Consider the following 69,505-nt stretch of genomic DNA (forward strand, 5'->3'; position numbering starts at 1 on the left):
ATATTAAAAAATAATATTTTATTTAATTTTTAACTTTTATTTTACTTCATTTCATCACAATTCATTATCTAAATCAATCAAGTGCATGATCCTGTCAAAGTATGTACGTTGGCCGATGAATTTGTTTTTCCTCTGAAGAGTTTTGAGTCTTCAAAGCTACAAATAGAGCTCGATGTACACATGCATGCATGCATGCATGGGACCCGCTTCTTTGATGGAAGTATCATGGATGAAATATGATTTATACACAATATTTTTTATAATACTTTACATAATTATATTTTCAATAAAAAATATTTTTATAAAATATATTATAAAAATATTATTATTTTATAATATTATTATATAATATAGTGTGTATATCATTAATCTTGATATATTGGTGATTGAGAAGTAGTTTTCTCATTTATATTACGTTTGGATGTTGAAATGAGTTGAGTTGAGTTAAGATAATAAAATATTATTAGAATATTATTTATTATTATTATTATTATTTTAAGATTTAAAAAAGTTAAATTATTTATTATATTTTGTATTAAAATTTGAAAAAATTGTAATGATGAATTGAGATGAGTTGAGAGGAGTTTTAATTCCAAACGTACAGTGTTGACACTAGAGATGCCAGCATGCATGCATGCAGTACTTCCTTGACTAGCTCTGTCATTTTTTCATCTAAATGCAGTGCAACGGCCACCCAGGCGAGAACATCATGACGAGTTCAACGTGTCATAATCATGGCCCACTGTTGCTTATGGCCCACCTGGTTCAGAAAGTGGTTAAACTCCATGAGTCTCTTCTTCATTTTTAGTTCTTCCTGATCTTCAATTTGACATGCAGATCACGTACGTACCACACAGAACAAACCTAAATTATATATATATGCATTACATGAATTTTTGCAACATATGTTTTCTGTTAATAACTTTTTATTTGTAGGTCGGTAGTGTAATTAATGATAGTGTTCTATATTATTAATATGACATGATTTGATTTGTAAAAAAATTAAAAATTTCCACATCAATGGTGATCAAGAAAGTGTGTTCTTTTTACACCGACTTTCAAATAGAATGATTGAAATAAATTACCAATTGATTATGAGGGAAGTTGTAAAATTGGAGATCATCCAAATTGTGGTGGTCCACCAAAAGCGATCGTGCATGGTCGCCTATACTATATAGAGTTACCACATTTTGGCCAGATAAACTGAGTTTTGCAGTTTGCATTCATTGTACGTGTTCCATCTTAATGACCTCGTTGTCATGTTTACCTTGAAAGTTATCGCTTATTGCATTTGAGTTATGGCTTGAATCCGTTGAAAACATTATTTCAGAAACTTGGCTTAGCTGTGGCTCAATCATAGCTTGAGTGAACTTTGGCTCGACATTTTGTTCGATAGTCTGCTCGATCGAGTGAATTCTAGACAGATTGTTCGTTCAACATCCACTCGAGTGAACTCCAGATAAATTGTTCGCTCGACAGTCAGCTCAAACGAATACTAAACATATTGTTCTCTCTACACACCGTTTCAACGAATGTTTGTAATTAAGATTTTCCACACTTTATAATATAAATACATGTTTTTTTTCATTGTATTGTGACTTTGAGCAACCAAAATACAGAGAGAGAAAGAGATATCATTTTGTGAGATTCCTAAGAGTTCATTAGGTATATTGAGGCTTTGGGATTGAAGACTTTATAATTGATCTCTTGTACTCCATCTTTGTTAATAATAAATTTATTCAGACCGACTCTGCCAATGGATGTAAGCTCACATTGAGTCAAACCACTTAAATCTTGATATTGTGTGTGTGATTGTTGTTATTTCTTTTATTTTGCTTATGCTATTTCACTTTAATTTAGCTGCTGTTAATCCCAACAGTCCACCCATTAGTACTGCATGGACACTACAAAAACTAAGCAATTGTGGCAGGCAGGCAGGCATGCATGCATGCACACTCAGCACCAAGGATGCATTAATTGTTTTCTAAGACCAATCTTCTTATAGCAATAGATCTTCAAAGTTAATAAAAAGTTCAATCAATTTGAGCAAAAAGAAAAGATCTTCCTAACACTGGACAAGTAAAAGAAACAAGCAGGACCAAACACTGACACGGAATGTGAGATAGGAGCAAGCACATTTAGTGGTCTGAGAACCACAAATCTGAAACAGCTGTCCCCTTTTCTCTCCTTTTATTTTTCCCTACCATTAAATATCAAGCCCTTTTTGCTGCAGAATAAGTCAGCATTCTCCAATCAGGTTCTGGATATCCCACTAGAATAATAATGCGAAGTGTAGTGTAGTGTTTGTGGGCTGTATATATATCATGACAGCATACATACATACACACACACATATATATATATATATATATATATATATATATCATGTATGTATGTATGCATGCGTGTGTGGAAAATGAATGAATAGACATCAAGGGGGTCCTCCTCGCTTGCAGTCTATCCACTCAATGAATCTGATTATGTAAAAATGCCAAACATATTTTGACAAGCATAAAAGCTATACAGTAAGGACACTGATGGACTCCTTGTGTCCCTTTGACAATATCTATTATCTATCCTTTCATGAACTGTAGGCTGAATGATATCTGCGACGACGACGACGACGACGACGACGACGACGACGACGACGACGACGACGACGACGACGACGACGACGAATGAGTTTAAAGAAAAATGTGAACGACTCTTATCAGATCGTACGGATCTCCAAGTCTTTATTCAAAGGTTACGCTATTATGCCCGATGCATATGATCGAAAAATATGGTTGTTAGTGCATTCAAAGAGGCAAATACACTTAGTTCAAAAAAAAAAAAAAAAGAGGCAAACACACTATTGATCACGTGCATCAGGCATATTAGCATTTTCTTTATTCAAATTTATGGTCAATCAATAGAAAAGTGATAGCCATATTATTATAAAGTACTAGCCTACTAGGACATGTAATATTTTTAAAGAAGTACACAAATTAAAATAACTCTACATATATATAATTTTTTATTTATTTTTCTTTCGTTTAAAATATTTAAGTTTAGAAAAGAAATTAAAAAAGATATTAAATCTGTAGTGGCACGTTCTTCCTAGACCAAAAAAAAAAAACTTAGTGGAAAACTCAAACTGCATTTTTCTACGCAACAACAGATCGTACAGTAATATATATATATATATATATATATATTATTTGTGTAGAGAGTCTAAAGTCGAGGCTCTAGAGTCTCAAACCTAGATTAAGATTAAAGTGTGGATGATTTTGTTATTGGCCGAGTAGGTACGCACTTATTAGAGTCCTGCCAACGCAATTAAGTAGTCATTAGGCACATGAAAATCTTCGCCAGTAGTAGCTCAAATTGGTGTTAAAATACATTATCTAACAACCTTTTTCTTTGTTTATTCATATGACCAATCAATTATTCATGTTGACGAACTGAATGCTTTATGCATGCAGGTAGTGAAAAATACAGTTAAAAAATAAGCGTTGGTTCCAACAAAAGATACTTGTTCAATAATCTTCTTTCTTTCTTTTTTTGAAGTTTTTTGGGTTTATGCTAATTAATGTACCAAGTTGACAAAAACAATTGTCGACTTAACATTCAACGGAAGCCACCCGAATTGAAAATAACATTGGCACGACTACATGAAAAGGAGGACCAGGGAAAACGATCGAAATCAACAATCTACCACTAATTTTCTCGATTAAACTGAATTATTCAAAGATGAAAACAAAAAGATGAGGAATTTAGTGGCAATTTTGCTCATTATTCAACCTTACTCTCAATCAACTTGCCTGGATTGCTTTGAAAATCTCTCATCTCATTATTACAATTTTCTTAAATTTCCACACAAAATAAAATAAACAATTCAATCTTTTCAAATCTCAAAATAAAAATAATATTAAAAAATATATTCTAATAATATTTTATTCAATTTTTTAATTTTAATTTCAATTCATCGCATCTCATCTCTAAAAATAAACGAGGCTAGATCTTTCTGTGATCTTTCTCTCTCCCCCTAGACCAAGTCTCTTTGGCTTTGTTAATACAGAAGTGGTCTACAGCAAAGAGTTAGCCCAATTTGAATTGAGAGATGAGATGAATTAAAATAATTTATGAATAGTAATGATATTTGTAAGTTAAAATTTATGAATAATAATAAGATCATCTCTTAATTCAAACCGGCTATTAATAGATAATCTTTGTGCACTCAAAAGGGGCTTCATCGTTAAGAAAAGATAAAGCCCATTCAAAGATTGACCCGAAAATACAGCAGTCCACAAACGCTAACGAAATCCCATGCGGCTCAGTCGAAATGTAAAACATCTCCTGGTTTTTCTGCACAGACTGGGACAGCTTATTCAGCCTAGAACTCAAAACATGTTGAGCAATGAGGGAGAACTTTCATACTCACTGCAGTATCACAAATGAAGTCTGTAATAGTCTCAATTCCCAAGTTAATACAGGTCGCATATAATTTACAAAGTAAAGGAAAAGATTAAGCACTTGATGCAACCACTGAGCGGAGCAGCTCAAACTTCATGGCAGTCGGAGGAGCTTGTTCACAGCTGTGTCTAAAGCATCTACGTTTCTCCTCAGGAATTTTCTTCGCGAGAATTAATTAAGGCCGTATCAATAAGAGAATTAATTGGTTATTTATATAGCAGGGGAAAAGGGTCCTAAATGTGGTTAATTCATAACATTTGGTGTTTAACTAAAGGGGCTGCAACCACCATTTGATTCCTCTACTTTTCGAAGAAGGTAAAAATGAGGTGCGTTGTTGGGTCCTTCAATAAGCAACTTCAAAGAGAATATGATAGATGCATGAGCTATGTATGCAACACATATATAAACTAAGGTAACAAATGGAAAGGATACAGCTGTATAGCTAGACTGTCCATGCCCTTCATCTCCTCATTTAATCTGTGAAAATATCCACATAAGGTTAGAAAGGGAAATACATTAGCCACAAAAAGATTATACAAAAGTAAACCACAAACTAATGTGACTTGATGTAATACATCAGATTGTAAAGTTACTTTTATTGTGAAGTAAATCTAACAGATTCCATGAACTCACATCAGTTTGTGGATTTACTTTTTATATAATCTCTTTGTGTCTGTAGCAATTCTCGGTTGGAAATCCCATCTTTATACGCTTGTTGCAACATTAACCAAGACATTTTTTTTAGTAGTTTTAGACTTTTAGTTCCATTCCTAACTTTCTTGTGTCATTGCAACATGAGTGATGTTAGCTACAAGTCTTAGGTGAGCAAGCCTCACGCAAGCCTTTTGTAAAAAAATAGACCCCACCAGAAAAAAGTGACTTTTTTTTTGCATTTTGTCATGGTAGGATTCACATTTTACAAAGGGCCTTCGTGACAGTATACTTGAGACTTATAAAAATCATTACTCTTGTAACATTAACCAATACACCATTTTATCACAAGAAGAAATAACTCAAGAGACACTTTCACATCAGATTCAAGGATGGGCATGCATGATTTTCTTCACACGTAAAAATGGGCACAAACCTCAAGAGAGAACCTAATTTCATATGCAGTGACCCTTGTCAAATGGTTTTATTTAAGCTGTAATATTTTTTAAATCAAAGTATGGAGAAGGTGGCATTTAAAAAAAATACCTGAGACATGAATTTATGTACCGATTCCCCTTTGTTGCTGCATCAAGAACTGCATAGCAGAAGGCGTTGTTGAGTGTATATGTTTCCTTTATTTGTTTCATATTTACCCATCAAAAAGAAAAAAAGAACTGCATAGCAAAAGAATAGAAAGATCCAGCATTCGAACAAAGTAGTCACCACAACCGGCAATTATGATTTTTAACATCCCAACATTGATAATTACAGTCTTAGGCTCTCTAGCTAACCTAGATAGCAGCATTATATAAAATATCTATACGTTACATAATCTTTTACCAGATTCTTGAAGGCAGCCCGCAGCATCAGTGAAGCAATGCATGTGATTGACCGAACTACCAGTAACCTACAATATTCGCATTGTTCCATCAGATAAATTGTTCTCTGAAATACGACAATTTTGAACAGCCAATAAGCATGAACTAAGAAAGATTGGAAATAAATTAGGCTCTATTTGGTTGGTGAGAAACCTCAATTAAAGAAAGATGCCTTCATATATGAAATATTTTCTCAAATTTTCGTCAGCGGCAGTGGTGAGTCGGCACTACCATTGGTCAAGTTTTTGTCAGATAGGAGGAGCTCTCTAGCATTACTCTTATTCTTTCGTTTTCCTTGATTTTATCGGAAGCAAAATAGAAATTGTGATAAGAGGACTTTTAAACGAAAGCTAATCTAGAATTTAGTAGCCAAAACACTGAAACAGAAAATATAAATTTCCCATATTTTCTAGCCAGCCAAACAGAAAATAAAAGACAAAAAACATAAATAATAAAATCAATCAATCAAAATAAAACAGCCAAGTTTTACCTCGGAGATGGCTAAACGAAGTGAAGAGAAGAGAGAAGTAAAGCTCTCGGCGATGGCCACAGAGTCTCTCTCCACGACCTCGAGGGCTCTGAGGATATCGGTCTGACCAAGAGCGGTATTTGATTCCTCGGAAGGTTCGGGCGGGGTTTGAGGACGCGTGGAGGGAGGATCGATTGTCGGTTCCGAGATTAGGATTTCTGGATTGGCCTCGTAACCCTCTCCCTGAGCTTCTCGCTCTTCATTTTCTTCCATTTCCGGCGGTTATGATCGGGTGCGCGACTTCGCTGCAACTGGTTCAAGAACCAGAAGATCTCGCCTCTCTCTTTCTCTCTCTCTCTCTCTTTGGGCTTTGAGAAAGAATTCGACCCACTTCCATTTTGGGCCTAAGTCAATCACATTCTGGGCTAATGTTTTATTTTTATTTTTTTTACAACGGTAACGAATTCCCTAAAAAGTGAAGTATTTACACACGTGTAAACAAAAAATGGGGCTGCTAGAGCTGCCGAGCGCGAGCAATTTCATAAGAGTAATGTTATCATCAATCACTATTTATTCTCACACCTTAATATTTATTCTCACCCTTCATACTTATAATTTTTTTTTTCATAAGATGTGAAATAGTAAATAGTAACTTATAAAAAGAATTTTCATTCCAAAATGAATTCCACCGACTGTAGATTTTTTTTTTCTTTTTTTTTTTTTAGTATTTTTAATGTATCATGCTATGAAGAGGACCAGCTTCGATAAGGACATGCATGTTAGAAGCAACATGCATGCCACGCCTGCACATTTACAAGGAACATGGTCTCTGGCATTGTTGAACGGCTGAGGAAGTGTAATTTATGCCCACTATCAATATGCCGCTACGCAAAGCCTGGAGAAATTTGATTGATATTTTTGGGTAAACATACTCATTTCTACTTCTAATTTGAATGAATGTCCTACTTGCATGCAGCTTCAACATTCATAATCGAAATATCTCTATTTTAGCAGATTTATTGGCGGAATAATGCATGTGAGGAACCTTCCAAAATTGGGAATATCAATATATGTTGAAAATGCATTTATTTGATAGTTGCATATAAAAAGCAAACCTATAATCTCTAGGTTTTGCCTTGCTCTTAGTCATCTGGAACATAATTAAGTAACAAATATCTGAACAATGAACATACGATCGTTTCTTTCTAAAAGAATACAAGTGGCCTAGAACGGCAGTACTATAACGTGATAAATGTTTCAAATGAGTACAATGGCAGCAAGCCGATTGCCACATATCAGACCTTACATCCACCAATTGACAAGAACAGGAGTTGAAGGCTCTATTCCGCATTACCTTGTAATTCTATAAGCCTACAAAAAAACAGACACCGTTGCTTGAGTTTCCCAGCAGAAATAAAACGAGGACAAATTAATTGATGACAATGAAATGTAATAAACCAAAATATTTTGTGATTTAAAGCCAAATGTTATGAGAAAATGATAATCACAATCAAAATAAAAACAGCAAATAAAATTTTAAAAAATTTTAGTTAAATGAGCATATACCTTAACCCTTTTCAATAGATCCTTGGCATGATTGTCTTTCTTAAAGTGTTCTCTTACGGGCTGCAAATGGACAGAACAAAGCAGTTAGAGACAGCTGACATAACAAAGATGATGAGTTATGACTCTCCGGAGCATACTTTACATAAGCAACCAGCTGCATCAGTTCCTCATCCCCTCAACAAAACTGAGGCAAGTCAACTAATGGATGTACAGTTTTTTTTTTTTTTTTAATGACTGGGAACCACCCCACGGCAGAGCCCTTAAGACTGACCCATGGAACCTAAACCACCAGGGAGACCAGCACAACAATCCACCGCCATGGCCTCCCACTTAAATCGCAGTTTGATGCCAGAGTAATCGAACCTGTGACATGGGGCACATGCACACAAGTTCGCCCTAACCATTTGGGCTACACATGGGTGGGTGACTCTTCACTTCTTTAAATACATAGAAGGTACTCAATGAACAGAGCTCATCCAATCAAAGGTTCCCCGCAAATTAAGCATAATACAAGATAGTAATGGCTTGCAGGAGTCCGATAATATTTATCTCACATCAGTCAAACAGTTGCATTAATTAGCTAACCTAAAGAGCATTAAGAAAATATAAATGAGAACATACCTCAAGTATCTTATTCAATGCCTTTGACAGAGCCGGTTTAAGGTCACCTGGGTGTAACTCTCCACTTTCATAGTCAGCAATCAATTCCTCAAAGTTTTTGTAGGTCCTGGATAAGAACAAGGCAGCGTAAGAGAACAATTGGAATCAATGTTTCAGATAGAAATTGGCTTGGCAAAACAGCTCAGGACAACTGCACTCTTTTAAGGAACAAGCATTTTTGTGGGAGTTAATTTTGGTTCAAATGCACGGTCCTAGCCTTAATTAAATGAAATAAATACTGCCATCCTGAAACCATAAAACTTACTTACAACCACCATCATCTGCATTGCGCTGTACAACAAACTCCTTAAACCAAGGTAAAACCAGATACTTAACATACTCCAAGCAAGGATTGCCTCCCACAATCTTTGGAGGACAGTAAGCTTTCTTTATCTTCAAATTCACTTCAGCCTACGACAGTCATGAAATTAAGTTTCAGGTTAAAACCTACTTTCATATCTCAAAATGTGCATGTTCTACATGCAACCAATCGAGGCAATGCAACCCTTCCCCAAACTAAATGACAATTTAATACCCCCTTTGCCAGCACCCTACCTCATCATCTTCCATATAAATGGAGGATGATGGATCACTTTTTGACATCTTGTCCTGCCCTTGCTGTAAACCAGGTAACATGTCTGTAAATCACCATTAAGCAAAAGTAATAAACACCTCACAAGGATTCACGTAGAACATTATAGGATACAAAAACATAGAAATCATCAGTATAGGGATTAGAAGGATACGGTGTGACAAAATAATAGGCTTGTTCTTCCTCTTGATGTCATCACAATACTCTCTTGCAAGTACGTTCACTTTCCGCTGATCCATTCCCAGTTGGCAAATGTCGGCCTATTTTGGGGAAAAAGCACTTTATATAGTTAACAATAATGCGTTTTAACAGAGATACAGCAATTGCTTCCTCCATAGTCCATAAACATATTTGATATTAGTGAAAATAAAGTTAAATTGGTAGCCAGAACAGCACTTTCATCCTTATCCTCATCATTTTCACTGCATAACCATTGGCATCAACAAACTTATAAATATATCTCAGCATGCTAGAAGTGAATCTGCTGGATATTGCCTCCACTTAGCAGCAACAAACATTTGCAAAATCTCATGCAATTTTCAAGCAAACAACGAAGTGCAAGACACAGTCTCCACACGCACTGACCAGGGCAACAAAAGGGAATATTTTAATACTAAAGGAAAAAGGCAAGCACCTTCAAGAAAAATATATCAGCACACTGCATGCATGGGTAGAGAATTTGGGCTGCAGTCAACTCATCTTGCTCACTTCGACCCATAATTTGACTGCACCTGTAATGACAAACAGCAAACTATAAGTAAAAAAGGACCATATAACCAGCTTATTGAAAAATTCATACAATTATTTACCTGATTATCCTCGGGAGCTTATTCCTTCGAGCTATATCCATAACAAGAGGCCAGTACTCATGTGCCCTTGAATTAATTTCCTTTGATGACCACAAAAATTCAACTTTTCCTCCTTCCAAATCCATTCCAACAGCTTTCCAAATCTCAATCAAGTAGAGCCCAACAGTCTCGATTTTCTTCAAATCACCCCCCATCTTATTGTTTAGCTGGGCAAACCAATCTGCAATCCATATTTTCACTCTGCACCCTGCAGATGTCAGCTTGTTCACGTTTATAGCCTTCATAACTCCCTGTGGACCAAGTTAGCAAATATACCCATTTTCAGATCTCAGAGCATAAGTCATAGAGAAACCAAAACCTGCCCCCCACACACGAGATTCCAACAGCTCTTTCCAAAACAGGGAAATTCAATATTTACGAATAGTCAAACAATAATTTCAGAATTACGTAAAAAGGAATAAAAATAAATCGGGTTTGTGTACAAGAGACGCCCTGTCCCGTCTAGGTTTCGTTCTTTTAATGAAAGAGTCAAAAAAATTCAAAGCTATGGCTATGCCCTGCCCTTCATGCTCTTTCAATGGTATAATCTTTCTGCGAGAACAATATACATCCAACAGTACACAATTCATGCTTCTTCATACGTAATTAGGTATACCACAAACTTTAGTAGAAATGCATCTACTTACGAAAAAAACGACAAATTGATTAGAAGTCTTCGAAAGGATAGTATGATAATTCGAAAGATTTTTACATACGATAAGCAGTACTACCTGAGCGATGTGCATTCGGCCGGAGGGCTCGAACCCGTCGTAACAGATCGGTTCGGGCTTCTTATCCAGTAGATTTCGCAGCTCATCTTCGAGAATACACTCCTCTCCAACACTCCTCACGATCTGGTACTTCTCCTCCAAACTCATCCTACATCAGATCCATTATAAAAAAAATGAAAAATGAAAGAAATAAGACAAAACTAGATGCTCTTGCGTATCTGTACAAATAGAGAATCTCAATTAAGCAAATATGAGTGAATTTCGCGGAGAGATTAGTACTCGTTGGTTGGGTTCAAGGAGCTCGAGGATGGCACCTCGGCTTGGAAGTCAGAAATCGTGATGGATTGAATGGCGGCCTCCGGTGGGGTCTGATTTTGATCTGGTGCTTCGGTCGCCATTGGAGCTGCACAAGCAAGCGAGGCTTCGGGGGGGTGGTTTTGGCCCTTTGGGACCCTGTTGTCAGATTTTAGGGTTTTCGTTTCTTTTCGGCGTGTATAGGGGATGCGTAAAAGGCGCGCCGAGTGTCACGTGAGCCCTAGTCGCCGCGTGGTTTGAAGATTAACGTTGTGTACAATGTTGCTAGTCAAGATCCGATGAAAATTGTTGGTCCAAAACTTTCAGTGCGCTCCAAGCTACCTCGTATACTTGAGCAGCACTTTGAACAGTTTGTCATTACCTAATCTATGTTAAACGGTAGATGCTTAAAATTATTTTAAATGATAATTCTTTTAAGTGTTACGGATAATTCTTTTAAGTGTACAAATCAGGAGCTCGTTTGGATTTAATAAGAAATTCATCTCATCTCATTATTATAATTTTTTTAAGTTTCCACACAAAATATAATAAACAATTCAATTTTTTCAAATCTCAATATAATAATAATATTAAAAAATAATATTATAACAATATTTTATTTAAATTAAAAGATTTAGGACCTTTAAAGTATTTTTTAGGTTTAGAGATTGTCAAATCTTCTAAAATAATTCATCTTTGTCAAATAAAATATTATTTAGAAATTATAGAAGATTGTGGCTTAAGTAGTTGCAAACTAGCAACTTATCCAATGGAGCATAATCTGATTCTGAGTGTAGGCAGTGCTGATGAGTCGGCAGATCCCTCCCAATACAAAAGATTAATTAGTAGATTGATATACTTAACCATTACAAGGTCATATATTGCTTTTTCTATTTAAAAATTGAGTCAATTTATGCACAAGTCAGGACAGCCACACATGGCAGTAGTTCACAGAGTGGTTCAGTATATCAAAACCACAATTGGCTTAGGCTTGTATTTCTCCTCTTCCTCAACTAATTTTCAGCTAAAGATTTTATACAAATTCTGATTGGGTAGCATGCCCTAATACCAAACAATCTATCATTGGGTATATTGTCTTCTTGAGTGACAATCTAGTTAGCTGGAAATCGAAAAAACAACATATCATCTCTAGATCTTATGCTGAGTTAGAATATAGAACAATGACAGCAGTTGTTTGTGAGTTAACTTGGTTGAAAATTTTGTTACCAGACTTTGGTATTGTTCATTATCAAGTTGTTCTAATATACTGTGATAATCAAACTACAATCCACATTTCCTCAAATCCAGTATATCATGAGAGAACAATACATATTGAATTAGATTGTCACATTGCGAAGAAGAAGTTTCAACCTAGAGATATTAAACTGTATTATGTGAAGTCCAGCCACCAGATAACAAATGTCCTTACCAAGTCACTTGGGTTACATCAGTTCAATCATCTTACTGGCAAGATGGCACTAGTAACCATATATAGTCCATCTTGAGAGGAGTATTACTCAGAATATATAGACTTTCTGTCTTTATTTTATTTCCCACGTGTACACATAGAAAGTTAGTTACCTTTCTATTTAAGTATTAGTCAATATAGTTGCTTATTAGAGTTACTTTCAGCTTTGTATATAAAGTAGTTCCGTCACTTTCTGTAATTACACAATTAAGTAATACAAGTGAATTACTTTTCTTTAATTAGAATAGTTTAAAAAAAAATTTATAAGTTGACGTAATTTAACATAATACGTTAGATTATAAAATTATTTTTATTTTAAAATAGATATAATATATTATATAAAATCAATTTATTTTTTATGAAATTTGTACCACTTTTTAAAAATATTAAGATGAAGATGCAAACTGAGACAATAGAAACAACATTATACAGTTACCCATTTTGACTATAGTCTCGGTTTGCATGTCAACGGATTGTCACACACGACAGAGATGACGGCATTGCTTGTTCCATTAACTCGGGAGAATCAAGCAGAAACAACGTTAATCATTGTTCGAGAATCTACTCAACACTGGCTTAAAAAAAAAAAAAAAAAAACCAAAGATACCGTCTATCACCGGTTAGATTCTATTTTATCCATTCATGCATAATTGCAATTTGCATTGCATGGTGCAGCATTCTTCCCCCATGCATGCTTGATCGTTTGGTTTATTTTGTACCAGTTATGTTGTTTTCTCACGTTAATTAATATAAAAAATTTGATATTTTAATTTTAAAAATCAAATGCCGATATTTAGAATTTATAAAAAAATTGAAAATTAAATATTTTATAAATTAATTTTTATAATATTATTTAAATATGAAATATGTGTTATTCACGCGCTTTGTAAGTAGAAATACCTTTTAGATTGTTATAGTTGTAATAAATAATGTATTTATACCAAATTATAAATAAAAATAATGTTAGAATCTATAACTCAAAACATATTTTTTTTTATATAATTCGGTTGCATTCAATACTCACATCAACTCATATCATCTCATTATTATATTTTTTTTAAATTTTAATACAAAATATAATAAACAATTTAACTTTTTCAAATTTCAAAATAATTTTATCAAATTTGTACACAAAATATAATAAATAATTTAACTTATATTATACTATTCACAAACTATTTCAACTTATCTATGAATCCAAATCACTACTAAATCTTAAATTTATTTAATTTTTCCAGAAAACAATGACTTAAAACTTATCAATTCTAAAAATAATTTATCGACCAAAACAGAAAAGTGGTAAGGCGGGAAGGGAACTCCAAAATTATTTGGGGGGAAACGCAATTAAACTAAAATCGCAGCCCCTCATTATTTTTTAAAAAAGATTCAGGATAAAACGAAAAATAGAAAAAGGACCTCTCCCTCTCTCTCACACAGACTGTCATCGCTCCGGTCTCTGAAATCTCGGGCGGCCTGAATTTCTCCCCCAACGAACAGAATTACGCTTTCAGTTCTCCACCGGATCGGCCCCGAACGCCCGCGCCCTTTCGCTGTTGTATGTATTGTACACTGGTACGTTTCCAATCTCAGAGCCAGTCCATTGGCCTGTTTTCCGAAGATCTCTACCCCATATCGGCATCCTACATGAATCCTCAGGTTCGTTTTCTTAGCCACATTCTCTCCATGAGCCTCCATTCCTGAAAAAAGTTGGGTTTCGTTCAGATCTGATCTGGAAGGAAAGACAATGCAACAGAAAGAAAGCGCTTCCTTTGTTTTTCTTTTATTCTGTATTAAATTATGCTCATCGAAGTAGCTTTACTTCGCGCATTTATTTATTTATTCTGTTTGTTTTGTTTAGCATACGCATGAGAAATTTAACTCAACTAAGCAAAAGAATTGTAGGATTAAAAGTGGATGGAGCTTTTTATGGTCGAAAGTGTTGAAGAAGAAAAGAATTTTGGTTCCCCATGAGCTCCAGCTCCTTTCCTTTTTTCTTTTTGTGTTGATAATTGTAATAAGATAAAATTTATAGGATAAAAATCACCCATTTAATTTAGTATCACAGTACTGTTAGAATCAAACTGCTACTGTCTATAGTATGAAACTTGGTTGTGAAGTTTTTACATCAGCTGAGGTGAAATACTCGCTATGAAGGCTCGGAAAACTAATTGCTTGTTTGGGAAGATTTTCCTTTTTTCTCTTTTTCAGTTGAGACTCGTACTGTGGTTTTCTACATGCTGTCTTTGTGATGTCTGGGGGCTCATGTATGTATGTATGCATGATACAAATAAATGGAATAATCTGCGGATCCAATCATTTGCTAATTTGTAGTCTTTAAAAACGTATTGTATGCTATGCTTCCTCCAGTGAGGCATATACGCCTGCATTCTTGGTTTGGTGTTTCCACTGAGTAGATTCCATATTCTTATCGTAGACCTATTGCTCTAATTTGCGTGCGGAAAACTGTTTAATTGTAGCATTGTGTCCAGGGTTGATCTTAGAAACAAGGCATTTGGGAAGGTCTCGTCATGAGCACCTGGTTAGAGCCACTCAAAGGTGAAAATAGCGGATTATGTTCAAATGGGACTCGTGGTGAAGATGTTGAACAGCTCAGGAGCGAGAGTTTTGGGGGTATGGCTGAAGGTTACCCGAGTTATTCTCTCTCTCCCCATATTCATTTCCACATAACTTGTTCACACTTGATATTCCCGTTTCCTTTTGTTTTACATTTTGACTTGTATTTTTCAGGTGACCAGCAAACTTCTCTGGTGGAGTGGTTAAATGGTGTGCTTCCTCATTTAAATTTGCCTTTGGAGGCTTCGGAGGAGGAATTGAGAGCACACTTGATTGATGGCACTGTTTTATGCAGCATCTTGAACAAGCTCAGGCCTGGTTTGATAGAAATGGTAGGATTACCTTTTGTCTTATCCATCTATAACCTTTTTGGATATTTTCTTTTTTTGTTACGAGTTTTAATTGTTTTGTCTCCTCTCTCTTTTTTTCCCAAATTTTATTGCTCAATTGAACAGTTTTTTGTCTACTTTAGGGAGGCAGTTCTGAGACCGTCCCAAATGTCAGAAAGTTTTTGGCAGCTATCAATGAAATAGGATTTCCTGGCTTTGAACTAGCAGATCTAGATCAGGTACCTTCTTTTAATATTGCAAACATGGTAGCCTGATTTCTTTGCACCTGTCAATCATATAACTTGGTCTTGGGCATGTTACATTGAGCCCGGACCTTAGGTCGCCTCATACCTATTTCAATGCTTGTGAATTGACCCAACCTTGAGAGAAGTAATTGGGAATATTCTAGGTCAGTATCCATCAACCTCAAAGAAAAATGAACGTGCCCTGCTCTGTGAAAGCAAGGCTCAGTTCAGTTCCGGGTTTTGCTGAATTGTCCCAACTCAAACAAACTTGCACCTGCAGTAGGTTTGCAGAAATTCAAATCATGGATGCTTCCCGATCTCTTATAATTTCTGAACTTTCTTTTGTTTGTTTTAGTTAATTGTCTGAGATTATTTTGCAGGGATCTATGGTGCCAGTTTTGCAGTGCCTTAATACTCTTAGAGTGCATTTGAACTCTAATGTTGGCACAGAAAACTTCCAAAATCAATTAAGAAAAAGATGGGATCTGTTAGAGGTAGGCTTTTCAAAGGAAATTGATCACTCTGAAGGGCCCGTTTCGTCATCTGTACAACATCCAGCTGAAAATGGGGGAGAGTGGCATAGAGGTTCAGTTGATGCCGAATTTCAATGTGCTTTGCATGATCCTTCAGGTATGCTCATCAATATCTCAATTGAAAGGGAACAAAATATTTATGTGCGCATGACACCCTGCTCATGGCATATTTGTGTGTAAATTCAAACAAAAGATGCATTTAGATCATGCATGCAATATGTGATGCATCACCAGCGGCTGTTTGGAGGAAATATGTTTGGCATGGTGGCCTGCATTACTTAATGAGTGACTTTATGTCTGAGATTCAGTCACTGAGCTTTACAAAACTATGGATTGACAGGCATAGGGAGAGAGGGGTGGGGGTGGGGACTAAGGTTGGTTCACTTGGTCTCATTCTGTGTGTGGTGCCATTGACCCTACAGTTCATTATCTTGGGCATCTTAGGTAACCACTGAAGAGAGACAGAGGTGTGGCCGGGGGCCTCAATGTGAAACATCTTGTTCTGATTGCCAAATTTATCTTGCTTTTCTTTGATTTTTTAATTTTTAATTTTGCTCATTTTGTCTTGCATTTATATTATTTGTTTTCTCGTGTAGAGCCATCAGATGCTTTAATACATCACCTTGGATATAAGTTTAATGAGATGTTGCAATCAAACCAAGGATGTTTTCCTGATTCTTCTGATGCCAAAATTGTAGATTTAATCAAGTCAAACAATTTGGATGTAAGCTCATTTTTTTAAACCTATATGGTCTGTTGTGGTTTTCTATTAAGTTTGATGATGTTCTCATGTTTTACTGCAATTCTTTTCACAGAAGGCTTCTACTCGATTACTTTTCAACACTGTGAATAAGATTTTGGATGATAGCTTGCTAAGAAAGAATGGGGACGTACCTAATGTATGACAGTAAGAGGATGCACGGTTACCATACAACTATAGCATGCCTTGAACTAATATATTCTCTCTCTTTATTTTTCCATTGGGATCACTCACTGGTTCCCCCCAAAATTTCCAGCCTGTGGCATGGTTGTTGAGAAAAGTCATGCAAGTGATAGAAGAGCGAAGTTCAACCGTAGCAGGAAACTTAAAAACTGTAAACTGCTTTAGATTTTTTCCCCAAAAATCAGAGTATATTTTATACTGCTCATGAGTAATAATTTTATGCATTGTTCCATGCTTGCAGCAAAATAAGCTTTTTAAGGTTCGTGAGGAGAAGTATCAATCAAGAATAAGAGTGCTCGAAACGCTTGCAACAGGGACTAGTGAAGAAATTGAGGTACACTTGGTTTCATATGCATGCATTTTGTTTTTGTTTCACCCAATTGATTTTAACCCTTCTTGTTCCTCTAGGTTGTTGTGAAACAACTTCAAGAGCTAAAGGTGCACTACTGTTCTTAGCCCTCTCCTTGTATTCAACTCTATGGAAACCTGTTTCTTTTGTTGAGCTTTGATTATAATAATCCTAACGAATAAATGCTAGATATTATATCCATTTTAAGTACTCCTTAAGTTCTTTCCCCTAATGAACGTTATTTAGAACCACCATCACTTATCATGGTTGACTCTACAAATTGATGTCACATATCCAATGTTGTACTGTTACAAATGAAAAATCCCTATCTATTAATTTCACTTTTCTTAATTTGTTATTATACAAAATCTCAATCTATTATATTCTATAATTTGTAAAAATGTGCAACGTCAATTCTCTTATTTACACAGCTGTATCCCATATGTTTATTCATGATGCATGTGTAAATTGATTATTTGATGAATTCTTGGTACCTTATTTTTGAAAATGAAGAATGATTTTCAGTTATGTAAAAAAGTTATCACATTGTAAAGCTGATAAAAACAAAAAACTGGAAAATGGGGATAACGATAACTATTATTTTCCCCATTTGCAAAAGAACAACCATTGCTGCAACAGGGTTATTAGTTATTTTGCTAGTGAGTTATTATTACTTCTAACGTATTCTCATGTGGATCTTGCAGATTGAGAAGACCAAAATAGAAGATAAAAAGAAACTTGAAGAGCAAGACATGCTAAAATTACAGGAAGAGAAGGGTCGTAGTGATATGGAAATTTTGACACTAAAACAAGAACTAGAAATGACCAAAAGGACACATGAGGATCATTGCTTGCTATTAGAATCAAACTCTAAGGAAGCTAAAGTTGAGTTGGAGAAAAAGTTGGAGGAACTTGAGTGCCTTTTAACAAGTTCAAGAAAGAAGGTAGAAAAACTTGAGGCATTTTCTGAATCTAAATCACTGAGATGGAAGAAGAAAGAGCGAATCTACGTGAGCTTTATAGATTATCAATTTGGAGCCTTGCAGGTTTGTCTTAATTTTCATTTTTCCTATTCTTATATCTTGTGAAAATTGATCTATAACATGGTTTTATCCATAGGAATTGAAGGGAGCTTTAGAGTCCATAAAATATGAAGTCTTGAAGACAAAAATAAGTTATCCAGAGGAATTCTATTACCTGGGTAGGTTTGATCATTCATAGTTTATGTTGTACTAAATATTGTGGCATTTATCTTTGTTAGGGAATTTTCTCACAAGTATTTTTTCTTGAACAGGATTGAAGATTAAAGGACTAACAGAAGCTGCCGAAAATTACCATGTAGTTCTAGCTGAAAATCGTAGGTTGTATAACGAAGTTCAGGACTTGAAAGGTGCAGCATTTGGTCTTCTTGGTTGTTGCTGGAGTTTATTGGTTCTTAGATAGTGTGTTTTTTTCTTATTTATTTTTCCGAGCTCATAGCTAATGCCTTTCATTTTACTTTTTCACTCTTTTGTAGGAAATATTAGAGTGTATTGTCGCATAAGACCATTTCTTCCAGGACAAAGTAAGAAGCAGACCATTATGGAATATATTGGTGAAAATGGTGAATTAGTTATTGTGAATTCCTTTAAACAAGGGAAAGATAGCCGTAGGCTGTTCAGGTTTAACAAGGTTTTTGGTCCAACATCTACTCAAGGTATTAATGTGTAAATGAATGATGTTTACTTTTTTGGTCACACCTTTTCTTCTAACTGATGTATTTCATTATTAGTGAAAACATTCTGGCATTTTGATTTTTATTCATTTTAAATCATGTGCTGACAGAGGAGGTATTTATGGACACTCAACCATTAATCCGGTCTGTCCTTGATGGATACAATGTATGCATATTTGCTTATGGTCAAACTGGCTCAGGAAAGACCTATACGATGGTATGAAAATATTTCACATTGTATCAGTTTTACATGTCTAAAGTTTTGCCTTACGCCTTTTATTGTATTTCATCCAGAGTGGGCCTAATATAATGTCAGAAGAGGACTGGGGAGTTAACTATAGAGCTTTAAATGATCTTTTTCAAATTTCTCAAAGCCGGAAAAGCTCCATTGCATATGAAGTTGCTGTTCAAATGGTTGAGATATATAACGAACAAGTCCGTGATCTACTCTCAATCAATGGCCCTCAAAGAAGATATCCTTTATTATTTTTTTGTTGGCTTTAATTCAATTGCACTGTTGATTGTAGGATGCACTCCATCTGATCATTTAATTCTGAGTAGCATTCTTGGCTGCTCCTCTCACCTTATTATGTTATGTAAAAGCCTGTTGTTTTCTTTGACTTGCACACACTAGGGATTTGGAACACCACACAACCAAATGGGTTGGCTGTCCCTGAGGCAAGCATACACCCTGTTCAATCAACTGCTGATGTCCTGGAGTTAATGAATATTGGTTTAATGAATCGGGCAGTTGGTGCCACGGCCCTGAATGAAAGAAGTAGCAGATCCCATAGGTATTATTCTCAGTCCTCAGTTCATTTGCCAACCACTTTTCAGTTTAGTTATTTTCATTTGGCATGGATTTATTCAATCATATGGTGCAGCATTCTCACTGTTCATGTTCGAGGCACGGACTTGGAGACTGATGTTGTTTTGCGTGGCAATCTACATTTGGTAGATCTTGCTGGTAGTGAAAGAGTGGGTCGGTCTGAAGCAACTGGGGATAGGCTTAGGGAGGCACAACATATAAACAAATCACTATCAGCTCTTGGAGATGTAATTTTTGCTTTAGCACAGAAGAGTCCACATGTACCATACAGAAATAGCAAACTAACTCAAGTACTTCAGACTTCTTTAGGTACTTTTTTTTTTTTTTGGTCTTCAACTATGGTCATAAGTTATGAATGTGACATGTTTTATCTTTTAGCTCATTTGTCTTCTCCAAATTGTAGGCGGTCAAGCAAAAACCCTTATGTTCGTACAGCTTAATCCGGATATAGATTCCTACTCCGAGACTATAAGTACCTTGAAGTTTGCGGAGAGAGTTTCTGGTGTAGAGTTAGGTGCTGCTCAGAGCAACAAAGAGGGAAGAGATGTTAGAGAACTTACTGAACAGGTCCAATATTTTATTCTTCTTAACATGCTTACTCATTTATCCTGCTCTCAACAATACCGAGCAGATGTTTCAGAGTGCTGTATCTTTTTCCTCTTAAATGCTTTCTTTTGGCGAGGTCCTGTAAGCTTCTCACTCTAAACTAGCTAGGTCTTTCCCAAGATTATTGACAATGTTGGTGTATCACAAAAACAGAAAGATTAAATCCTACAATAATCAATGACCCTTTGAAAGCAATGAGCTGTCAACTAGGAATGATTGAGGATGAATTTGCAATAGCTTGTGGGTTGTAACTGCTCGTGATTTTATTAAGTTGTCAATGTTAGGCACGATAGTGGTCATATTTGCGCCACTCTTTCCTGAATCTGAATTTCATCCACAAAACCGTCTGCATCAAAAAACCCTTTACAGATTTTTGCATGTGAGCTTGATAGGATCTGATTCGGGATTTCTTGACTTATTAAGCTCTAAATACGGCTATATTGGTTTAAGGTGGAAGATCCTTGCTCCTTGGAGCCTATCCATAAAGCCCACTTTACTCAACAGCAATTGAGTTTATTTGGAAGGCCATTAAGACCATTTCCGGCCTACCATGTTTTCAGCTCTGGGGAGTAAAAGCATGAGAAATTGTTGGAGGGCACAAGTTGGGCCTTAATTGATTACCTTTCTTTAAAGTTTTACAAACATCTTTGATTCCCTTTTCTTTTGATTTTTCTTTTCCATCTGATTCCTTTTTCACCTTGAAGGTCGCATCCCTCAAGGACATGGTTGCAAAGAAAGATGAAGAGATTGAGCACCTGCAGCTTCTCAAGGCTAATGCCAATGGTACAAAGCATGGTATGACCTCATTTAGGTATAGGTCTTCCTCTCCAAGGAGACCTTCCATTGGGACTTCTCGACAAAGCCAACGACTGACAGGAGCAAAAGACTCAGGGATTTTGGAGAGAGCAGCTTCAGATATGGACAACTGTTCAGAGAGCAGCGATAAGCACTCTGAAGCTGGTTCTCAGCCGTCAATGGATGAATTTCGTAGATGCCAGAAGGAATTGTCTCCTCAATCGAAGCTATCTGGAGGGGATGTAGGTCAGGATTTTAACGAAGACATTGATCTCCTGGGCTTTGGGGTTGCAGATTCTGAGGAAAGATTAAGTGATATATCTGATGGTGGGCTTTCAATGGGAACAGAAACTGAAGGCTCAATATGCAGTGTTGTGGAGTACACCCTATTCCCTGAAGTAGCAAAACCACCCAAAAACACAGCTTCCGAGTGCACACCAGCTCGGAACAAAGTGAAGTAAGTCTTTCTTATTTCCATGTGCTTCTTCTAATATGTCACTTCTACATATAATATTCATCTCTTGAATATTACCGATGCTCATTCTGTGATGTCAACAAGGCAGCAAATGCTTTTTAAATCTTATTGCCCCACAACTTCGGTTGTGCAATCTGGGTTATGGAAGCTTCCATGACCCTTGCAATATTGCACGTTTTCTATAGTTGAGTGACCTACTGCCAATTATATCATATCTCTAGTTCCAATGATAAAACTTCCTAGCTTTCTTTTTTGTTCCAGCAGCATCTCTGCTGCATTCGGTATTTTGATAAAAGCTCACAGTTGTAAACGCAGTGACATTTTCTTTGAGGCCTAAAAAGGGGGGTTGGGGGTTTTATGCCTGTGAGCTCTTTCACTCAACATTGCTAGTTATCAAATCACATTTACATAAGTTAGGGTCCGTTTGTTTTCAGAGATGAGATGAGATGAGTTGAGATTAAAGTTAAAAAGTTGAATAAAATATTGTTAAAATATATTTTTTAATATTATTGTTGTTTTGGGATTTGAAAAAGTTGAATTGTTTATTTTATTTTGTGTGGGGATTTGGGAAAATTGTAATGATGAGATGAGATGTTTTTGGAAAACAAACAAGGCCTAATGTGATGCCTAATTTCTGTATATCTGCTTGAGCACAGGCCACCTCTGCTTGAACGCAGGCCGAGTTTACCATCTAAACTTCCAAAGCCTCCCCAAAAGCTGGTGCAGACCAACTCGTCCCGGCTTTCGCTGACCAGAAAGTCCTCAAAGATCTCATCACCAAGTAAGTAAATTTACATATTTCTTTCATATGACTAGATCAATAGTCATTTAGGTGGTTTATTGCGTTCACTAGTCAGTTCTTAGCACCTCACCTATCTTTCCTTCTCTCCCTAATCTTTGTCTACCAAAATTTCCAATGTCCTTGTTATGCTTGTCAGGTGCTAGGAAAACTTCTGCTAGCAGCTCCTCTGCACTCAAGCCCCGCAAAGGGAGGCAATGAATTTGAAGGCAAATTGGTTGGCAGGAGGAGAATTCCTATGCCCTGACTAGCTTGTATCTATGGTAGGAACCCACTGTAGTTTGTACTCTTTAACTGAATTGTTTTACATAGTGATAGTGCATTGTAAGAGATAACTGCAAAACTTCACTTTGTAATATGGGTAGTTTAGGATCATAGTGTAACTTCCATTTATTGTTTTTCTCCATTTTGGTCCTTGTTAGTCATATTTTTATTTTCAGTCTACCTCGATGCTCCATTTTTAAGATTATCCATGTCCAGTTGACAGGAAATAAGGACTTAAATGACTTTTAACACCGTTCGTTAAAAGAAGATTTTTTATTTTTTATTTTTAAACCCAACACCTTGCTACTGGCCGTTACTAGAAGTAGTGCCGGTCGACTTAGGTCTCGTTTGGATTCAGAAAGTGTTTTATCTTATCTTATCATTATAATTTTTTTAAATTATTGTACAAAATATAATAAATAATTTAATTTTTTTAAATCTCAATTTAACTTTTTCAAATCTCAAAACATTCTAACAATATTTTTTTTTTAACTTTCATCTAAAATAATCTTATATTATCTCTAAATTTAAACTAGCCCTTAAAAATATTTAACATCTGAAAAAGAGTTGAATTGCCCTTTTTTGTAAGAGAAAGTAAATTTGACTTATTATATCAAGTTATATCAGTTTGTAATTTATTTTTGTGTAATTTTTGTCATTAAATATTTCTTATAAATAAATAAATAAGAGGCAAAGAGTTTGGGCATCTTTTTCCCCAATTTTGTAGTACTAAATTATACCTCCGTATAACTTTCGAAGTGGGATTGTTGGTCATTCCCAAATGGGTGCAGAATTGGAATTAAAACCCTTCTTTTAACTCAAATTTTTTCAAAGAAAAAATATAAATGATTTTAATGCTAATTATTTTTTAAGACAAACTCCATGCACCGTTCCAACTGCTACCTTAAAATAATCACAAAAGCAATTAATTCAACTATTGCTTTGGGTGGCAAAATTTAGATTACGTATGAAAAAACTTATAGTAATCCGTTTAAAGGTCAAATCACATGGACTATTTTAATATTTAATTTTAAACATAAAAACAAAAAATTCCAAATTTACCTGAAAAATACAAAAACGAAGAAGCTAGCGTGCATCCTTACAAAGAAGATTTTTTGATCGATGGAACACTAGTTACAGGCACTTGGGATCATGTATTTGTAATTTTTTTTTTTTTTTTTTTTTGCATCTTTTTTTATGAATCGACAAGCAAACCAAACAAAGGAAGCAATGGCCATCAAACCAGAAATAGCAAAAATTAAAACAATTTCATTCTCATAACAAATACAACCTCAAGAAAGAAAGAGATTAGAGTAGCAACTATGACTATAGAACTCTGAGAGTATTATTTGCTTTTCAACTAGGTTTTGGAGGCTTTGTTTTTTAAAAAAGAGGGCGTGATTCCAATTTTCATCTTTCTATTCATCAATCTATACAACATAATGTTTTTTTTTTTTTTTTTTTTTATAAGTTATACAAAATAATGTTAAGAAAAAAAATATTTACAACCATGAATTGTGTAATCGTTTTAAAAAAAATGAATAAAATATGAGATTCACACAAAAAAAAAAAAAAATTTTAATAGTGAACCTCACTCTTTTTCAAAATAATTACACGGCGTTTACGTACTTCACGATTATACGTAGAATTACTCGTTAAAAATCGAGTACAAGTTTGAATATGACTACAAGTTCGCAATTGAAACCCCGTCTCGTTTGATGAGATTAGAAAAGCCTACGGCAAGTCGTTGTCATACTTTATGAAAGAATATCATTTCTCTACTTCATATCATAGTGTGTGTGTATATATATATATATATATATATATATCGTTTTAAGAAGAAGATGGAAGAGTTGTGCAAGTATTCATTATTGTTCTGGAGATAGAGATACAAGCTTCTTGTGAACAAAGTTCTGATCTACTTTCCTTGACACCATATATCATTAATTCGTGTTACAAAGAAGGAAAAAGATAAAGGATTACACAACCTAATGATCACTGCTATTCCCTCTCTATCAAGTTACAATATAGACAATGTTGTGGTCTGCTCTAGCTATAGAAGTTGAAGAATGAATTGAATACTATATTTTAAAAAACAGAAAACAAAAGAAAGCATTTTGGCACCTATGTGAAAATTACCCCCAGGCTCAGGCAATGCCTAGCCTAAATCTCCAAACAGTCCAGTAAACTCCAAGACACCTGTTGCAGTTTACTGAGCATACAGCTGACTGCTGAGTCCATTCCAGTAAATGAATGAGGCACCCCTGAAGCTTGGTGTTCGGGAAGCGGCACCTCTTGTTGTCACCTTAGAGTATTGCCGTCCTTCATATATCCTTTCAAGTTGGGGTAATCTCTGTTGGAGTAGCCAGAGAAGCCATTGCAGCTGTACCAAGGAAGCTGATCGAGTCTATATTTTATACTCGAGATATTGGAGAAAACGGGGGATTGGAAAAGTACGATGGTGGGATTTCTTTTACAATCTTAGTGACGTTCTTCTTCTTCTCTGTTGTGTCTGTTTCAATTAAAAACTTCACTCCATCATCAATAAGCACTTTCAGAGAATTGTTTTGCGATAATTGTATGTTTCTGTCTCTCCTGGCATTAGTGGTAGCTTCTGTGCTATGCAAAATGGAAACACAAATGGAGAATGCTTGTAACGTGGATAACTGTGCATGAAAATCAACCGAATATTCTCCCTCTTCGATAAGTGTCATGGTCAGTGCCGGTGTATTCTCTTTCGCTCCCTAGGTACAAATCAAAATCAAGTAAAAAGTCGTGAAAATCATATCTATACACACAGTGTGACCTCAGTGTATTAGGAATGAATAATGAAGAAGGAATTCTAGTGATAATGCTTTTAGTTTTTGAATTTGTTTTCTCAAGAAGCCAATGATAGACACATTGAAATGTCTTATAATTAATTAACCAACCATGTTAAATTGTCAAGACTAAGAGCAACTATAACAAATAGTGTATCCCATGACAGCACACCTATAAAAAAAATCTGTGTCAAGATGCATACCTGAGCAAAAAGCTCTAAAGGCCGATTCTTCAGAACTGCTTGATCTTCAGCACATTGAATACAGGGATTACCTAAAACAGTGAGAGGGCAGGCCATGTCCCAGCCACCACAGTCACAGCCTCCACCTATTCTCCATCGATCTACTAATGATGAAGGGCCTCCACTTTCAGAACTTGGCAAACCATGGCTTCCAGTTGGAATTAATACCTTCACTTTTTCTGAACTTCTATCATCACGGAGGTCCTCTTTTTTCTGCTCAATCATAGAATGATTAAGTAGGTTTGGAATCAGTTTGTCACTAACCTTATCCCCTCTCTTGTATGTCGATTTTTCTGTCATCTCAAATGGTACTTGTATAACAATGGCTGCAATCTCAAGGTTTGGATGCAATTCTGCAGATGTCCAAGGGTAAGAATTTGAAGAATCAAAATCACCTTTCTCAGTGGCTTGTCTTTGTTGTAGTTTGAGCTTCATTGGATGAGACCTATCATCATCCACAAAAGTTTCCTTAACCAAGCCTGGATCATAACCTTTGAGACCATTTTCTTGAGCTGCAATACTTTGTCTTGCACGTGCAATATCATACAATACAAACTCTGTCGCCACAGAATTGTCAAAAAAGACGCCATCTTTTAGTTCTGAACGTAAGTAGCAGGAAACTTGCATCTGTCCCACCATAGAGGAATCTTTGTTGCTACTATTCCATCCCCACATACTGGCATTGCTCATCTTTCTACCATCGATGGAATGAAAAGTATAAACCCACTTAAAAGCATTATCTGTCTTCCATGCTTTGGCAACAACTACATCTTCGGGGCACTTCAGTGACAACTCGAAAAATGGCACCCCATGTTTGTATTTCAACTTGAGACAGCCATGTAGGTGAACTGGTGAAATGACTGAACAGCGGTTCTCTCTCTCGACAAACTGAGGATCTGGTTGTGATACCTTTGCTGTATTTGAGAAATCACGCAGCAAAGATTTTCTGGATGTTCCGTTCCTCCTCGTGTTTGTCGTCCTAGATGTTTTGAGCCCACCACTTTCTACAATGTAACCTAGAGGACTTCGCAAAGATATGGACTTCTTGAACGGATCAAACATATTTCTGATAGGGCCAAATCTGGGCTTTGAGCTGGCCCTGGAGGAGCAATCACTTTCTGATGGTGAAGGAAAATGGGGCATTTCCACCTTCACAGACATTGACTTGTGCAATGAGCGAACTGTGTCTCTCTCAAGGTCATTACCATCATTTAGAGTACCAACAGCTTCATCACTTCTAAAATTTACATCCACTGAATCTTTCTCTACAGTATCAGCAGGTTCATCCCCGTCATTTGAATTGAGACAAATTTTATTGAAGCCATCTGATGAACATGGTTCTATATAAGGCTTGCCAACGGATGTTGGACTAAAGTTTGAATCCAAAGACATCACTGGAGATCTCTTCCCCAGGGCTTCCTCATCTAAACCATTTAAAGCTATCATTGGAGATCTCTTCTTCAGTTCCGCCTCATCTAAACCACATAATGAGTCAAACATTCCATAAGAGAAAGAAGTGTCTCTACTACAACAAATTTCAAATTTTCTCCCTCCCTCAGCAGGGCCCATTTTCTTCATTGTCCTTACCTCTTCAGAACTTTGATACATGGACCCTCGTTTGAGCTCAATTTTAGCTTCCAGTCCAACAGGTCTACTAGCAATGCTTTTGCAAGAAGATCTGCGATAGTGACCAAAGTTAATCTCTATGAAGTCCTCCTTTAGGCTCAATAATTCATCTCTATGTGCAGGTTTCCCTTTCTTATTTCTCTTTTCAACATTTGAGCAATCTCGATGAGTCGAAAGAACAGTCTTCGGACTCAGACCAACTGTGCAGCTTTTATCCAAGTTCAATTCCATCTCTAGTCACATTTTTAGATCCCCAGTTCTGCAATAAATTTTGAAAAAACAAAACAAACAAACAAAAACAAAGATCACATCTTACCTAAGCAAGAGACTAGGGCTCAACCAATCAGATCATAAAATATGAACCAAATAGATATTTTCATCAATAACGTAATAAATTATGTTGGTAGGTTGGTAACAAGGAACCATAAAAGCTTTCCATTGCAAATTTTTTGTGAGATATGCAAATTGTTGGCATTACATATCTAGACACAAAGCATAAAAAGCCCAAAGACCTCCATGAGAATGTTAATGCCATCATGACGTGATGCATAATTTATCCTGTTATGAGGAAGTCAGCTATAGAATATACACAAGGATCTACGTCTGCCATTGATTTTTCCGATATGAAAATCACTGATGAAGCATAAAACGGTCTTAAAGACCAATTGCGTACGAAAAAATTTACTAAATGCCCAATGCATTTCAATTTGCAGAATTAAATCTGCAGTCATAATTCATGAAAGCTATGAATAGAAATAATCACATTGGGTAAGAGAATTCAAAATCAAACAATGCAGAATTTCCAAGCTAGAAGTAATGGAACATGTTAAACTCAGAAATTACCATTTTTTGGGAAGGCAAACAACCCATCATGGATCTGAACTTCACAATCACAAAAACCTCAAAAAACCAATCGGGATCCCCAAGAAACAATGTGAGACCCCCTATAACCCCGAGGAATCTAATGGTCTCTTCAGACTCCCAAAAAACAAGTAAAGTAGCATACGAAAGGGCAACATTATAATTATTAAAAACAACAGCTTTACTCTTCTCTTGCCTTCGAAGCCAGAATTAAAAGAAATGATCGAAAAACGAAAATGGCCATACCCCACTAGATCTCAGCTCAGAGAAGTGAACTCCAAGAAAAACCCAACAGACGGGAAGGCTCTGCAATCATGTCCTCCAATCTCTTCAGCTGAAAGACAGCACTAATATACAAGACCAAAACTCAACAGCTCAATTTAATAAACACTAAGGTATGTTCCATAGAGATTAGAGGACTGCAAAGACTTCCCCAATAATCAATAAAACTGCAGGGAAAAATAAAAGACGGACAGAACAATGCCAAGACCAGTTAAGCATAGCCGTGGAATAACACCAAAAGGGAGTCTAGAGAAAGAGTGTCTGTGTGTGAGTTAAGACTCAAGAGTGAGACAGTGTTAGAGAGAGAGCATGCCCGATATCAATAGGAGTGAATGTTAGGAGTGAAAGACACTCCCTCTCACTCTCACTCTCACTCTCTCTCTCTCACACACACACGACGAAAGGTTGCAATGAGCCAATGACACGACGAAAGCTTACAGTTACTGTTCATGTCTAGAAAAAGCCATGTCCTTCAAAGTCATCGAATGCAGCTACATCAGTGTTTCTCTTTTTTAGTTTTGTTTTTTTTTCTTCATTTGTTTTTTTCTATTTTTTTAGCTTTTTGAGGGCAGCCATATGTCCTTCAAAGCCATATGAAAAGACGTTAATGGCCTCGACATACAATTGATCCGGCTGTTGTTGAGGTGACAATGTTGGGATTAAATGGTCATTAAGCAAGAGGTGAAGTGCACTAACCGTTAAAAGGGTTGGAGTTCGGAATCCAAAATCAAATCACTGCAAATAGATAATTATCTTAAGGTTTTGGGAATTGCATATATGACGTGATATTAAGGCCCGGAATCCTATAATTAACTTCAACTCTTTTCCAATAAATAATTACTTCGAGACACAAGTTTTATATTAATTTCATATCATCTGTAAAAATAAAAAATTAATAATAAAAATATTAAATAATAATTAATTATTTATAAATAATAGTAAAATAATCTAACTAAATACAGTCTTAATCACAAATTAATTTGATTTGATATACTATGTTACGTTGTAAAATTAATTTTATAATACATTAGATTTTACATACCATATAAAATTAAATTTATTTATAAATTTATTTTTATGAAATATTTTTATAGCATACTTCGCATATGCCAAAGCAGCTTCATCCTCAAGTTCCCAAATTCTCAACCCATCTAAAGTATCAAATAATTAAGAATTTAATGCTGAAATTTGAACTCCACGTTGAATTATAATATCCTTTTCTGAAATTTCCGTACAATAAAAAAATAAAAATAATGTACAAATGAATTCATTAAATTTTTTGGTGGTCCAAAAGATCCTTTTGGTTGAATCTAATTACAAGATTAAAATTCAAGAAATTTCTTCAAAGTTCTCTAATTAGAGGCATTAGAGTGTAACATGTTTGCTTCCATTTGTTTACTTTTTTTGTTTTTATTTATGGAATTTTTTTGTTTTAAACTCTAAGTCTTTGTTTGGATCATAAACATATCTCAACTCATTTTAATTTATTGTTATAATTTTTTTTAATTTTAATATAAAATATAATAAATAATTTAATTTTTTTAATTTTAAATTAATATTAATATTAAAAAATAATATGCCGAAAATAATATTCTTTTCGGGTTTCGGACAAAAAGTAAAGTTATGTTGAGAACCACTTTTGACTTCTCGGCTTGTACTGCGGTTCTTCAATCCCACAAAAACAAAAAAAAAAGGAGTAGAAACATATTTTATTTTTATTTTTATTTTAAAGGCCTCCAAATATGTGCAAAGGATAACTGATAACATTGTAAACAAGTCATCCGAGTCACATCAAAGCCACGGAATCTTGTGCCATCTGATCTCACTTTTTTAAACCCTGATCGTTCGATCTTTCTCTTAAAAAATAATACAAGTATTTCACTTAACGTAATCCGAAGGATCCAATCTCAACCGATAAGTGATAACATGATACAAATTCAGGGGCGGAATTAATATTTGGTGTGGGGGCGATTAACAAAATGTATCGTGTATGTAGGGTCAACGATAATCAACATTTAACGTAATAAAATATGTCACTAATATTTAATATTAATCATATAAGGTAGTTATCTAGGTACAACTAAATTATTCAAGCCGTCAATCTCAACCTTTCACTTGAGCTCCATCGGACTAAAATGAACGATAAAAATTAAAATAGAAATAATTATGTGAGACTTGTTGAAACAAATTATAAAAATTAGTTATGTAGTTTTATCTCTGTCATCACTCTTAATTATTAATTCGATAGTAATACATATATACTTACTAATAAAACTAATCAAATTAATAAATTAGCTAGTGTAAGATTTGAAAATAAAAGTGTAAATAAATAGAAAAAATGAGGTTCTAGATTTTCCAAATAGCTTATAAAAAGATATCAAGATATTTTCTTGCCTCTTATTAGATGTGAAAAAAAATGAGAATGTAAAATTTTATTCATGACAAAAAATAGGTGTGAGTAAGAAAAATTATTAAAAAACTAAAAGAAACTTAGACAACTAAGTACTAAATAAGATTTATGAAAATGTTTTGGAGAGATAAATTATCTTTATATTAGGACTAAAACCAGTTTTTAAAAAATTTTGGAGGGCCAAGCATCAATGTAGGTCCACCCCTGCATAAATTCATAATATATATTAATATGAATGTATGTATATGTCAGAAATTCACAGTCGTTTTGGTAACAATCGCGAAGGCGTCCTTCATAAGTTTGTTTTCTTTTTTTTTTTTTGAAATTATTATTTTGATGGATTGGAAAATACAAAATATTTATCCTAAAATAAATCTGATAATTAAATGGTAATTACCCTAAACCCAAAGTATTTTGAAGAATCTATTACTTCCTTTTATCATTTATCCAAAAATGGGAAATGAGGATTGATGTTTGCGCTCTATTAACAAACTAAGCAAAACCAAGACTGTCTTGTGCTTGGCAAGGTTCACAGAAACAAACAAATCACCCAAAGCTTCTCTTTGTATAGACTATACTCCATCTAAACAGTGTTGTCTTCAACTGGCATAATTCTTTCATGCAACCACTTGAAACAGAAAACTGTGAACAAAAGTGAAGATAGAAGAGGTCTCAATAAAGAGTACCGGATTCTGATCTTAACATGCATGGTGACACTATCCTATCTATACACATTAGGAGAAGGAGGACATGTATGAGATTACTCAATCTGCTTGAGGCTATAGACAAAGAAACGCAGATTATCCCACCTACACTAAAACTATACAAAACGGCAATTCCTCAAATGACTACAACACTAAGTCAGTAACCGGAAACTGCAAGAGCCTGCAGATTCTACTCAACATTTCTAGCAGATTCAAGTTTTTCTTCCTTTTTGGACCTGCCAAATGATTTCTGGGAATCTAAGACGGGCATGTACGCTTCACTTGTTTTTTTGAAGGCATCATTGCCAGGCTTGTCAGATTCACGGGGGCTCACCAGCTGCTTCTCTACATCTTCAAATTTGGCAGTGGCCCATGGTGCCGTGCCAACACTTCTAGTTGTGCTTGCCGCATCTATTGTCAGTTTGGATGCCTCATCCCTAGAGGCATACCAAGAATGACCACAGGCAATACACTCCAACTGAATCCACAAAACCAGGGGAAAGAAGTCAGTGGCAATTGGAAGAAGCAATAACCAGATAACCCATACAAATGTTTATCAACTACCAGAAACACAGCGTTTAAATCTAAGCCTTCTTAATTAACTGCATCAACAGTTTTCATAGGTCAAAACAACCTTTAATTACCAAATAGTTAATTTAAATTCAGCCAGTGGAGAGATTCCTAATAGGATTATCAGAAAATATATTATTGTTTATGTTACTTCGCTTGATAGGCTTTGGTCATGCTTCAAAATCAACTTTAACTCTGTTATTTGGTCCAGATGAGAGCATGGGATATTAAAAAGCCTTCATGTATGTTTTGCATGTCATGCTGCAGATGCATAATCATAAGTTTATGCACGCACACGTGTGCGCTCACACACACAAGCAATCTGAACAGCAATTAAATATAAACATACAATGAAGTACATGTATGCATGCCCATCCATCCACACATTATTATCAGATACATATTTCTAATACTATATACATGAGTGATACAAGTTTTTCAATCGAACATACTCAGTCATGCTGTTGCCATTGAAATGATTTTGCCTTTTTTTCATTGGGCTTTTTTTGGGTGCATATTTGTTTTGTTAAGAGGGGAGGGGAGGGAGGGGGGATGTTCAGGCCATCATTGTGCATCTAGAAGAACATTCATTATATAAATTCAACAGGAAGAAAAAACAATTTTGGAACCTGATATCGTTCTCCATGTCCTGCTTGGATAATGTCTCTTACACCAACTTTATTCTCATTACATATTGAACAACGAGCATCTGTCATCTGTTTCACAAGCAACAATTGAAACAGTGAGCACATTGCACCAAAATAATAATAATAACCAATAGTTCATACCAAATTGAGGCAACAAAGAAGTGACCTGCATGCGCTCTGACTCATCAGGTTCCTTTCTTGCTATTTCCTCTGCCATTAAACCCTCCTGAAATTCAAATGTTTGGTGAAGATATTTTCCAAATTTTCCTAAATAAAAAATGCAAAGGCACGTATCATTGATCTTCAACAAAATTCTTTGTTTCTTTGTTGATCAGTAGGTCATACAAGCTCTCAATAGGACTTGAACCATGGCTTCACCCTCCACTCTATTCATTAATGAGGATGTGGCGATATATATTGAAAACCTCAAGTGGGAGATGATATGTCGTCCTATCTCCAATGGTGGTTTGGGTGTCAGAAATTTGCGGTTGTTTAATCGGGCTTTACTTGGCAAATGGTTGTAGCGATATACCAAGAAACCAGAGGCCTTATGGAAGATTGTGATCGAGAGCAAATATAGTGATTTAGGGGAGGGGTGGTGTACTAGAGAAGTTAGAGGAACATCTGGAAAAGGGCTATGGAAACATATTAGAAGAGGATGAGAGGTCTTCCATCGTTAAACTAGATTACAATTGGGGACAGGTTCCAATATTAGATTTTGGAAGGATACTTGGTGTAGTAATAGTGTTTTACAAGATCTGTTTCCGTCTCTTTTCTTGATTGCAAGCACCAAAGATGCCACAGTGGCGGAGGTTATGGAAGTTTCAGGTAGGAACATTCATTGGAACATCAATTTCAACCGAGCAGCACAGGACTGGGAAATGGAGAGTTTTGTAGATTTTTATAGTCTCTTATATTCTGTTCGTCCAAATATCCAGCAGGAAGATGAGTTGTGGTGGCGTCCAGCAGGGAAATGGGTGTTCTCTGTTCGCTCTTTCTATAAGGTTCTCACACAAGTTTCAGAGATACAGTTTCCCTGGAGAAGGCTTTGGCATCATAAGGCTCCTCCCAAAACCTCTTTCTTTGTGTGGGCAGCGTCTTTGGATAAGATTCTCACTACGGATAATCTAAGAAAGAGGAGGGTAATTATTGCAGATTGGTGTTGTATGTGTAAAAGCGAGGGTGAGTCGGTGAATCATTTACTTTTACACTATGAGATAGCCAGGACTCTTTGGGACGAGATGTTTAAAAGAATGGATTTAGCGTGGGGTGAGACAGATCAAAGCAGTTTGGAAGATGATCTCTATCTGTATTATGTGGTGTTTATGGCAGGAAATCAATGAGAGGACTTTTGAAGACAAAGAGAGATCTTTGGAGGAGCTAAAACTGTTATTCTTTAGGACTCTTTGTACTTGGGCCATTGCCGTAGACTTAGGAGACGTTTGGATTCGAAGATGATTTGAGATGAGCTGAGATGGATTGTGAATAGTAATGAGATGAGTTGTGAATAGTAGTGAGATTTATGAGTTAAAGTTGCTGAATAGTAGTGAGATGAGTTGAGATGAGCTGAGATCACTTACGAATCCAAACGAGTCCTTAAATGGCATGGACCTTCATGACTTCCTAGTTTCTAATATGCCTTCATAATTAGGACATTTTTCTTTGTATTTTGACACTTGGTGATTTAATAAATTCTGGTTTTACTTATAAAAAAAAAAAGAAACCACGTTGGCAGATCCAACAAGTGACAATGCCAACTTTAGGCCAATTGAGGTGCCAGAAGATGAAATTTATTTTCATGTGAACCAGCAATCATTTATAATGGAATGAGTTTTCAGCATCAACAGACCTGTCCTGTACAACCAAACCTGGCCAAAGTCGTTATGGAATTAGCCTTCCTTCGAGAAATTCATGTATGAAACACATAAAAGATGAAATCACAAACAGAAACCCTTGAAAATAACATACCTTTAACTCATTTGGCGACATGTTCAGTATTTTTGCTGGTTCCAGCTCTCCATTCAGAAGACGCCGGGCCAACAGTGCATTGTTCTACGAAAAACAAGAAAGCCATTTAAAAAGACTCATCAAAGTTTTGGGAAAAAATGCTACAGCTTTTGTAACAAATTAAAGGCCTATCTAAAGCTACATTCTGTTCCTGCCAAACTAATTTAACTTGCTTTTCTGGACCTTGAGACTAATAACAAATCAACCTCTAGACCATGAGAAGAATATGAATGCAAACCATATCCACAATAATTAACTTCATCCAATCGAGTGAAAGCAGAAATTTCTTCAAATCTCACAATCATAACTTTCTACATTATTAGCCTCACCTTTATTTTTTTACTTTCCCATTTTTCCCAAATTAAATAACCATAATGCAGTATGTTTCTATATGAATATATAATATTGCTTAAACCAAGACTCCTTTGGTAAAGCTTTGTCTTCCTAATAGTTCTAACCAATAATATTTGCCTTAGTGTCTAATGGTTCCATCAGTGGTTTCCAGATTGGATCACCGAGTAGGGGTATTACAACTGTTTCTCACCTGTTGTTTGCAGATGACACGCTTATCATGTGTGAGGCTGATCACGCTCAGTTGAGGGCGGTGAAGGCATTGCTGCTTGCTGCTGTGTTTTGAAGCAGTATCTGGCTTGAAAGTGAATTATGATAAATCTGAGTTGGTACCGATTGGAGAAGTTCAAGACATAAGGGATTTGACGGGCATTCTGGGGTGTAAAATTGCGTCTTTACCTATGATTTACTTGGGATTGCCGTTGGGTATAGCACCGAAGTCTCGTATGATATGGGATACAGTAATTGAAAAAGTAGAGAGGAGATTAGCAGGGTGGAAGAGAATGTATTTGTCGAAAGGGGGTCAGACTACTTTAATCAAAAGTACACTTTCCAACCTTCCCACCTACTTTTTATCTTTATTCCCTATACCGGCAAGTGTGGCAGGTAGACTTGAGAAGTTACAGAGAGACTTTCTGTGGGGGGGCTTGGGAGAGGAGTTTAAATTCCACTTAGTTAAGTGGGAGATGATATGTCGGCCTATCTCCAATAGCGGTTTGGGTGTCAGAAATTTGAGAGTTTTTAATCGGGCTTTACTAGGCAAATGGTTGTGGAGATATACCAAGGAACCAGAGGCCTTATGGAAGACGGTGATTGAAAGCAAATATGGTGATCTAGGGGAGGGGTGGTGTAACAGAGAAGTTAGAGGAACAGCGGGTAAGGGGTTATGGAAATACATTAGAAGAGGATGGGAGGTTTTCCAGCGATACACTAGATTGCACTTGGGGACAGGTGTCAAGATCAGATTTTGGAAGGATGCATGGTGTACTACCAGTGTTCTTTTAGATTTGTTTCCGTCTCTTTTCTTGATTGCAAGTAACAAAGATGCCACAATGGCGAAGGTTATGGAAGTCTCAGTCTCAGGTAGAAACATTCATTGGAACATCAATTTCAACCGGGCGGCACAGGATTGGGAGATGGGAAGTTTTGTAGAATTTTATAGCCTCTTATATTCTGTTCGACCGAACATTCAGCAGGAAGATGAGATGTGGTGGCATCCTGCAGAGAAAGGGGTATTCTCAGCTCGCTCTTTCTATAAGGTTCTCACACAAGAGCCAGAGATACAATTTCCTTGGAGAAAGCTTTGGCGCCATAAGGCTCCTCCCAAAGCCTCTTTCTTTGTGTGGACAGCGTCTTTGGGTAAGATCCTCACTACGGATAACCTAAGAAAGAGAAGGATAATTATTGCAGATTGGTGCTGTATGTGTAAAAGAGGGGGTGAGACGGTAAATCATTTACTTTTACACTGTGAGATAGCTAAGGCTATTTGGGACGAGGTGTTTAAAAGGATGGATATGGCGTGGGTGATGCCGGAAACAGTTTTGGATGTATTGGCTTGCTGGAATTCTATCCGTGGGATGAGACAGATTAAAGCAGTGTGGAAGATGATCCCTATCTGTATTATGTGGTGTCTATGGCAGGAACGAAATGAAAGGACTTTTGAAGACAAAGAGAGATCTGTGGAGGAGCTAAAATTGTTATTTTTTAGAACTCTTTGTACTTGGGCCATTGCTATAGACTTAAATGGCATGGACCTTCATGAATTCCTAGTTTCCAACATGCCTTCATAAATAGGGCATTTTCTTTGTATCGTGTTACTTTGGTAATTCAATAAAGTCTTATTTTACTTATCAAAAAAAAATATTTGTCTTCTTGACCAAACCATTTTGCGCCCTTTTTTTGTGATATAATCAGTTGTGTAGGAAAAAAAGATTGGGGGGCCCGGGCAAAGGTCCCCTCTTACAGGCATGTATAAGTGGGTGCTGATAAGAGTCACGAAAGGATTACAATCTCCTTATCCACTTTGAAGCCAACGGAGCCCATAACTAGCAATGGTAGTTTTTTGGGTCATGAAGCTTATTTTCCATTCATTAAGTGAAGGGTCAAGGTTTTAATCTGTAAACCTACAAGTGATGTCCAGTAAAGGTAAGACCCATCTTGTTTTGAAGTTTTTTTCATAGTTTAAACTATTTAATATTGTGGGAAAATACTAAGGCATTAGGCTCTACTATAAAATAAGCAGAAATGTTTGCATAACACGTGCGTGTGCAAAGTAGTTCTTGTGAATATAGGTAAGTAGGCATCATGTTAACAAACTGACAACCAACAAACCTTAAGATTAAACACCAGCTGCCGCATCTTTTGGTTATACTTCTGAAAATCTGAGGAAAGCGTATCATGTGCAGCCATCTCAAGAGCAGTTACAGCTGGAACAGCAGCACCTGGCCAGAGAAAAGCCTTGCCACTCTGTGGAGGAAAAAAATACTTCATTTGTAAATCATTGTGTTACTTTTTCCCTCTGCTCCCATGAACAAGGATGTTTGCATACCTTTAGACTCTTTTCATGAGAATCATTTGCAGCATCTTGATGCCCAATCCCACTTTCATGGCTAATGTCATTACAGCCACCTTTTTCTTTGTCATCTCCATGCATGTTGTTGACAGCATTGCACATGTATTGAATACCTTGAAGAAGCTTCTCCAGACATTTATCACGATGGTTATCTCCAGTCAACGCCTCAAAATCGACCAAAATACTGCGGTATTCTGAGGCATTAATTGTACAGCTTCCAGGTGTTTCAGCTTTTAGATTTTGATCAGGCCTTGCTTCTTCCTCCCTTGAAACATCAAGAGGTGAAATGTTCTTTCTCCTTAAAGATCGTTTACTCTTAAGCAGTTCTTCCTGATCAGCAGCAGTATCTTCAGTTTCAAGGTCAGGAAGATCCCCCAAACGTAATAGAGTTTTCTGAACAAGAAGATCAATTTCATGTTGCTTGTTATCTTCATAGTCTTTATCAGTTAGTCTCCACAATTTCCGTTCAACAGTGTCATAAACTTTTTGAACAATAAAACCGGGATGCTCTTTACGGCTAGGAAGTTGCTTGTGTATAGGAACAAAATGCACCACACATTTGTGCATCACAGATTCTGCTGGGACCTCATCACGATGGAAACTGTAAAACAGCTCTCTTGTATCACGTGATTGCCAGCTTCCACCACCTTTTCTCCCAGCCTCTTCAGGGCGATAAAACCACTGCCCAGTTACCATCATGCTCCCATCTTTGGCCTGAGTGATATCCTACCAGTGGAAAAACAAGATTAAATTGGATAGATATAGACTATAAAGAATAACTCCCTAGCAACCTCACATCATGAGAAATTCTATTTGCAGTCCCCACATGTGCAAACCCTTTTGGAAAAAAAATAAAATTTTGAGAAGGATATTATTATAATTTTAAAAAATTTTAAACTCAAAATTGATTAGGCTTGCACATGCAGTTCCCATTTGGGGACTGTACGTAGCATTCCTCCTGTTTGCATATCCTCCAATAATCATGTTAAACATACCAAATAACAGGACATACGAGAATGCAACTCCCAGTTGACTTGAGATACAAATCAGCTAGAAAATATTCAAAAGTCGTAGACAAGAATAAACGTAAAACTGTAATAAATACCGTAAGTACTCAGAGAAGACTGGGTAATTTCGTGCGGAAGTACCTTAATAATTGCCACGTAAGGCTTTTGTTTCTTATCCTCGGGAACTAGAAGTACAGGATCCTCCTGAAGGACGACCAATGTAGAAATAATTAATAATATAAGAAAGAAAATAAGTCAACAGTAAAAAGAGCGGAAAGGGCGGGCATAAAAGATATTTTATGAACCCTTAAAAACTACCAAGAAACCAAGATTTCTGAAATCACGTGGATGCATATCTTCAATCTAAGACATTAACTAATTACATGACACAAATGTCTAAATCAAAGCATGAAAACATAAATGAGAAGATAAAAATATATGGACTAGAATACCGAACAGGGGGGTATTGATGCTTTCACGGTGTGAGCCACTTCTTTCGACCATGTCAACTACATGGTCATTTTACTTGCTACTAGCTACGTTAATGAAAAATTAATGTGTACCAGGATAAGTAAAAGCCACTTTTCTCAAAAAGTTCCTCGGACAATAAAGAAAATTAAGCCAGCTTTCGGAATACCACTACTAATAGTAAGAAATTATCAAGTAGAAAATCCGTGCAAACTTATAATTGTGTTACATAAGAAATTATCATGGTTCTTTCTCCTTCTCTCCCGCCCCAACACTATATTTTCAATGAAACCACAAACCGATCAAATGAAAGCAACGGTCATGATCAAAATTCAGAATCAAAGCCCTCTAAAAAGCTCACCCAAACGCTCTTTCCCTTCCTCCAATTTCCATTACTCCCCAGAATTACAATTCCCCAACCAACCAAATAAACCCTAAATTCCAGAAAAACCATTCTCCACCCAACGCCCAACAAAACCCGCCACATTTCAATAGAAAAATCACCCAAAAGACAAACTCACCAGGTCGTATCGATTGCCATCAAACTCGAACGCCTCGTAATGGCTCCTCCTATTTTTCCCTTTTCCCGAAAACCTGACCGGCTCACCGATCGGCTTGGAGTCGTCCTGACGCAGCTCTTCCTCTTCCTCTTCGCTCTTTGTAACTTCCCTCTCCTTCTTCTCCGACTTCTTCTTCTTCTCCTTCTTCTGCTGCTGCTCCCCTTCCTCCTCCGCAAGCCTAATCCGCTTCAACCTCCTCCGCCTCGGCTGGACCTCCTCCGAGTTCGGGAACTGTTGCCTCGGCAGCGCCTCCCCCTCTTCCTCGTCGCTCGTCGAAATCAACGCGAACCTCCGGTTCCCCATTCTCTGAACACAACAAACAGTGAAGCTCTGGGTGCAAATGGGTTAGCCCGCGAAGAGGTGCGGTTGGGTCAATTTATATGAAAAGCTGCCTGTTCAGAAACGGGCCTTGGGTTTGTCAGATACACGAGTTTGCCACTGTAGGGCATTTGGATAATTAACCGTGGCGTTTGTAACGTCTGAAGTTGAGTAAACCATGAAAAGTGGCCTTTTTAACCAAATAGGAATGTACATTTAAGTCCAAAATACCCTTCGCTAGTAGTTTGGCGTAGAGCGATTCGAAAAGGTACAAAGCTTCAAGAAGAGGAAACTTGTGAATTGTCGTGGACTTGACTACTTAGGAAATGAGCCGTGCGAGTACAATGACGATTCAGCCACTGGTCGTCGTAGAAGCTCACACTTGTGAAGGGGCCCCCCCACGCATAATACCGTTTTCCGTTAAATAATTTAGCTGCGAATTCCATTATGGGCAATATTATCTGATCGTGTGATAAGAGTGGGATGAACATTCCCGTAATTTTAGGAATAACGTGCATTAAACGTAATTAACATTCCCGTAATTTTAGGCGGTAATTCTCTTACTATCATAACGGGACACTTTTTATTCAAAATTTAAAAGTAATATTGTTTCTAACTGACAAAATTATATATCTGAGCAATTCAAAAAAATAATCAACACGAATTTTTTTTATAATCTTTTGTACATCATGTTTTAAAATAAAAATTATTTTAATAAACTGATGTTACAAAATGTTGCTGACCGATCCTAGAAGCCCAGACTCCAATTCTACCGTTTTATTTTGCTTTGGGTGCAAGCATCAACTTTTTTTCTAAAGAATAAAAATATGGTATATTATTAAATAAATATTTTTTCTATTTAAATCTTATATTTAATCACTTTTTTTAAAATAAAATACACAAAATTTTCATATTTTAAAATTATAAATATCATTTCTCTTTCGAATTTCCTTTCATCATAAAGACGGCATTATTTGCATCTCATACATGCCCATATAAAGTGCCAGACCCAAAAATCCATCAGTATTGAGATGGTTAAACTCTAAACTCAAGTCTCAGCCATTCGGGTGTTGCAGAAGAATCAGAAGATGGGTCAAGGGCCTAAGACAGCCAGTCACAGGGCCGGCTCAATGGTAAAGCCATTGCCTAAGCTTCACCTTATGTAAGACTCTAAAAATAAAAATGATATTTTTTTAAAAAAATAAAAAATAAAAATAATTTCATTAAATAAAATAAAATTTTAAATGATTTTTATAGTTTTTAATGTGTGCAAGGTCCAATAATACTAAATTTAATATTTAATACGATTAATTTTATTTTTTTATAAGTAATACAATGAATTATTTATATTTTAAATAATTTTTTTAAGATCTTATTAAATTGAGGTACAAAATCTGCATTGAGATCTTATTTTAAGTTGTTGTCATAAATATAAATTAACAAAAACTGTATTTAAAGATTTGAAATAAATTTTCATTTTATTGTAAAGTTTGAAAATATTTCATATAATAATTTATATTTTATTGTACTATAATTACGAATGACTCACTTAAATCTCGTCTTAGGCTTTAATTTATATTGAGCTGCCCCTACAACCAGAAAGGAGTTTAAGAGGATAAAAAAGTTTGGATTGTAGTTGGAAGTGCCGAATCATAATAGATTGCTCGATACTTTGAGCATGTTAGGACATGTTAAAAAAACACGATAGTTGTTTGATAAAATGAATGAGAGTTCATGCGGTCATGATATTAAGTCAAGAAAAACACTAAACTCACTGATAATTATGAAGAAAATATTTTTTAATGATATTATGATTTTTTTTAATATTTAAGAGCATAAAAAATGTATAAAAAAATAAATAAATAAATGTCATTTGGCCTTCTCCGAAGATTTTGTCGGGTTACACCCTCGATAGATGTAGCACAAACCCGATCTTTTTTTGAGGGATGAAGCCTACCTTACCAAGTGAAGAGCATCTAATCGTTGGATTTGAACCATAGAAGTGTAGTTTTGATAGATTTGTGGCAGGGATTGGATGTGGAATGCAAAGACGACAATGGAACTTTAGGGTAAAAATGGGGGATTCTTCGTGGGTTTGGATCTTTCATGATTTTAAAAAATAAAACCTAATAGGAATTCTCAAGCTAAATTTTAACTTTATATTGCCTTCATTAGGTATATGAAACCTTGAACATAAAGAGTATCGTGAGTATGTGTTTTTATTTTGTAATATCATTCTTATTGAAACTTGAAAACATGACGTTTCATGTATCACAACTTCTGTAGACTAAATCGATCTATCTAATAAGGGTTAAGTAGATTTATAGCCACAACTATCACATGTTTTACACTTTATTACTCAAATTAACGAAGTGCACTCTTCAACTATCACTAATTGTTAAATAGCATTAGCTATTAGGATTCGACCATCAAATAATGATTTTAAGGTCTTGTTTATTTTCGCATACGAGATAAAACGAGTTGAAATTAAAATTAAAAAGTTGAATAAAATATTATTATAATATTATTTTTAATATTATTTTTATTTTGAGATTTGAAAAAGTTGAATTGTTTATTTTATTTTATATACAAATTTAAAAAATTTATAATAATTAGATAAAATAAATTAAAACGAGATAAATTATAAAAACAAACAAGATCTTAAAATTTATTTTATTTTTATTGCTCAATGCTCATACTGTCAATCAATTATGGGTTTTCAGTTGCCGCGGGCCTTTGGGCTTTTACCACTCAATGTTGGGGGATGATAGGGTTCTTGTCCGTGGTCCATCTTGCAAAATACTGACCCAAATAAAAAACAAAACAAAATGTACAATCTGACAAACTTGAAAGAGATAAGTAAAAAATAAAATGATTTACACAAAATATTTTTTATAATTATATTTTAAATGAATAGTATTTTTATAAAATATCTTATAAAAATAATATAATTTTATAAAAAAATATTCTTATTTTATAACATTATTATGTAATGTGTTTTGTGTATATTATTATTAAAAAAAAAAAAAATAGGACAAATTTTTGCTGCAAGACCTCGTCGGTGTCGCCCACCGAGTTTGAGGCCTAATGCTTACCAAACCTCAAGCGTAATTTGGGTGTTGGAATAAGGATCTTTTCAGAATTTCTCTCTTTTTTTTTTTTTGGAGGTTTAGCATTAGAAAATAATTAAATAATAAATAAATAATAAATATTCTTATCGGTCACTATTTATTGTATACATTTTACATCTTATAAAAAATATAAAAAAAATTATGAGATATAAAAATAAATAGTAATTGATGCATAATAAAACTCATAAATGAATAATGCAAGATTATTTTTTATGAGTGATGATTATTTTCATTTCGACTGAAATGAATGATATTTATTTAGTTTTAAATATAAGATATTTGGTCATTTTATGTTAAATATTAAAAATCTAATATTTTACATTATATTAAATAGATATTATCTACTTTATTTGAAATGAAGAGACTCTTTATGTATTTTAGATTTTTTTTTTTCGCTCTAAATCATTGAGTTTAGACCAACAACTCTTAAAACCATTCAAATCAGGTGGGCACTTTGACTTTCCAGAAGCTTCATCAAAAGTTTATATTTTTGTATTTTTGTGAATACAAGGACGGTGAAACAATGTGGATGGAATTTGTACACAGGTGGAATTAGTGACGTGGCTAAAACTGGATCTTACTGAATTTAGTTAGGTTGGGGCTTGAATCTCATTGGAGACTGGTACGAGTGGACACTAGAAGGGTCTCCACGATTCTGTGTGGGCGGGTCCACTTTAGGTTGTAATCATATCTTCCAGCTTCTTTGGTGCCACTTATTCCTGGGCCGGTTGGCCCGGTTCATCCCTCTTTTGGACCACATATTTGTTTCAGAGCTTTGTTATTCATAAATCATACGCCATATAATATAAAATTATTTTTATAATAATGTAGATATGATATATTATATAAAGACATGTCAATTATTAAATTTATTTTTATGAAATCTCTTTATAATTAAATTATTTTTGAATCAATAATAATGTCGATTATGCTGTTTGGAGAAAACCTATTTAATTATAACAAAATAATGAAAAAAATGCATAGATTTCGTAGCTTATTAAGGCCATGTTAGATCATCTCGTCTAAAAACATTTCATAAATTCATTTTCAAATATCATTTAAATCTAGAATATTTTTTAATTTTCAATTTTCAATTTTGAACATATAATCATTACTAAATTATTATAATTTTTTAAAATTTTTAATTAAAACACAAAAAAATACAATTTTTTCAAATCTTAAAATAAAAATAATATTAAAAAAATACTGTAACTTTATAATATTCTATTCAATTTTTTCTCTCTTATTTTTTAAATTAAAAAAAAGTCTTAACTCAAATAATTTTACTATTATTTACAAAATTCTCGTATTATTTCATTATCTTGTCCAAACATGTCCTTAGGTTGTGTTTGGATGTTGAAGTGAGTTGAATTGAGTTGAGTTGAGATGATAAAATATTGTTAGAATATTATTTTTTAATATTATTATTATTTTAGGATTTGAAAAAGTTGAATTGTTTATTATATTTTGTATTGAAATTTGAAAAAGTTGTAATGATGAGTTGAGATGAATTGAGATGAGTTTGATATCCAAACTCACCCTTAAGTCTTTTGAATCTTTGATAAAACAATAAAAAGAAGAAAAAAATGGTGAAAAAGTAGCTTACTTAACAGTCAAGGAGAGGACCACGTTTAAAATTGCTATTTTTGTTTTTTGTCTCTAAATTCGACTCACACGTCTACCATGTTAAACAAGACACGCCTCTTTTAGCAATTGCGTATTAAGGTATTATCGAGTCAGAGTGTAAAATTACCAACTTTAATTTTATTTCAATATATTGAATTTAGGTACGTTTTATTTATTTTTTATGACATCCAACAACTGTTCCGTGTACAAACAATTATTATCGATTCATGCCTTATCACAGAGGTGACTATAATGAAATTATTGGTTAATTGAACTGTTTCTAATATCTTTTTTCAATTTATTAAACAAAATTAATATTTTATCCAACAACTATTATTATTTATTAGTAATACCGAAGGTCCAAAGGGGATATAAAAAAATCATAATAAAAATAAAAATGATAAGTGCTATAAACATAAAAAAAAAAATCATAAATTAATATGACTTCATGTAATCAATTAAATATATTTTATAATAAAAATAACTTTAAAATTCAACGTATCGTATTTATTAATTTATAAATTTATTTTTATATAAACTATTTATAATTAAGGTATTTCTCATAGGGTCTAATGGGAGATGTGACGTGGGTTGTTTGTCAAGTAGATGTATTTTAGAGAATCACACGCTTTTGCTACACATATTGGGTTCAATTTCAATTTCAATTAGAATTAAATTATATATATATAGATTTTTTTGTTTTACATACAAAATTGAGAATATAATAACTCGGCACTTGATAAAATATTTATATAATATAATTTAATTTGAAAGATAAATTTTAAATTTAATAAATCAATTATTATTATTATTATTATTTAAATATTATAGATGATATACTCTACATACTGATTTGAAAATATAATAATTTGGTAAGTAAGCTCAGTTTGGATATCAAAACCATATCAATTCATGTCATCTCATCTTATTATTATAATTTTTATAAATTCTTACATAAAATACAATAAACAATTCAAATTTTTTAAATTTTTAAATAATAATAATATCAAAAAATATTTGATTTAATTTTTAACTTTAATCTAAAACCATCATCTCACCATCCAAATTCAACCTAAAACAACACTTACCCTGCCCTCATTATATTGATGAAACAAATTAATGGCACGCCCCACCCTTCATTACAGAATAATTATTATAATATACACGTTTTAAGTCATATTATTAAAAATTAACATTTAGATAAAATATTTGAATACCAATAAATATTCAGATTAAAAAAAAGAAGAATCGCAAAAGTCATCCACGTTACATACATAAATGCTCAATAATTTTCTCTCGCAACGAGACATCATTTTGGTCAATCACAATAAATCCGAATCTAGGAATAATTTTTCCAAGCCAGAGGGCTTTTCCTCGGTACAGAATAATGGCCGCACCGTGAATAATCAACTAAATCCTGGGCAAACCACTATAACCCCGAAAAGATACTAACATTACTTGCTAGTCACCCAAAAGGGTAGACACAATGGCACGTGTCCATCTGACCGGTTGCCTTCACCGACAGGACCGGTCTATCCCTCTCCAAAGCCTCCTCTGCAGAAATTATAAACCACAGAAAAAAAAAAAAGAGAACTTTCTTCGTTGAGAGAGATACGGATTGTCAGATTCATCCAATTCTTCTCAATCAGTCCATCTCTCTCTGAGTTTCCGTCTCTGACATCTTTGCCTTCAAAGTTCAAACTCTTTATCAGCGGTCAGTTATTTTCAGGTTTTTCTAGACTGTTTTCTTTTTTATTCGTTGTATATGCAGAATGATATATAATCATAACTTTATCGTTGCGTATATTTAGAGGAAATAAGGATTATTGTCTGAAAATTGGATTTAATAACTATTTTGGTGTTAATTGAGGGTTTTGGATTGATGGCTTTGGTCTTTTATGCTTAGTTTTACTTGAAGGGAATGTTTGTGGTGGTTTTGTTACCATAAAGTTGGGATTTTTGTTTGGGGTAGTCTGATTTGTGCTTCATCCTTTTTTTTCCCCACAAAGATGGGGTATCTTCAACTGATTAGGAGGTTGTCGCATCTTCACGTGTGAATTGGTCGTCTGTTGGAGAAGGTCGGGCTTTATTGTTGAATCCCAGTTGGGTATATAGGTTCTAAAGGTGTATAGTTGGTCAAGCTTGATTCCTATTCCGTTCAATCCACAAAGAGCTTAGAAGTGTGTGATACGGAGATTTTTCTTAAATTCTGAGTGGATTGAGTAATTTGAGCTGTTGTTCCTTTATTAAAATGGTCGATTCAATTGCCACTACATCTTTTCTTGGGTATCGGCCGTTCTGTCGAGGTACTTTTGCCAAGGATGTATCGTGCAAACGGAGATCTGCGGATAACTGTCGGCTTCGGGTTGTTGAATTTCATGGTAGAAGGATTGTTGCTTCACCTACTTTGCTGAGATTGAAAGCTGATCCGTTGGCAATTTCGTCAATTAAGGCCCTAGCAATGGAGCTGACAAAAGAGGCGTCTTCATATCAAGAAGAAAGAATTCCTAAGGATTGGAATTATGAGATTGATACTGCCTTCGATAGGAAACCTGGTTTGTGGCCACCCGAGAATAAAGCAGACAACCGTTCACTACAGAATCCCTTGCTTAGACAAGAAAGGATGGGTTGTGGTTGGTTAGGTGCCATATTTGAATGGGAAGGAGTTCTAATTGAAGATAATCCTGATCTTGAGAAGCAAGCCTGGCTTGCTCTTTCTCAAGAAGAAGGAAAATCTCCTCCCCCAGCCTTCATTCTTAGAAGAATGGAAGGGATGAAGAATGAGCAGGCAATATCTGAAGTTCTGTGCTGGTCAAGAGACCCAGCACAGTTGAGAAGAATGGCTGCTAGGAAAGAAGAAATTTACCAAGCTTTACAAGGAGGAATTTATAGACTAAGAGCTGGGTCAAGAGAGTTTGTGAATATCTTGATGCATTACAAGATACCTATGGCATTGGTTTCTACTCGCCCAAGAAAAACTCTTGAGACTGCAATAGGAACAATTGGTATAGAAGGTTACTTTAATGTGATTGTAGCGGCAGAGGATGTTCACAGGGGGAAGCCTGATCCAGAGATGTATATGTATGCAGCACAGCTTCTTCAATTTATTCCTGAGCGATGCATTGTGTTTGGCAACTCAAATCAGACAGTAGAGGCTGCCCATGATGCGAAGATGAAGTGTATTGCTGTTGCTAGCAAGCATCCGGTCTACGAGCTTGGGGCTGCTGACTTGGTGGTGAGGCACTTAGATGAGCTTTCAGTGGTTGATTTGAAGAATCTAGCAGATATTGAATCTGCTGAATTTGGGTCTGGAGAGCCGGAGCTTGAGCTGGAGGAAGAAGATGATGACACCCGCTCATCAACCTTGGCAGCAGTTGATGATAGTTTCTGGTAACCTTATAAAATGTACAGTTCTCTGTCCTTCATCTGATTCTTGATGATAACACTCCTATAACGTTGTGTATAAGTAGGGGAAAAAAAAAAGATAAAAGAAATGATAAAAGATAAAAGGTACGTGGTCTGCATTGGGCTATCGTAATGTTGTCATGTATGTATTTTCTGTACAATATATAATCAAACATTCCAACATTTATTCGGTGTTGTATCTCTTCGATCGCTATGTAACTTGTAGAATGGTTGAACCATCTATAATTGGGTGATTGACTCCTGAGTAGTTCTCCATATATTTCGCATGTCTATAATTAGACCTTCAGGATGGCTGCTCATTTCCTCCTAGAAAGCATGTGTTATCATCTCTTTCAATCGAGATCCTCTCCAATTTTTGGACTGAATTGAATAGTTTAATGCAAAGAGAGATAAACCGTTAAATGTTCATATGGGGTCTACATTGTCCGAAAATCTTATATAGGCAGCTTTAAATTCAGTATGGCCTAAACTCTAAGGGGTTGGCCCAAGTGATGAAGGCCGTGGTCTTGTGGTATCACTCCTTTGAAGGTCTAAGGTTCAACATCTCATGGAGGTAAACAATCTTTTTGGGCTAACCCCCCAAGTGAGAAGCCAACGATTCGACCAGTTCCGTGTAGGGAAACTTCCGAGGGTACGGTGCATGAGACTGGGATTTACTCTGCGGGAGTGGGTTCGAAAGGTCCTGCCTTAGAGAGGTTCCCCGATATAAAGAAGAAGGAAAAAAAAAAACATCTATTTCATTTATTTTCAGAAGAAAATTGTGATACAGTACTAGAGACTTTACTGCATATAAAAGAAAAAAAAAAAAAGACTTTACTAGGTAAGTAGGCAACCAATCTTGGTAGATTTCAGAGTAAGACATTCAAGGTATAGATGAAAAGTTTTTCATCGTAATTTCACAGGCTCACAGTATTCTTGGTTTTCCGAAATTTATGGTCCGGGCTGTGTTTATTCTCTGAAGAACATTATTAACATTTTATCATGGTCTCCCATGTCTTCATTTCATTTCAGCTTCTCTCTCACAGCATCTGAGGTCTACTTATGCTTATCTAATATCAAATTAGCCCATTTGATCAAATTTGTTACACAGAGCTTATCCAACGGCTCAGTTTCTGGTTTGGGACACAAGTAGTATGATCTATAATCCAAGAAATAGTTATTCAGTGTGATGCTAAGCTAGTTTAGTTGTAACTGTTTTTCATTTATGCCTCTCGTACAGTGATATTCTGATGAAATATTTAAAAATATATATATATATTGACATCTTGCCAATAAGTGCTGCAAGATTTGCCATTGTTAGTTGAGAGGAGTTGCCCTTCGATGATTTTGATCATCGTCTCTCTTGCTCATATATACTTGTGATCATGCATTTAGTGGTTTTTGCAAGTTTCTGCACATGAACTGAAGGCTTTGAAAGAATCACTAGGGTTCATTGCCAGCTTCTGAGGATAGAAGTTTCACACTTTGTACACCTAAGTTCCTCTCCTTCAGTCCTTCCGCTGGCCTATGTCCTGCTGTGAATTACGGTGAAAATGTAATCGTTCGACTTCGCGGGGTGGACTGGAGGGAGAGTGAGAGTTTCGAGGACATGCCTACAAAGCCTCCGTGGAAGTGGAATGGAACCTGTGAGGTAGGATACAAGTTCGATTCCTCCATGTGTAATGCAGAGCTCATAGGAGCCAGGCATTTTAATAAGGGTCTAATTTCTAAAAAACCCAACATTACTATTGGTATGAAACACTTTGGAGTTGTCTCAAGTGATAAAGGCCTTGGGTTTGAGGATATGCTTCTCCCAGGTCTAAGGTTCAAATTTTCTTGGGTGCAAACAATCATTAGGAGCCATTGGATTGGATGATTTTTTCCTTGAATTGTTCGAGGTGCACTTGTGGAAAACTCATTGCCGAGGGCCTGTGCAACCCCGAGATTAATCGGGACGTTGTTCCTGAACACCCGATGCCAATAAAAAAAAAAAAAAAACTATTGGTATGAACTCTGCTAGGGATACTGAAGGCCATAGAACTTATACTTCATCCATTGTTGCTGGAAATTACGTCAAAGGTGCAAGTTTTTTTTTGCTATGGTTATGGGATGGCAAAAGGTATTGCCACCACATTGCAGGGTTTCTTGGGACGAAGGAAGGTCACCTCCGATGCCCTAACCGCTATAAACCAAGCCATTTCTGGTGTAATTTCCATGTCTTCGGCTAATACAAATGAATTAATTCCGAATTCTCTTTCCATTGGGATATCCTAGCAAGGAAACCCTGCAATGTGGTGGTTTCAACTTTAGCAGGAAACAAAGTCTCAAACAATGAAATATTGCGCAAACGGATGTTTAGGGCAGTCTTGACAGTCACAACAGGCACCACCGATCACTAGTATGCCGGAAGTTTATGAACACGAAATCTGTATCTCTGTAGTAGGACTGTTCATCTGGCCTAAATTTTTTTCCGGTTTGGTCTGGAACCCGGGTTGCAAAACTCAGTTACACTATGTCCGAGTACTGGTTTTACAACCCAAAACCTGTTTTTTTTTCCTCTATCTCTCTCTGAATGTTTTGCATTGGATGCTAAATATATACATTTTTGTGTAATTTCTTACAAACATTTTGTTATTTCACAGTAAATTTTATTTAAATAACCCTTCAATGCACAAAAGTCCCCTGGGTTCTTTTATTCCCAAGAGACCCTTCAATTTCTACTTTCCAAACTAAATGACCATAAATTTTAAATAATTTTAAAGGTCGTGGAATTTTCAAAGTCAGAAACACTTCATCTTCTTTCATCTATATAAAAATCCGAATGGTCATAAAGAGGTCGAAAGCATTCAAAAAAATAAAAAAAAGACCTGGTTAAACCTGATTTCGGATTTAAAACTCAGATTCATCCGGGTTTCAGCTGAATTTGAAATCAAAAATTCGGTCTGGGTATACTTAAGTTTCCGGGTTGAAATCCGGATGAACAATTCTATATAGGAATGTTTATCTTAATTGCAGGTGTGTATGTTCTCTTTCTTTTTCTTTGGGCCAAAGAAAATTTGCTACTCTCTGTCCAGGCCCAACTAAGGAAAAGAATAAGAATGGCCCAACAATCAAAAATGAAAATTGGAAAAATAAAAAATTAGAAAAACAAACTTAGGCTTCGTTTAGTTTAGTTATACAGACGAATGAGATAGAAATTTATTAATATTAAAGACATAATTTGTGAATAATAGTAAAATAATTTGAGTTAAGATATTTTATAAGATTTTGAAAAATGATTGAGAAAATTTGAAATATTATAAAGTTAAAATATGATTTTTATTTTAGTATTTAAAAATGTTGAATTATCATAAAGTATCCACCGAAAATTTGTACTGAATTATTTTTTTATTTATTTTTTACTTAATAGTTAATGAAATGTTTTTTAATGAGTTTGGGATTTTTTATTTTTTTAAATGTTTAAGGGGTTTAAAAAAATGTTTGAAAAAAATTATATTATTTTTATGAGATTATTTTGTATAACTCAGATGTAACAATAACTTTTTGTTATTGATATTATTTTTATATTTTAAAACACGTGACACTCATCGATCGATTTGATTAAAATTAAAAGCGGTCTATAATTAAATGAAATAATTACATTGTTTAAAAGTTAATCATACCATCGCCAGGCCCTTCTACGACCCTCTTCAGCCCACCTGCAGCGATTGCATCGAAATAACCGATTGACGAAAAACTACAAGATCGCCTCCTTTGATTATGGGTGATAGCATTCGCACCTCATGCTCTATTTTATTGTAATCCTTAAATTATGAGAAAGAATTTAGAAAAAAGTTAAAAAAATTGAAAAATTCTATTTTAATTTAAGAAATGAACAGTACTTTTTAAAATATAAGAAATCACTAGTAATTTTTTAAATATAAGAAATTATTATTCATCACTTAAATCATCTTTTATCAATATTTTATTCTAATAAATAAAATAAATTATTATTTCAATCATCTACACTTTCTCTTATACTCATATTTATTATAATTTTAAATAAAATTTTTAAAAATAATTGAAATATTAATTGAAATAGTTACTAAAATATAAAAATATTAATTTTAAAAATATTATCGTACCCATAAAAAAATATTTTAAATTTTTTATTAAAATTTTCACTAGAATAATAGTTTAAAATATTAAAAAAATATTAAGTAGTTAAATTTGTAAATAGAAGTTAGAGAACAAAATAATAATAAAATAATAAAATAGAGAAATGATAAAAAATGTGATGCAGAAATTTTTTTTAAGATAAATAAAATTTAAGGTAAAATTATAAAGAGAAAAAAAAAAAAGTTAGGGAATCATATGAGAATGCTGTGAGGGAAGGATTCTACTATTAAAACCTTTTTAGGAAGAAACCAAAAGATAATCATCACATGCAAAATGATAGAAGGTCCAAACTTTTTCTCGGGAAGATAGAAGGGGTGATTCAGATCAGATCCAATATACATCCGACTGGTCAAAAAATAAAATAAAAAGAGTAATAATAGATAAGTTATAAATAGATAAGTTATAAATAGATAAGTTGTAAAAAAAAAAAGGTTTCTTTAATAAAAAATAATTTTTTTTATACTTTTTTAATGTGTAGTCCATTTTTTCATAAGGACTTGTATGAGATTTGTCTATTTAAGATTTATACAAATTATTTCTCAAATAAAAAAGGAATCTAGACTGGATGGTAAACTGGAGCTAGGGGTGTAATTGTCTGTTTTTGATAAATTTTAGAATCGAATCGATATACATCAGTTTTAGAAATTTAAGAATTTATATAGATCGATTCATTACTGAAACCGAAATTTTCAATTTTTTCGTGGTGTTACGTAAGTTGAAACTTGAGAAATGATTCCTCTAATTAATGCTTATTTTTTTCAGAAGTAAGTTTATAATAATAACTTAATATTAATGTTTATTTTTAAAATTAAAATTTCATATTATACTTAATTTTATATTATAAGATTAATAGACATGAATAATAAGATTTAAATATTATATTATATTAATTAATAATTTATCTATAATATATATAATACAATATAAATATATTTTATATATAGTATACAAAATCAAAAAATATATTTATATCGGTCCGATTCGATTTTTAAAATATGAATTTTGGTTGGGCTTCAATTCTTAAGATTCAGTACCAGACCGGATCAATTACGAACTGACGGGATCCATTGGTTTGGTCGATGCAAACAAAAATGGTAAGTTGCTTAGCATTTCATAGAGAGTACTGTTATGAGCCTCGAATTCAAGACCCAAAAAGTATCCCGAATAGAGTATTTTTTTTTCTTCTTTTTTTTATCTATTTTTTTAATCATCATAAATATTTAAAAAAATAAAAATTTCATGACATTATTAAAAAATATTTTTTTAATCATTCAATAAAAAAAAAAGTTCCATTTGGGACATTTTTTGGGTCCCGAATTTGGGACCCAAAGTATTTATCTTTCAAAGATCATAAAAAGTAGGTCACATTGCGCTTTTTTTTTTTTTTTTTGTTGAAAAAGCAAACTTACGAAAAAACACTTGTGAGTAACTAATCTTTTAATTTGATAAGATAATATTAACAATGTTGTTTCATTAAATGTTAGAATGTATGGCATTGATTCTTATTCATGCGTTTTTAAAATGCAGCGTGTTTGGAATCCTTCGAAAGATCAATACCCTTTACCTACTGTCATCATTATTTTTGTCTATTAGTACTCATGATGTTTTAAAACATCCTTAATTATTTCAAAATGAGTGGTTTGTATTAAGAAATGAGTTAAAATTAGTTGTGAATAGTAGAATAAAAGTTAAATTATTTATTATATTTTATGTAAAAAATTAAAAAAATTATTTTGAGATTTGAAAAAATTAGATTATTTATTATATTTTGTATAAGAATTTAAAAGAATTATAATGATGAGATGAGTTGTTGTGGGTTTTGAACGCAAATGAGAAAGGATCTATAATAAAGTAATGCTATGTGAAGTTATTTTTGTATATTTTTTTTTTGTAGTTTACTGATGTAATTATTAAATTAATTATTTTATATTAAAAAAATAATGTAATCCATCATATCAGCGATATGTACGAAAAATACATAAAAATAAATGTACATAATTTTTTTATTAAAAATAATAGCGTTTTGGATTTGTTTGGACGGCAGTAGACTGTAGTGGATGCTGAGATGAGCCCACAGGCTACAGCAGCTGACTCATTGCTACATATAGTACTCACTCAAGACTCAACCAACTCGAGTTTGTAAATTAATTGCAAATAACTTGCCTTTGTCCATCTAAAAAGCAACCCAAAATAGTACAATTAATTCATGCATGTCTTTGCCACTTGTCAGGCCAGGGCGACCATAGGAAGACTGAAAGAGTATCTATATAACTGTATTTAAGAAAACTTTGTTTGTCCACGTCTCAATTATTGAAATATTAAAAAATATATATTTTAAAATTTAAAATAAAATTGATAAAATAAACTTTTTATAAATAAAATTATTATTATATATATTCGTTATCAGCCAAGGCCGAGTCATGGGTTTTGGCTTTGGCAATTATATTTTTATATTATTATATATCTACGGTCGGTAGAATTTCGATAAAAACTAATTTTGAAATGGACTGGTGAAAATATTTATTTATTTTGGGCACATTAACACGTGATCGTGAACGCACGCTGGACATGTGATAGGTGGAATCTTCACAGCCGGCTGTTTGTTCTACTACTTTATTCATCTCTGCACGTGAAAATTAAACTTTTATATTTTATAAAAAATAAATTCATATATTAAATATATTTTAAATAAAAATAATTCTACAATTTGATTTATTATATTAAATTTACTTTTAGTAAAATTAATTTGTGCCAAATCATTATCTTTGGAAATTGGACTATGTAATAGCAATTGATTATCTTCGATATATTCGTTATTTATTGCATTAATTATCCAAAAAAATAGGTCTACGAAGCCGACAGGAATATGTTAGTTCTCGATTGCGACACAGTGATACGATCAAGCGTCAACATTATACAGATAAAACAAAAATATGATATCCAATAAAGGATAGAATGGGACATAAAAATGCAAATCTTTTTAATTTTTCGTTTGACCAAATTATTTAGTTTAAGAGAACTTATTAATTTAGCCAAATTATAAACCATAATATCAACTAATTATAAATGTAAGAAAATCATTTTTTGTTCTTTTTAAAATAAATTATTGTTTGAGATATCCAAAATTGTCTAAAAATAAAATAAAATAAAATAAATACTTTGTCGGGAACGAATGTCATGTTTTACCATATTTTTTTTACGTGGTGTCTAATTTTTTATAGAAACAATTCGTGCGGACTAATTATTAGCTTAGAAAATTGAAGTATTTTTTATATTTTATAAAAATAATTTTACTATACATCAGTTATTATTTACTCATATTTTATATCTAATTTTTTTTTTTTTATAAAATGTGGAGGATGAGATAATGAAGTGTGAATAATAAAAAGAATTATTATTTGAGAAAAGTTTTTCTATCCAACAATCGTGTATCACATATTTACTGAGATGATTTTTTTTTATTTAAATTTTTTTTGTATGTGATATAGGGGGAATATAGTTTTTTTATTTATATAAAATAAGAAAAAATGATTTAAATTAGAAATATGTGGTGAGAAATGGGAAGCGTTTAAGGTGCGATCGTGTCAGTAATCCAGACAAGTGGACCACAGATAAGACGTGTAGTGCCGCACTATTCAATTCGCGTCCTCATGCCACCAACACTTCCTTTTCAGGGGCGAGAAAGCTGAAACTCTCTCTCTCTCTTCCAGTGGAATAAAGAGAACCCAGAACCACCGAACCCTAGTCAGCGTCTTTCATATCTGATAATTTCCAGAATTCCAGGGTAATCCTCCTTGTCTGATATACAAACTTAGCTCGTATTAGATTCATTTCAATTTCCTGGAGTAACTGGAAAGTGGTTCCATTTTTTTTATTTGTATGCTTTTGACATTTCATGTTAATCATGTTTGTTTGATTCTCATAAATATTAATGTTAGCTTGCTTCTTTGTTGTATATAACTATTTTTGTTCAATGAAATGTTGTTATTTTGAGTTTGAATATGCTTTGACGCTGCAAATCTTCTCGTGATTTTGGTTTTGTTTTTTTGGTTGATGATTAGTTCATACGATGAATGTAAGCTGATCTGAGTTGGGTATTTTGTTGTTGTTATTACTGGGTTCTAAAATGATAAAGTTGGGGCAACTGTATCATGCAAGTTTGTCACCTTTCTTGTCAGAGAAATATGGCTTTCTTTATTTCTATGGAAGAGCTAATATGCTAACAGGGAGAAAAAATAGGTAAAATATTAAAATTTCTAAATTGACCGCTTTTAAAGTGCTGAATAATTTGAATTGATACGAGACAAGTTTGTTTTCATGTAATGGCCGTATTAGTTCTGTGAAATATGTGCTGACGAATAATGAATACATGAACAGAGTGAGGGCTGTTTTGGATGTACTACGAATACTTCAATTGTCCCATTGTGTATAGACATTGGGAATATGGACCCGATTGTACTTGGGAACCATGGTTACGTAAGAATAATTAGAACTTTCAAAACCAATAATCAGTTGTTGATGCTTCATGATAGCAGCAGCATTGGCTGGTGGTGCAGCTCAGTACTTGTAAACACACTGGGACAAGCCAACTTAGTGCATGTTTGGATAATGAGATGAGATGAGATGAGATGAGAAATTCTCAAAACTTCTAAATTTTTTTTATAATTTCCTTCTCAACATCACTCGAACACAAAACACTTTTCAATCAAATCTTCAACCTTTTCATTTAATCATTATCTAAACATTATCCAAACACAAAAGTCAGTACAACTTTTCCAAACTTTTAAACAAAACACAAAAATAATACAATTTTTTCAAATTTCAAAACAAAAAATAATATTAAAAAATTGTATTCAAACAATTTATTAACTTTATAATATTTTTAGTCAATTTGTTCTCTCATTTTCCAAAACTCAATAAAACATTTTAACTCAAACCATTTCACTATTATTCACAAACCATTTATACTATTCACAAAATTTTGAGATACTCTAGTATCCAAACGAGCTCTAAAGAATCTTCTTGATTGAGTTGGATGATAGAATCTTCTACTATATCACTGTGGTAATTTATCAATGCCAGAATTGCTATACTTAGTTCTTGGTTAACTTTTGCCAACTATTTATGTTTTATGTTGGTGGTGGCTAGTTTTGGCATTATACCTTGTAATTAAGAAACTATGAATATGTTGTGTAAAGGGCAGAAGATGGCACTCGCTTCCCAGACAGGCTCGTCATATTGCGTTCGCATTGAAATAATAAGATCTAAACCTAGGAACAATTTAGTAGTTAGTACGACAAAAAATGTCAAGGCATCAAAAAGGAAGGAACTTTGTGCTGGTTTCTTGTCCTCATCATGTAATTCTGGCAAGAAGGAACATATTTTGCGGATAGATGGTCTTGGAGTAGGATGCAAACGAGGTCATCGAGTGATTGTCACTGCAAGCCCTCCTACCGAGGATGCTGTAATTGCTACTGGGCCATTGACAAAAGAGGATCTTGTACAATACCTTGCCTCTGGATGCAAGCCTAAGGAAAAATGGAGGTACAGTTACCAATTTTACTATATATTTTAACTGGAGTTGTATACTCGTATTCTTGTGTCATGTACCCTGCTCAAACATGTTGCATGATTGACTATGAATCCAATTCCCTATATCTTGCACTACTATGCTGCCGTTTCTGTTTGGAATGTTTCATAAATTTCCCTTTGGCCTGATACATGTGGTTGTGTAGGTTCTCCATGTGAGTTACATAATTAGTAATTTTGGACGAACTTAATCAGTTGGAAATTCTTATTATGATAAAATTCAGTGATATTTTGGTGATCTGTGGTATCAACTATGTTCTTACACAAGTTTCTTAACGAATTTACCACTTGTTCTGTTCCTAATGTTTTCATTCATAGCTTTTCTTCATGCAATATTTAGGAAAAGTAATTTAACTCAAAATTTCCCAGTACTAGGTGCTATTTAGGTTTTCTGTTTAGTAAACCTTGCTTTGAATTCATCGTGCTTAAGGTTGTTGTTATTATATATGGTTCGTGATATCTTTGATTGCCATGTCTTATTATTTTCTTCTTTCACATCTGATTAATTATTTTAATACTTGTAACTTATTAAATTGTCATATGGTCATTGCAGAATAGGAACAGAACATGAGAAGTTTGGTTTTGAGTTTGGTACTCTACGTCCGATCAAGTATGAACAAATAGCGGAGTTGCTGAATGGGATTGCTGAGAGATTTGATTGGGAGAAGATAATGGAAGGTGACAACATTATAGGACTCAAACAGGTAAGCTGCTTATCCTCTGTACGTTTATCATGTCTGAACTTCATTCATGTTGTTGGCTATTTTATCTTATGAACGGTAAAGTTTAAGATTTATTTTGGAGAAGCAACAGTTTTTAATGTTGATTTCTCAGATGAATCCTTGTCAAGAAACTTTTCATTTGACTTATAAAAAAAAAAAAAAAGCTTTTCATTTGTTGATAGTGAATTTCTAGCTAAAAAAAAATAATAATTACAAGTTACATTAATTGTGGGCCAGGGAAAGCAAAGCATATCACTGGAGCCTGGGGGTCAGTTTGAGCTTAGTGGTGCACCTGTTGAAACTTTGCACCAAACGTGTGCTGAGGTTAATTCACACCTTTATCAGGTTGGTTGACATAATAATACTTGGTTATATGCCAGAAAACGCTTGTGGCTAATTGTTAAGTCATGTTATGTGGTGCATTTGGAGAGGGAAATGCTCAAATTTTTTAGGGCCATAAGACATCCTACTGAATCTACAATTCCACTTTTTGAGAGTATGTTTCTCTTAAACGACTTGCACAAACTCTTCGTCTTTCTCGAAGTTGTTGAATACACTGAATTCCGTAATCTTAGGAGAAATATGAATTATTTTTCTCTAATATTAGTACGACTTGCTGGAAAAGGTGACAGGAGGAAGTTACACAATTGATAAACTTCTATGCCTTTTTGGTTGTGCTTCTCTGGTATTTGCTCTAAAGAGTCATACCTTTATGTAGGCAAAGATACATGCTAATTTAGGACTTTTGACAAGCCACAAATGCAACCTATTTGATTTGTAGTTGTATGCTGGAAGCAACATCTGACATCAAAAGAAGTAATTTTAAGAAGTAACAAAATCAACTTCGTTGCTTTTTGTTTGTGGTTGTATAATGCAATGTTATATAATCACCTTCATGAATTAATCATTATTGCCCATTGTCGTTGGTATCATAGCCCTCTATATTGAGCTAAATTAAAGCTAGGGGCATTTTTGCCATTTTTGGGATGTCTCATGAAAGTATCTATTATATATGCTTTTGAACTTATTGGTTGTCTTCAAACACTGCATTTTAATAGGTCAAAGCTGTTACAGAGGAAATGGGAATCGGATTTCTTGGAATTGGTTTCCAGCCCAAATGGGGACTGAGGGACATACCTATAATGCCCAAGGTATTTTGAGTCATCTTTCCAATCTTTTTGTTTTGATGGAAAATTATAATTCCTCAATTGGTTAAAAACAACAAACCATAGCACTTGTTGAAAGTTACCTCCCGAGCTGAATTAGAAGAAACAGAAGAGATGTAAGACCTGGTCCATTTAATTTATTTATGCTGTTCTATACATTTTTTCCCATGTTTTACCACCTAGGACTCATATCATGCAGAATCAACCTTTTGAGTAACAATCAATTTCACTCTTCTAAGCTTATTTCTTGAACTAGCTACTCTCCACCATTTCAGTTGAAGCTTCCATATTTAAAGTTGCATGTAGTGACTGACATTGTAATGTTACATATAAGGGGTAAGGAAATTCCAAAAACCATGTTGTCTACTTCTACTGGTACTCAGCAAAGCTTGTGACCCTGTCAACTGGCCTTTTAATAATATTGAGTTTCTCCATTCTACAATTCATATTTACCTGTTGGACACTTCAATTACTTGCATACTAACAGAATATTTTGACTCAGGGAAGATACGAGATTATGAAGAATTACATGCCCAAAGTTGGCTCACTTGGACTAGATATGATGTTTAGGACATGCACTGTACAGGTGAGATTAATGTTATAATGTCATGATCAAATCATTTTAAAGTACCTAATTAAATGTTGGAAAGGTTTCATAATTTGAGAATAGAAGGAATATCTTCTCATTTGAACTCATTGCCAGTGTTGCGGCTTGAAAGTGATACACATTAATTTCCACTTTTAATAGGTCAATCTGGACTTCATTTCTGAAGCTGACATGATCAGGAAATTCCGTGCTGGTCTTGCTTTACAGCCCGTGAGAAACTTTTGTCCTTTCTGTTATTAGTGGAAATTTGTCTAATCTTGTGGTAACTAACTGTTATTACGAATAAAACAGATAGCAACAGCTTTATTTGCAAACTCACCTTTCACTGAGGGAAAGCCAAATGGTTATCTCAGCATGAGGAGGTTTCCAAAAGTTCTCTTGTTGTTTCCTTCTGTATCCACTGTTTGCGTTCTCTGGGCGTCTATACTAATTCATTTCCTTTCTTCTTTTTCTTATTTGAACAGCCACATTTGGACTGATACTGATAATAATCGCAGTGGCATGCTTCCATTTGTTTTTGATGATTCCTTTGGGTGAGTTTCCCTTATATCTCTTTCTCTCTAATGATTTTTCAACTTATGAATGTAATGGCAGATGTTGCTGCTGCTCTCTTGACTTAAATATATTCACTAGTATTCTGTTTTCAGCATTTTTGGAAAGACATATCTTGGCCTATACTGATATATTCTTGCTCATTTGGGGTGAAGGGTTGTCATAACGAACTCCCGTCCAGCGGATTTCTAATTTTATCCATCTTTTGATTTCTTTTTTTGGGATTAATGAATCTGTGTAAAGTAGTGGTCTAGTCTAGGAGACATGTTTACCTACACATGCATGAAACCTTAATTTTTTGGTCATTTCTGAGCCATGCATGAAAGCTTCTGCTTGTATCTTAGTATACAATCATTTGCATTTGTTCCCTGAGTTTTAGAGGTTTAATGGGTTCTTGAATCATCCATTTTATGATTTGTATTTAGAACCTTTATTATGACTATCAAATCTAAAATAAGGGGAAATTAAACTTTGCAAACTCAAACTATGAAAACAGTCACTTTGCATCCCAAACACAACTTTTGGCAATTTGTACTCTTGGATATGTCACACAATCTTTTTTTTTTTTAGTAAGTAAAAAGAGATTTTATTAATCCACATAATTAGGCAATGCCCGAGTACATAGGAAGTATACAAGAAAGAGCCTAATTACAAACTAGCGCTACAGAAAGTAGCATAAAAGTCATTAAAACTTGTTCCATTCAATACAGTAGATGAAGTCCAAAGCAACAATGTATGAAAAAAAAAGGCCCTAAAACCATCCGGAGAGCGTTCCCTATTGTCAAAACAACAACCATTTCTATCGTTCCATGTGCACCACATTAAACATAGAAGCACCATCTTCCAAACAGCTGCAAGTGACGATTGCCCCGAATCCCTCTCCAACATGACAATAAATCTATCACCCTCCTAGGCATTACCCATGTGATACCAAGCCTAGTGAAGATTTCATCCCATAAAGCCTTGACTACTTCACAATGAAGAAGTAGGTGATCTGCTGATTCACTATTGTGTTTGCACATGAAGCACTAATCTATTATGTAGAGGCCACACTTTTTCAGCTTGTTGATAGTTAATATTTTCCCATGGGATGCCAACCAGCCGAAGAAGGCAACCTTGAGGGGAGCATTGCTCCTCCAAATGCTCTTCCATGGGAAGGCATTAGAGGAGTGAGTCGTCAATGCCTTGTAATATGATCAGACTGAAAATTTCTTGTTCCCTGTAAGTGTCCAAAGTAATTTGTCCTCCCCTCCTGCCTGTAGTTTCAGCGCATATAACACTCTGTAAAAATCAGCAATGTCTCCCAGCTTCCAATCATGTACAGCTCTAGTAAATCTCACGGACCATTGAAGGGAATCAATGGAGATGCTCATATTATCAGCCACAAAGGCACCCTTATCTAACGCAATCCTATAAAGAGAGGGGAAAGTGTTTTTCAAAGCAACATCACTACACCAAATATCGTGCCAAAACCTGATTTGCATGCCCCTTCCCACCTTAAGTCTAAAATTACCGAGTAAATCTTCCCATCCATTCCGAATAAATTTCCAAACTTCCACGCCGTAAGCCCCTCTTACTATATTAGAGCACCAACCTCCCCAAATGCTCCCATATTTAACATCGATGATGTTTCTCCAAAGAGCATCCCTGATGATACCGCCATAACCATTTTCCAAGAAGGGCCTTGTTGAAGGTTCTCAATTTTCTTACCCCCAACCCACCACAAGACAAAGGGGTGCAGACTTTATCCCATTTAATCAAATGGAATTTTTTCTCATCCTTTAACTCTCCCCACAGAAAGTCACAGAATATCTTCTCCAGTCTATTTGCCACCCCTGCAGGCAAAGGAAATAAAGATAAAAAGTACATTGGGAGATTAGATAATGTACTCTTGATTAGTGTGATTCTAACGCCTTTAGACAAGTAAATTCTCTTCCAGCCAGTTTGCGTTCGATTTTCTCAACAATCCCATCCCACATTGCCTTGGATTTATGAGGAGCCCCCAAATGAAGTCCAAGGTACTTCATAGGCAAGGATGACACCTTGCAGCCCAAGATGGCAGCCACTTCGCATAAATTATCAACCAAGCCAACTGGAACTATTTCAGATTTTGATAAATTCACCTCAAGACTAGAGACAGCTTCAAAGCAAAGTAAGAGGGCTCTCAAGGAGCAAATCTGATCGGGATCCAGATCGCAATCTTGAAGGTCAGATCATGTTTAAGGGTGTAAGTTGCCATGAAATGGCATCTTGGTGTGTAAATTGATGAATTTAATAGTTTTAGATGCAAATTAAAATAAAAAATCTACTTTCTCCTTACATTAATAAAGCTAAGTTATCACTAAGATTTCGTTTATGCCAAAAACAAAATATGCTTATGCGAGAGATTACATTTGGGTAGTGAGGTATTTTCAAGTATTTTGTGAATAGTAGTGAAAAAGTAATGATAGAATATTGAATAGTAGTGAATAGTAATGAACAATAATAATAAAATAATAAATAATAGTGAAGTATTCTGAGAATACCTGATCAAAAGAACTGTTGCACTAGATACATTACGTCTACATGGACTATCAAGAATTTGCTCGCTATTTCTAATTCTCAATTTGTTTACAGATTAAAAAAAATTCTACTTCTCAATAAAAGTGGGGAGTTGAAGTTCAAGTCTTTTGTTCTAAACACCCTTTTCATTGGATAAGGGCCCAAGATGGTTTTGCTCTCTCTATTTCTACTTCTCAGAATTTTTAGCAGTTTTTCCTTCTGTTTGTTGGTCAATCTCTTTTATACTTCTTGTGTACTGGGGTAACACCATTTTTCATCACTAATAAAATCTTCATCATACTTGTAAATATATATAGATATATCTTTGAAATACTTTTTTCCATGAATGATTGCTGCTTTCTAATTTTTTAAGTCCAGGGTTACCTGTCGATGCATTTAGTAAAACATTTGCTATACTTTTTATGTTTACCTGCCAATGCATTTATTATGTTTCTCTTCCCGATTGCAGGTTTGAGCAGTATGTTGACTATGCTCTAGATGTTCCAATGTACTTTGTTTATCGAAAAAAGAAATATATCGACTGTACTGGAATGACTTTCCGGGTTTCCATCTATCCTTAAAATCTTGTAACTCAAGGCTGTTTTAGTCATTCTCTTTTTTTATTCAATTTCACTTGATCATTAAACTTGATTTGAACCCATCCATTTGTTGTAATAAATAATATTGTTTCTGTTACTTGTTTTGCAGGACTTTATGGCTGGAAAACTTCCTTGCGCTCCAGGTGAATTGCCAACACTCAATGATTGGGAGAATCATTTGACAACAATATTTCCAGAGGTTCTACATGCATTTCTTATCTACTTTCTGAATTTGCTTCTTTTTCGAATGTTTTCACCGCATTTATACTGAAGTTTACTTCCTTCTTCAGGTCAGGCTGAAGAGGTACTTGGAGATGAGGGGTGCTGATGGAGGCCCTTGGAGGAGGTTATGTGCTTTGCCTGCGTTTTGGGTAGTTGACCTCTTTGACTGTTTTACGTAACTAGCCTGTTTCTGATTGGCTGTATTATATAATTAGCCTGTTTCTAATCCTCTATTACATGTGTATCAGCTTTCTTAGTGTAATCTCATTGCTTCCTTTTTGGCACAAATCTTCTGATTATTATATTATTGTCTAAGAACAATAAATATTGCAATGTTTCTTTGTTAGAGTATGAATTAAATGTATAAATTCACCTTCTCATTAGCTTAAACTTTTGGGAAATCATTGACTTACCATGCTTGTAGAGAAGAGATTTTGAGTTTGTACCCTAACTACACACTCTGCCCCAATCTCAATTAAATATTCCATGTGTTGGGTCCACTTATAAAGAGGAGTTCGACCCACACATGAGGGTGAGTCTTAAAATATAAATTAAATGATTAAATTCACATTTTTCCTTTAGTTTAAGCTTTGCTTTTGTGATTTAATAATCTTCATAAAAATCCCTTTTTGCCCATCCTCAAGTCCTTCACAATGTCAGCCCAAATATAGTTAATGGACCCTAGCAACACGTTAGCTTCCTCTGTCTCTGACATGTTTAGATTATGTTACAAACTTATTATACTTGGGCAATGCTTGTTTACTCGTTCAATTAAAATTTTATTTTGCTTATAAAAAAACCAAACTTATTATTTCTAGGAACATCCGTTCATTGTGATTTCCTATCAAATGTCAGGTAGGTATATTATATGATGAGATTTCACTGCAAAAAGTTCTAGACATAACAGCCGATTGGACTGCAGAAGAAAGACAGATGCTGAGGGATAAGGTATTAAAAATAAACGTCCTTTTTTTTTTCTCTCTCAAAAAAAGTAATGGTCCGTTCTGGTGCTTGATGCTCTATTGCGAGGGGCATACTCTATCTCCTGTTCTCATTTACTCTGCATGCTTAAATTCTAATTTAATCAAACATGTCTTGTGTTGGAAATGATAAGAAGTTTGGTTGGCTGGAAGAGAAACACCCTATAGAGTGGTTGACGTTACGAGTGATTCAGGATTGGGTTGCAAATTTTCTTGCCCTCATTCTTTTATATACTTCATGTTGCATCTCTTGGTATCGGACTTTTAAGGGATGACAATTATAGATGCTAACATAGTAAGTGATGGAAGCACACCGTTCAGGGTTATGAGACTTTCTATTGTTTTCATCCCAAAGTCGAATATTTATAGCCTAATAAAATTTTCATCCATAGTACGATATGATAAATCGTATCGTATTCTATGATTGTGTTCTATGAAATTCTATGCCAATTACATCTTTTTCTGGTGTTAAGATGGCATCCTAATTGCAAAATCTACTCAGTAGGTTCCAAAGACTGGGTTAAAGACACCTTTTCGGGATGGGTTGCTGAGGCATGTTGCTGAAGATGTTGTACAGTTGGCTAAGGTATGTAAGGGTTTCTTTCTTGCTTTTTTACTTGATTTTATTGTTGTTGTAAGGACGTCATGTCTTCTTCTGCAGGATGGCTTGGAAAGGAGAGGCTTCAAGGAATCGGGTTTCTTGAAGGAGGTGACTGAAGTGGTTAGTACAGGTACTGATTCAGGCCCTTCTTTTTATTAATCTTATTTATTCTTTTTCTCTGGATTGGGAATCATTACTTCGAAAAGGTCTAAGGTTATACTTATCAAGAAAAGGTCTTAAGGGTCACACAAAGTAATGTGCTGGAGTTCTAAATTCCACGCATTTTCTCAAAACTTCTAAATATTCAATCTTTCAAATATAAACATGATTTTGGAGATGTTCTTTGCCAAGACATGCTTATGGAACAGTCTTCTTCCATGGCAATCAGATCAGTGGTTCCCATTATCATCGATGTTGATCTGGTGTCAATTTTGGATGATATTCTTGGCAGGTGTAACGCCAGCTGAGAAGCTTTTGGAGCTGTTTCATGGGAAATGGGGACAGTCAGTAGATCCTGTTTTTGAGGAGCTACTCTACTGAGGTGAATCAAATTCTTGTGGGACTTTAGTAGGGCCCTTTTGTGTGTAAAAACCTTTCTTGAATTTTTGGGTGTAATCGTAGTAAATATTTCAAGGTGGTTTATCTTTGTGGTTTTAGATTTAAGATCTCAGCTGAATACACTGTGCTGTAAATCCTCTACAGCAGGCTTCTCCTGTTACTCATTGAATAAGACCAGATCAAACTCTGGTCATCTTGTCTCATAAACTTCCAAAATGGCAACTTAGTAATGTTGCTTGGTTGGTAAGAAGTATCGAAAGGTTGGAATTATATTCCACCAATTTGCAGGAATATCAACTTTTGCAATGGTGCAGTTACTGCTAGCCTTTAAATATATATGGTTACATTGGGCTCTTTAACAGACATTAGAATCCAAGTGCATATACCATATCAAGCCATTTGTCTACAACCCTCCTCTCCATTCTCTTGCTCTTCCTCTTTTTCTCAGCAACAACCACATGGAAGTGCAGCCAGTGCTACAGCACCCGGAACCCTCGAGTCCGATCCCCGGCAAATTACCATTATTCGAATTCTGATCACTAATCCTAGTACATAATTTCTTACATTTGAGTCTATGACTGCACCATGTGCCACTGATTCTCTGCCATTCTTTCACAATCGTATACTCCGGGGTTTTGTTTCATACGTGTGAATCCGTTCTTTCTTTTCTCCTAGAATATTGAAAGGATTAGATGTAAGGAAAAAAAAATGAAAGGTATATCTCAGTTATACATGGTCGTTTTTTTTTTTATAGATTACTACTATTCTAAGGCTTCTATTATCACACACTGTTTATGATTTGATTTCAAAAATAAATTTTAAAATTTTAATTTTATAAAATTAAAAATGATGTAGATTTGACGAGACGGATCAAGTTAGGTGGTAACAAAAAAGAGCACTGCTGTGGGTCCTGTATTTGGGATCCAAAAAGTGTCCTGAATAGGGTATTTTTTTTTTCATGTATTTTTTTAATTATCATAAATATTTTTTTAAAAAATAAAAAATTTATAACATCATTAAAAAATATTTTTTTAATCATTCAGATAAAAAAAAAAACTCCATTGGGAACACATTTTAGATTCTGAATTCAAGATCCAAAGCATTTTTCAATAAAAAAGCCTCCTTTTCGTGAATTCCTAGTGATAATGTCGTTGTGGACAGCCTAGCTTAAATTTATTTTACACTCTTGAGAAACGTATCTTTGACGTTATAACTCCCATCACATTCCACCTTTTTGTAATTTTCCCTTCTGTCACGTATTCCACAGCGAAAAAACAGAAAAGAAAAGAAAAGAAAAGGGTAGTCAGACGTCACGGAATTCTTTTCATAATAAAGCATGTAATCTCGATGTGTCAAGGCTGGTTTTCTGGAATTCAACATAGGATTCCACCAGCAAGCAGCCAAGCCAGTTTTTGTGGGGGTGCTGGAAAGAGATGGCCAGAAGAAATCAGTCATTTGAAGACTGACAGGGGACTCCCATGACCCCCATAATTGAGGCTTTCTACCTCTCTGTCTCATCTTTTCCTAACCCTATTTTATATTTACCAAGATGTATCTATTTGATCCCCAGATTACAGAAACAGTCTTAGCCTAATAGTCATCTGCTATATTTTATCACCTTTTCTGCATCATCTTGATTGCCAAAGTCTAGTGTTTTTAATGTTTCTTAATGGTTTGTGAATCATTTTAAAACATCAACTTGTGTTCATCATTTCTACATCTGCATTTAGCTTACATGGTATGGATGAGAGAGTTACCTAGTTTGGATACGGTATTCTCATAAAACTATTTATTATTTTATTATTATTTTTTACTTATTGTTCAATATTTTATCATTACTTTTTCATTACAATTCACAGAATACCACAGAATGCCTCGCATTAGCAACGCCTTGTAATTAATGATAGACTCGCAATTTTAAAAAAAAAAAAGTCACTCCTGAATGATAATTTGCCTTCATGCTAACGCTAGAAAGAGACAAGAAAATCATTTCTCTATTACATATGACCAAATCTTTTTTGTAGGTTCTTTACCATAACGAAGATAATACAGAAGTAAAAAATAACAATTAAAATCATTTCAACAGCTTAAAGATATGCTATTCTGTAATGAAATCTGTAAAGTGTTGTTAAAGAAAACCCCACCACTCTGTGCAACATGGATCAAGTAGATGCCAAAAAAATAAATGTAGTTAAATACATTTGATTACAGATAGCATGATATCTAGTCGTCGAGGAAAATCAGATTCGTAAAGAGGTTGAGAACCAAACTATGGAATCTTAATGACAGATGGGAAATCAAATGAGAGGATGGCTTGGTGATTTTCAGCTGGAATGAGGCCAGAGGGACTAGTAAGCATCCTGTAGTTACCTTCCAATATCCAGCTCAGAACTCCTGTTGGAGTTTGACATGGCATCCTCCAAACAAACCCACATGAAATGATTAATTGAACCTTATTCTTTTTTATTTTCATTATGAGGGAGAGACAGAAATATCATAGTCCAGCTTCAAAGTCCTATATCTCTCATTGAGTCATT

At 34.6% G+C, this 69,505-nt stretch overlaps 8 protein-coding genes across 13 annotated transcripts in view; 4 read left to right on the plus strand and 4 right to left on the minus strand.

The window, feature by feature from the left end:
- Window positions 1–4,184: 4,184 nt before the first annotated feature.
- Window positions 4,185–6,825, minus strand: LOC108997287. Its single transcript, XM_018973487.2, has 5 exons — window positions 6,475–6,825; window positions 5,947–6,013; window positions 5,653–5,701; window positions 4,888–4,932; window positions 4,185–4,615 (listed from the first exon to the last, which is right to left on the minus strand). Exons 1-5 carry the CDS (start codon window positions 6,724–6,726, stop codon window positions 4,549–4,551), a joined length of 480 nt encoding a protein of 159 aa, XP_018829032.1. The 5' UTR covers window positions 6,727–6,825; the 3' UTR covers window positions 4,185–4,548.
- Window positions 6,826–7,507: 682 nt separating this feature from the next.
- LOC108997445 (tyrosine--tRNA ligase 1, cytoplasmic) lies at window positions 7,508–11,358 on the minus strand. Its single transcript, XM_018973740.2, has 10 exons — window positions 11,130–11,358; window positions 10,851–10,998; window positions 10,081–10,370; window positions 9,906–10,002; window positions 9,426–9,531; window positions 9,235–9,317; window positions 8,945–9,090; window positions 8,641–8,746; window positions 8,020–8,079; window positions 7,508–7,824 (listed from the first exon to the last, which is right to left on the minus strand). Exons 1-10 carry the CDS (start codon window positions 11,246–11,248, stop codon window positions 7,804–7,806), a joined length of 1,176 nt encoding a protein of 391 aa, XP_018829285.2. The 5' UTR covers window positions 11,249–11,358; the 3' UTR covers window positions 7,508–7,803.
- Window positions 11,359–14,029: 2,671 nt separating this feature from the next.
- On the plus strand, window positions 14,030–23,209 carry LOC108997468 (kinesin-like protein KIN-14J). Of its 3 annotated transcripts, none has more exons than XM_018973774.2 (22): window positions 14,030–14,268; window positions 15,102–15,264; window positions 15,361–15,518; window positions 15,659–15,754; window positions 16,141–16,390; window positions 16,890–17,017; window positions 17,109–17,192; window positions 17,310–17,387; window positions 17,478–17,570; window positions 17,645–17,674; window positions 18,290–18,631; window positions 18,705–18,786; window positions 18,880–18,975; window positions 19,102–19,281; window positions 19,410–19,516; window positions 19,594–19,772; window positions 19,929–20,093; window positions 20,184–20,437; window positions 20,532–20,695; window positions 21,439–21,986; window positions 22,661–22,785; window positions 22,943–23,209. In XM_018973774.2, exons 2-22 carry the CDS (start codon window positions 15,141–15,143, stop codon window positions 23,002–23,004), a joined length of 3,345 nt encoding a protein of 1,114 aa, XP_018829319.2. In that variant the 5' UTR covers window positions 14,030–14,268; window positions 15,102–15,140; the 3' UTR covers window positions 23,005–23,209. The 3 variants fall into 3 exon arrangements, with proteins under 3 accessions (XP_018829319.2, XP_018829321.2, XP_018829322.2); XM_018973776.2 differs by having other exon boundaries at window positions 15,102–15,255; XM_018973777.2 differs by having other exon boundaries at window positions 15,102–15,243.
- Window positions 23,210–24,931: 1,722 nt separating this feature from the next.
- LOC108997281 lies at window positions 24,932–29,284 on the minus strand. Of its 2 annotated transcripts, none has more exons than XM_018973479.2 (3): window positions 28,862–29,284; window positions 26,090–28,013; window positions 24,932–25,811 (listed from the first exon to the last, which is right to left on the minus strand). In XM_018973479.2, exons 2-3 carry the CDS (start codon window positions 27,983–27,985, stop codon window positions 25,482–25,484), a joined length of 2,226 nt encoding a protein of 741 aa, XP_018829024.1. In that variant the 5' UTR covers window positions 27,986–28,013; window positions 28,862–29,284; the 3' UTR covers window positions 24,932–25,481. The 2 variants fall into 2 exon arrangements, with proteins under 2 accessions (XP_018829024.1, XP_035549869.1); XM_035693976.1 differs by having other exon boundaries at window positions 28,598–29,284.
- A 2,559-nt stretch (window positions 29,285–31,843) lies between these two features.
- LOC108997313 lies at window positions 31,844–40,538 on the minus strand. The gene is made up of 8 exons (XM_035693994.1): window positions 40,155–40,538; window positions 39,307–39,369; window positions 38,135–38,884; window positions 37,918–38,052; window positions 35,197–35,280; window positions 33,395–33,454; window positions 33,211–33,297; window positions 31,844–32,489 (listed from the first exon to the last, which is right to left on the minus strand). The coding sequence occupies exons 1-8, from the start codon at window positions 40,494–40,496 to the stop codon at window positions 32,202–32,204; spliced, it is 1,809 nt and encodes a 602-aa protein (XP_035549887.1). The 5' UTR covers window positions 40,497–40,538; the 3' UTR covers window positions 31,844–32,201.
- A 6,299-nt stretch (window positions 40,539–46,837) lies between these two features.
- On the plus strand, window positions 46,838–48,938 carry LOC109014876 (5-amino-6-(5-phospho-D-ribitylamino)uracil phosphatase, chloroplastic-like). Of its 2 annotated transcripts, none has more exons than XM_018997368.2 (2): window positions 46,838–46,982; window positions 47,278–48,938. In XM_018997368.2, exon 2 carries the CDS (start codon window positions 47,520–47,522, stop codon window positions 48,660–48,662), a length of 1,143 nt encoding a protein of 380 aa, XP_018852913.1. In that variant the 5' UTR covers window positions 46,838–46,982; window positions 47,278–47,519; the 3' UTR covers window positions 48,663–48,938. The 2 variants fall into 2 exon arrangements, with proteins under 2 accessions (XP_018852913.1, XP_018852914.1); XM_018997369.2 differs by having other exon boundaries at window positions 47,301–48,938.
- A 7,539-nt stretch (window positions 48,939–56,477) lies between these two features.
- Window positions 56,478–67,327, plus strand: LOC108997432 (glutamate--cysteine ligase, chloroplastic). Of its 2 annotated transcripts, none has more exons than XM_018973709.2 (16): window positions 56,478–56,615; window positions 58,030–58,375; window positions 58,974–59,124; window positions 59,380–59,487; window positions 60,201–60,293; window positions 60,811–60,894; window positions 61,057–61,125; window positions 61,207–61,277; window positions 61,380–61,448; window positions 64,478–64,571; window positions 64,717–64,806; window positions 64,898–64,978; window positions 65,685–65,777; window positions 66,315–66,395; window positions 66,471–66,540; window positions 66,862–67,261. In XM_018973709.2, exons 2-16 carry the CDS (start codon window positions 58,038–58,040, stop codon window positions 66,948–66,950), a joined length of 1,581 nt encoding a protein of 526 aa, XP_018829254.1. In that variant the 5' UTR covers window positions 56,478–56,615; window positions 58,030–58,037; the 3' UTR covers window positions 66,951–67,261. The 2 variants fall into 2 exon arrangements, with proteins under 2 accessions (XP_018829254.1, XP_018829255.1); XM_018973710.2 differs by having other exon boundaries at window positions 56,479–56,615; window positions 58,035–58,375; window positions 66,862–67,327.
- A 1,906-nt stretch (window positions 67,328–69,233) lies between these two features.
- LOC108997485 (tubulin beta chain-like) overlaps window positions 69,234–69,505 on the plus strand; it is a 2,382-nt gene continuing 2,110 nt past the window's right edge. The window contains exon 1 of the mRNA XM_018973807.2: window positions 69,234–69,505. This exon is cut by the window's right edge and continues 528 nt beyond it. The gene's annotated coding sequence lies outside the window, so the exon portion shown is untranslated.

This window comes from Juglans regia, chromosome 9, assembly GCF_001411555.2.
Source record: "Juglans regia cultivar Chandler chromosome 9, Walnut 2.0, whole genome shotgun sequence".
Taxonomy (NCBI): Eukaryota; Viridiplantae; Streptophyta; class Magnoliopsida; order Fagales; family Juglandaceae; genus Juglans; species Juglans regia.

Bases quoted from the DNA above. Each gene is read 5' to 3' on its own strand.
- LOC108997287 (XM_018973487.2), bottom strand. From the start codon at position 6,726: ATGGAAGAAAATGAAGAGCGAGAAGCTCAGGGAGAGGGTTACGAGGCC. The intron at 5,702-5,946 runs GTAAAAGATTAT...TCTGCTATGCAG, and splicing joins GGGCTGCCTTCAAGAATCTG to TTCTTGATGCAGCAACAAAG. The intron at 4,933-5,652 runs GTATTTTTTTTA...ATATTTTCACAG, and splicing joins TACATAAATTCATGTCTCAG to ATTAAATGAGGAGATGAAGG.
- LOC108997445 (XM_018973740.2), bottom strand. From the start codon at position 11,248: ATGGCGACCGAAGCACCAGATCAAAATCAGACCCCACCGGAGGCCGCC. The intron at 9,091-9,234 runs GTAGGGTGCTGG...TGACTGTCGTAG, and splicing joins TTTATATGGAAGATGATGAG to GCTGAAGTGAATTTGAAGAT. The intron at 7,825-8,019 runs GTATATGCTCAT...GTTTTTTTGTAG, and splicing joins ATCTATTGAAAAGGGTTAAG to GCTTATAGAATTACAAGGTA.
- LOC108997468 (XM_018973774.2), top strand. From the start codon at position 15,141: ATGAGCACCTGGTTAGAGCCACTCAAAGGTGAAAATAGCGGATTATGT. The intron at 15,755-16,140 runs GTACCTTCTTTT...ATTATTTTGCAG, and splicing joins AACTAGCAGATCTAGATCAG to GGATCTATGGTGCCAGTTTT. The intron at 21,987-22,660 runs GTAAGTCTTTCT...GCTTGAGCACAG, and splicing joins CCAGCTCGGAACAAAGTGAA to GCCACCTCTGCTTGAACGCA.
- LOC108997281 (XM_018973479.2), bottom strand. From the start codon at position 27,985: ATGGAATTGAACTTGGATAAAAGCTGCACAGTTGGTCTGAGTCCGAAG. The intron at 25,812-26,089 runs GTATGCATCTTG...ATTTGTACCTAG, and splicing joins CTTTAGAGCTTTTTGCTCAG to GGAGCGAAAGAGAATACACC.
- LOC108997313 (XM_035693994.1), bottom strand. From the start codon at position 40,496: ATGGGGAACCGGAGGTTCGCGTTGATTTCGACGAGCGACGAGGAAGAG. The intron at 39,370-40,154 runs GTGAGTTTGTCT...GTCGTCCTTCAG, and splicing joins ATGGCAATCGATACGACCTG to GAGGATCCTGTACTTCTAGT. The intron at 33,455-35,196 runs GTATGTTATTTT...TTTGAATTTCAG, and splicing joins TGTCGCCAAATGAGTTAAAG to GAGGGTTTAATGGCAGAGGA.
- LOC109014876 (XM_018997368.2), top strand. From the start codon at position 47,520: ATGGTCGATTCAATTGCCACTACATCTTTTCTTGGGTATCGGCCGTTC.
- LOC108997432 (XM_018973709.2), top strand. From the start codon at position 58,038: ATGGCACTCGCTTCCCAGACAGGCTCGTCATATTGCGTTCGCATTGAA. The intron at 59,125-59,379 runs GTAAGCTGCTTA...ATTGTGGGCCAG, and splicing joins ACATTATAGGACTCAAACAG to GGAAAGCAAAGCATATCACT. The intron at 64,979-65,684 runs GTAGTTGACCTC...ATCAAATGTCAG, and splicing joins GTGCTTTGCCTGCGTTTTGG to GTAGGTATATTATATGATGA.